This window comes from Papio anubis, chromosome 10, assembly GCF_008728515.1.
Source record: "Papio anubis isolate 15944 chromosome 10, Panubis1.0, whole genome shotgun sequence".
NCBI lineage: Eukaryota > Metazoa > Chordata > Mammalia > Primates > Cercopithecidae > Papio > Papio anubis.
The window spans coordinates 70925634-70997722 of NC_044985.1; positions in this window are offsets into that span (position 1 = coordinate 70925634).

Here is a 72089-nt window from a genome sequence, read left to right on the forward strand (position 1 = left end):
TAAAAAAAATTTGTCATTCATCTGAAGTTGAAATTTAACAAAGCATGCTATACCTTTATTTGCTAAATATGACAATCCTGTATATGTATCAAATATTTAAAATTTCAGAAGCAACAGAAAATAGCAAAAATTACACTAAATTTTCAGATGCGCAGTTTAAGAAATAAATTCTCTTGAGAATCAATATTATCTTATCAAAACATAAAAATAAATGCTTTCTATCTCTTCAACTGAATAACAGATTAATATACAGAATAAAAATGTCATTATAAAATTAAATTTTAAATAAAGGAATGTACCATTATCTTTGATTATCACATTTAATAGAGACTCTGTATCTTTTATATTATAAAAAAAGATGCCCTCTACAAATGAAATAGTTTCCAGGATTGGAGCAACTGTATCGAGAAATGTTTACAGTAGGCAGAATGTATAAAACAATGACTAAAGTGTTGGAGCACAAAAAGTTATTGATACAATTTGGTTCTGTGTTCCCACCCAAATCTCATGCTGAATTGTAATTCCCAATGTCGAAGGTGGAACCTGGTGGAAGGTTATAGGATCATGGGAGTGGTTTCTAATGGTTGAGCACCATCCCTCCAGTACTGTCTTGTGATAATAGAGTTCTCATGACATCTGGTTGTTTAAAAAGTATGTGGCACCTTCCCATTCACTTTCTCTCTCTCTTGCCAGCCATGTGAAGACCATGATTGCTTCCCCTTCACCCTTCCACCATATTGTAAGTTTCCTGAGGCCTCCCCAGAAGCAGAAGCCTGCATAGTCTGCAGAACTGTGAGCCAATTAAAACTCTTTTCTTTATAAATTACTCTGTTCCATGTATGTCTTTGTAGCAGTATGAGAATGGGCTAATACTTATTAGTTAGTTATTAAACATGAATTTACCATAAAACTATCCTGTAGTCATAGGAGAGTAGTCATAGAACTGTCCTGATGTATGTATGTAGAGAAAGAAGAGAATATACATTGGAGGAAGAAACATTGAAGGGCACTTGAAAATTGAAAAAGAGAGAAGGATAAAGGGTAAAAGAAAACCTTGGTAGTAAAAGGGCAAGATAAAATCAGAAGTAGACATGAATGGAAGCAAAGAGTTAAACTAGCAAGTTGGATTGAGACTGTTCTATTTGGAAAAAAAAAAAAATGTAATTTATAGAGTTTGTCCAACTTGAAGAGCCCATTGAGAAAGGCAGGCTAAAAGGTGAGTGAGGGGAGGAGGAAATACTCACGCAGATCCCAGATAGGTTGTATAAGTTAGCAACAAAATGTATAATTGCAAGTCATACAGTCAAAGATATAGTTGTTAGGAGGTAGATTCTGAGTGAGTGATGTGATGAGCTGAATGTATCATACACAGTATCAGTTGTTGGAAATAGTTTAGTATGTCTATGTGAATATAATGACTAATCAGTTCTTGCTATTTGTGTTTATCAAATAGTATTGTTTATTGGAAAATGTAATGATATGAGACTTGTCTAAATGGCATTTGCTTACTGTCTTGCACATTGTTTGGGTAAAAGAAGGAGTGAAGCAGTTTCACATCATTACATAGCATGTGGAATGGAAAAATGTTCAACATATATTAGTTGAATGAATAGATGAATGAGAGAAAACAAACTCGGAGATATTCACAAATATTGTACTGAAGCAACTTCTTTTCCCAAATAGTTAAAGAACTTGTTCTTTGGCTGGAAGGTAGGAGAAAGAGGAGGATAGAGAGAGATTTGTTAAAGGATATAAAATTAGAGCTAGATAAAAGAGATAAGTTCTAGTGTTCTATAGCACTGTAGGATGACTATACTTAACAATAATACATAGCTTCAAATAGGTAAAAGAAGGATGTGAAATGTTCTGAACACAAAGAAGAGGTAAAATATTTGAGATGATATGCATGGTAATGATACTGGTCTAATCACTATGCATTATGTTATCAAAACATCACTATGTGCCCCATAAATATGTAAAATTAGTATATGTCAATTAAAAATTAATCAGATGCCAAAAAAGAACTTGTTATATTTAATAATCTAAATTATTAAAAGATAATATTTAATAATCTATAGTATTAAAATTAATCTGCTTTAGTCAGTAAGAAAAATTAGTTGTTTTTAAAATGAAAAAGTCTCTGCTCCTTTATATCAATTTCAAGATTCAGTGCCAATATTCATGAACAGGAATACAGATGTATAAACTAAGTAGATCTTCAATATAGTTACAGCATTTCTGCAAATCATATTCAAATGGTAAAATATGGTAAACTCTTTTAAATTCTATGGGAAATAAAACTCTTTTTTTAAATAAAGAAGTTTGTTATAATTTTCCAAAGAAGGAAGAGGCATATAGAAACCCATACTGAGGTAATTATGAAGAAAATACAAATCATTTAGAATTAACAGGTTCTTGAAGAGCTCATAATATTTTGAAGACCAAGAATAAATGCCCTTCTATTTAGATTCCTAGAGCTTCCCAGCTGGTTGTAACACATATTCGTTTAAATTAGTTGTTTTTCAGATATTTTAATCTTTTTTTAAGAAGTTATTTCTATTGGGAGTGCTGTAATTCTAATTTAATTAATTTATACTAAAAACTGATTTATAAGAAAAAAATTAAGATACAAGGAGATATAACTTTATGCCCTCTAGACAGGGAAAAGTTTAAGAAATCTGACAATATCAAATGTTGGAGAGTGTGTGTGGATCAAATTTGCTGTTGAGAGTCAAAATTTGTCTAACTATTTTCAAAACAATTCAACACTTTGTTGTACAAATATCTTTTGGACCCATGATATCTAAGAAAATATTTGTTCAAGTGCACGTAAAGACAAAAATACAAGAATATGTCAGCAGTACAGTTTGCAAGTGGAAACCATTGGAAGCAAACCTAATACTTTAAGATTGTGAAATTAACTTAAATTAACTTAAAGATTGTGATGTTTTCGCAAAATGGAGCACTTCACAAGGTTAATGAACTATAGTGTCATGAATGTTGTGATGTGCCACCACAAGCCCAGTTTGTACCAAAATAGTCATTGTTTCAGCTTCCAGGAATATTTTCTGCTGATAGTTGATAGCTAATTGCTCTTGGGAATTACCTTTGGTCAAAAATAGCTGCTTCATATATGGGCAGTCCACATCGAAGAGGTTACAAAAGTCTGACCACCTTACTTCTATCTGGGATTTTTCTGAAGGGTGCCCCCGCTTCAGAGCCTCCCTTGGATTTAGCCAAGGTCTCTCTTGCAACTGCATTGTAGTTTATTGTCTCCTTTACCCAATCCTCCTTTCGTCACCCCTTACAGATGTGGTTCCTGAGAGCACTTGCCAATAAATCACCTTCACACAAATTTTGTCTCAGAGTCTGTTTTCCAGGAGTCTGAACTAAGGAAGATGATATGAACAGGAGTGTTAGAAACAGATTCTAAATGGAAATTTTGTAGCTGGGTCACCAGTTGGCTACTGGCAATAAAGACTTCATCAATGACAGAAACATTCTATGTGTATTCATCCAAGTCATACATTTTTTGGAGACATAATACTATGCAAACATCTATAGGAAACTTTTCCACGGGTGTTGCTACTTATTATCAAATATCCTAATAATCTCTTTCTTCTTTTTAACAATAATGTCTTTTTTACAATATAAGTGGGTATTGGCAAAATTTATAGAATTGGTATAATTGCCAGATTTATTGCTTATACTAGATAGAATGGAAAACTTCAGCTTTGACGGTGGCTATAACTTCACCTGGCCTGTATTTTAACCTCTAGGAGAAAAAATGATTGCTTTGTTTACAAGATTTACCTTTGTTATGTCTTTTCTAGAATAATTATTCCATCAACTATAATTCAAACAGTTATATAGAATAATTATTTTATCAACATATACAGTCAAATCCATTAAATGATGCTTCTTGGTTTAATTATATGGAAAGAAGTACTGCATCAATGACACTAGATGGAGTATTTATAGTACCAGGCATGATGTAGCGGAATAATTGCTAAATTTTGCTGGTTGTGAACGGAAAACAGTGTAAGTGATATACTACAAATGCATTATCTCAATATTGGAAAGGTTTAGGGAAAAGTAATTGTAAGGACTATGAAATCAGATGGCTATTGAGATGGGGAGGGCTTGGGGAAAATCAATGCATGGGAGAAAGCACATTTATGGCCTGGCCCTAGGGCCATTTTACCTTGCTTTCTTCTCTGTCAGATACAGTTTGGAGGAAACTGGACATTCTGCAGAATATCACATTGACCCACTGTGCCAATATAATGATGTTGATGATCATGTTAATCAATGCATCACAAATACTTTGGTAAGACACTTATAGTCAAGAGGATGGTAAGCCTTATGAAGATGTAGGGATCTACCACAATTGTAAAACTTAACAAGGTTGGGAGAAATCCAATAGTCTGAAGGATTCAAGGCCATCCTGGAAAATATACTTCTTTATTTAAGTTCTTTGAACCACTCCTCCAGAATACCAGTGGGCCTCTTTTTCTGGGGTACTTGTATAAGAGAACAGTTAGTACAACAAACCATAGTCCCTACCTCTGCAGCTATTTTGAAGCTAGAATTGCTACTCATTGTTTTCTCCTATTTTATACATTCTACATTTCCTTCACCATCAGCTACCAACTGATCAGCTGGCCTCAGTGTCTTAGCTAAGGGTGTCAAGTCCTCACCCCTGAGAAGTCTGAGCCCCTAGTTGCTATACAATTCCAGATACTAAATACAACTGTAATTTACGGTCAAACTTGGGCAGAGAAATAAGTGGCACCCAAGTAAGTCATCTAGCCAACAGTTTTTTGTTTTTGTTTTTGTTTTTTTTCCAACCCACATTTTGAAAAGGAGTCCTACTTCTTCCTGATGATCAGGGTAGCTAACTCTTCCAAGATGGTGATGTCAAAAGGACACATCAGGATGAAGGGGTGCCCCACTGGCCACATCTGGCACAATTTTAGTATCATAGGAAATAATGATACTAACAGATTTTAGTTGAATAAGATTTCATGAATCAATATAGAAATCAGACAGAGAGAAAAAATATTTTAAATGACTTAAAATGTTAATGATTGAGGAACTGTTGTGTGGTGGTATATGGGAATTCTTTGGACTAATCTTGCAATTTGTCTGTACATTCAAAATTATTTAAAAATAAGATATTAAAAGGCTAACCTTTTAAAAGTGAGGCATGGAAGTTTCAAAACTAAGATTCAAAATAACAAACTGAAATAAGTTAGATTTGAGTTGTCTAGACAAACACATGGGCCGGGTTCTTACTGACTTTTCAATGAACTTCAAAACAGGCACGGGCATTTTGGTTGCCTATTGATAAGTAGAATTATTATGATCTGTGATTTGAATTTACTTATAGTCTCATTTTGGGGTTCTGGTTTCTAACTTATTTAAAACTGTAAACTCACCATGATTCATGACTTCTGATTCATATTGGCTAATTCATGACACTGCATTGAATTCAGAATGCATGCTGTGATACCAAATTTATTTTACTAGTTTCTTATTGAGTATTTAGGACTATTGAATTACTTTAAGAAAAAAAATAAATATAAACAACTATCGGGGGATATAAATGTCTTAGATGAAAATTGTCTCAAGAATTTAGAATTTTCTAGAGAAATCTGTTTAAACAAAACTACCAGCTTCATGAAATAATACACTTTAAAATAACAAATATAGAGTATCAGGAGAGTTACCACTTTCAGACTCTGAAGTGATTTTGATTAAGTCAAATCAGCTATGTAGCAATTAAAGAAAAAACTTAAATACCATAAATTATATTACTACTATATTAGTAAGATACGCCTAACAAGTTCTTCAAATCGTATTGCAGTCTTCAAACACAGAAAGCATTCCATGTGTATTCATCCAAGTCATAAATTTGTTGGAGACATAATACTATGCGAATATCTATAGGAAACTTTTCCACAGATGTTGCTACATATTATAAAAGACCCCAATAATCTTCTCCTTCTCTTTCTTCTTTTTAACCATAATGTCTATTTTACAATATAAGTGGGCATTGACAAAATGTATAGAATGGATATAATTGCCAGATTTATTGCTTATACTAGATAGAATGGAAAACTTCAGCTATGTCAGTGGCTATAACTTAACCTGGCCTGTCTTTTAATCTCTAGGAGAAAGAGTGATTGCTTTGTTTACAAGATTTACCTTTTTTATGTCTTTTCTGAAACAGTGTGAATGCAAGATAGAATAATTATTCCATCAACTATAATTCAAACAGTTATATAGAATAATTATTTTATCAACATATGCAGTCAAATCGATTAAATGATGCTTCTTGGTTTAATTATATGGAAATTTATATCAGCTAACTCTGAATTTATCACTTTGTGGATATGAAGCCAAAAAAGGGTAGAAAATCTAACATGGAGTCTCAATGTATGGCTCTGGGGTGGGGTCCACAACATGTTTCAAAAGGTCCATGAATAAGGTCACCTGAAAAGCAATAAAAAGAATGTTTGGCAGGAAGCCAGATTTGTTTTTTTTTTAAGGTTTTCATAGCAAAGCTAAGAAAAAGTAGCAATAAATGCTCTTAGTTTTAGGAAAAATAGACTAAAGTTTTAAATTTATTTTTAGTAGTCAGTGTAATACATTAATGAGGATGAAAGTCAAACAAGAGAGGTCAAGGGAAGAGTTGGGGCAGAGAGGAAATAAAGACAATAGGAGTCAAAACCACTTTCCTCTAAGAATTGCTTACATACATTGACTAGTATCTTTCATAGGATTCTGTCAGCTAATTAGTACATATAATTCATCCATAAGTCTTAATTACTGAGTCATATTATTCTGAACTAACTTATTGTCCCTCCATGACCCAGTGCTATGAAAAACATAAATATATTGCTCACATCATCCTAATAAACATGAAAAGTAAGAAAACTGTTCACTAAAGGAAGTTTTTAAGAAAAAAAAAAAAACTTTTCAAGTAAGTTTCTATTAGGGAAATCAACCATTGAGAATTTAATCTGTATTAAAAATGTTCCTGAAAAGACAATTATACAGTAATTCAAAAAAATGTGTGTGTCTCATCATAGCATTTTGACCAGCTTTGATTTACAGAGGAGTTAACTAGTCAATCATGACAATAGTAGGAAGTGCCTCCTGAGGAGAGACTCCTCCAGTGTTATTGTAATTTCTACAAAATGTTTCCTCTTTGATACTTCTTGTTTATGATAGATAGATTAAGACCATTCTTTGCACCAGGCATAACAAATAGAATTCCCTTTTTTATTTTCTAGTTTCTTAGAAGAAAATGTTTTAATAATATGCTTTGATTAATATATGCCATTTCATGGGAGGCAGTCTAATTTACTCATAAAATACTTTAGATTCTGTTTATGTGTTAGTTTAACCTTTATTTCAGTTTCATGTTTTAATGATCTACTTATTTCTGTTTTTGCTCTTAACCAAAATCTAATTTTAGTTACACTTATTTATTCTTTTTAAAGATTCTACCACTGAATGGAAACATGGCATTGTTTAATTTTAAGTGGCAAACTTCAGTAGGGATTACACACTGGTAATAAACCCGTCTGGGAAATGAAATTGATTGTGAAAACATCTCACCAATTTCTTTAGGCCAGTATCATTTAAATTATTCAAAGTGAGAATTTTAAACTGAACCGTGTAGATCCATTTTGAACTTTGTTTATAAGAGGGTGAAATAATCTGCATCTGTGAGCCAGGGACTATGTATCCTTAGTCCCTTAGTCACTCTTGTCCTCACTTGTCTCCTTTACAGAGTGAGAAAATTGGAGTACATAATTTCCATGGTCCCTGAAACTCTGATACTATGATTTGCTTTCTTTCTACTTGATGAATATGACTCCAATATGTACAGGCAAAAATATGTCAAAAGATATAGCCCTAAGTCTAGGGCCTTGTGAACTCTCAGTAAATAAATAATTGAATCAGTAAATGAAGGATACTTTGAAAGGAAATCAACATAAATAAAGCGTCCTTGTCTAAACCTGCTCTTGCATTTGCTTGGAATTTTTTTCTCCCAGTTCTTCATATGGCAAGCTCCTCATCACTCTTACTGCAGATCCACTGTCACCTGACTCCTCTACATTCTCCTTTGTTGCCACCTGTCCCAGGGAAATAGTGAAAATGCTTTATAAAGTTTCAGTTCCCTGCATCCCCCAAGAAAAATTATGTTTAGAAACCTTCTCCAAGAGATTTATTTTACTTATTTAGTTGTCCTAGTAATCATAAACACATTAGTTTGACATAATGAGTTAAACAGTGTACCTGAAGAAACTGAACATTCAAATGTAATGAATTTAACTGATTAAAAGAGAGTGTTCTTTGGAGATGAAGCAATAATTGCAGATGTTTCATTTACTGCTTAAAATATTCTGATTCGAGAGACTTAAACGTTGAAAACATTTGAATGGATTGCTAAACATTGAGTTTAAAATATGCAAAAACAATGGATTCTATTTTTGGCCCGGAATGAAGCATGTATAATAAAAGCTGAATGTATCAGCTAAAGCCTTATTAAAGGAGTAAATTTACCCTTATAAAATTGGGACAATCACTGTGATAGAGTTAGGATCCTGTAGACTGTGAGTTTCCTTGTTTTTGATGATCTTGACAGTTTTGTGTAATCATGGCCAGAAATTTATACAATGTCCTCAATTGGTTTTGTCTGATGTTTTCCTTATAATTAGACTAGGATTCTGGGCCTTTTGGAGAATGACCACAGAGGTGAAATGCTATTTTCATGTGATAGAGTTTTGCATTCTGTTTACCATGATTAGATATCACTCCATCTAATGGTCTAAAATTATGTTATACAGATTGCATGTTACTCATAGAAAAGTTTTTATAAGTTGATTTACCTAATATCTGTCTCCCACAAAATAGAATTTAAGCTCCATGAAAGCAAGTATTTGCCTGTCTTGGCCATCACTCTATCCCTGGAATAATGAAGAGTGTCAGATACATAATAGGAATGTGATTAATATCTGTTGAGTGAGTGAATAAAAGAGCAGGATAATGTATCTTGGGTATAAGTAGCTGAATCCCATTTTAACTCCAGCAGAATGTTGTAGTCAATACACACTGTACTGTACCAAGGTACTATATGAAGTCAGAGTTCTCTAGAGTTATAGAGCTAATAGAATAGATGTATCTGTGCAGGGAAGTTTATTAGGAGAATTGATTCACACGATCACAAGGTAAGGTCCCATAATAGTTCATCTACAGTCTGGGGATCCAAGAAGCCAGTCTGAGTCCTAAAACTCAAAAGAAGGGAAGCTGATAGTGCAGCCTTCAGTCTGTGGCCAAAGGCCCGAGAGCCCCTGGCAAATCACTGGTTAAGTTTAAGAGTCCAAAAGTTGAAGAACTTGGAGTCTGATGTTCCAGGGCAAGAAAGCACACAGTATGGGAGAAAGATGGAGGCCAGAAGACTTAGCCAGTGTAGTCTTTCACATTCTTCTGTCTGCTTTTATTCTAGCCATGTTGGCAGCTGATTAGATTGTGTCCACCCAGATTGAGGGTGGGTCTGCAACTCCCAGTTCCCTGACTCAAATATTAATCTTCTTTGGCGACACTCCCACAGACCCATCCAGGAACAATACTTTGCATCCTTCAATTAAATCAAGTTGACACTAAATATGAACCATCACAAGTCCACCCCTTGTCAACTTGAATCCGTATACATCTCCTGAAATCATACATAATCTTCAAATAAAGATGATAGTAAGATCATAATTATACTTTATGTAATACAGCTATCTTTCCGACATCCAGGAACACACCAATAGCCAACCCAAATGCTATTTCATAAAGATAACAGCACTTAAATGCTGACAGGAAGTCAACAAATCTCATGCCCCATGATAAAGAAAAAAGAAAAACAATAAAATGAGGACATTTTCTTAATACAAGTGTATACATGCACAAACATGTTCTTTACAAAATAAGGAGGAAATACTCGTGAAGTTTATACTCCTTGTTTCTGCAAATAGTCATGTTGTCATAGCTGGTATTGATGACTACCTTCTTCTAGTACCCATTCTGTATTCCCATTGCCTTCAGCAAGCACCTCAGCCTCAGCAGGTCATGGTGTTTTACCTGGTGGAATGACCCAAACCTTCATTCCTGAAGAGTCTGGGCCATTTGTAGTCCTGTCTGGATTGGGCTGTTGTAGTTTCCCATTTACCTTAATCACAGGGCATGGTAATACTAAAAGATGCCTAATGGATCTCCTGTATTCCATGCATACTCTTCCTTATCCCCATTGTGGAGTAGTAGACTAATTCATCTTGATAGTCCTGGTCAGTCACCTCAGGCAACACTGTAACTCCCTTGTTAGCCTTTAGACTTAGAGATAGGAGGAGCCCAAAGTTTCCAGATGCCAATCTTTTTTTTTTTTTGAGATGGAGTCTGGCTCTGTCGCCCAGACTGGAGTGCAGTGGCCAGATCTCAGCTCACTGCAAGCTCCACCTCCCGGGTTTACGCCATTCTCCTGCCTCAGCCTCCCGAGTAGCTGGGACTACAGGCGCCCGCCACCTCGCCCGGCTAGTTTTTTTGTATTTTTTTTTAGTAGAGACGGGGTTTCACCGTGTTTGCCAGGATGGTCTCGATCTCCTGACCTCGTGATCCGCCCGTCTCGGCCTCCCAAAGTGCTGGGATTACAGGCTTGAGCCACCGCGCCCGGCCTCCAGATGCCAATCTTAACTTCTAGTTTAATGGAATCATTGTGTCTCCTGGTGGCAGAGATTTTCCCTCCAAAACTAAGACCCCTAGGCCAGCAGAAAGTAATGCTGTGGGAACAGGTAGCAAAAATTTTGGTAGTGGATCACTAGGGGCGATGGTGAGTGGTGCCACTTCCATTTCCACCCCTTGAGTCCTGGACCTGTGAATCCTGCCTATGGGAGAAACGGTACCATATATTGGATGCAGATTCAGAGCATACATATACAGCCTTCTGGAGAACTTTGCCTCAACCCTGCAAAGTATTGATAGCTAGTTGGCATTGTAATTATGACTTCAAAAGGCCATTCCACCCTTCATCAATCCAGCTGCTTCAGGATGATGGGGAACATGGTAAGACCAGGGAATTCCATGATCAGAAGCCCACTGCTACACTTCTTTAGCTATAAAATGAGTGACTTGATCAGAAGCAATGCTATGTGGAATGCCATGATGGAGGATAAGGCATTCCATGAAGCCTAGGATAGTAGTCTTGGCAGTAGCATTGCATGCAGGATAGGCAAACCCATATCCAGAGTAAGTGTCTATTCCAATGAGGACAAACCACTGCCCTTGCTATGATGAAAGAGGTCTAATATAATCAACCTGCCATCAAGGAGCTGGCTGATCACCCTGAGGAATGGTACCATATTGATGGCTCAGTGTTGGTCTCTGCTGCTGGCAAATTGGGCACTCAGCAGTGGCCATAGCCAGGTCAGCTTTGGGGAACAGAAGTCCATGTTGCTGAGCCCTTGCACAACCTCCATCTCTGCCATCATGGCCAATTTGTTTACGTGCCCATTGAGTAATGATAGGAGTGGCTGGGGACAGAGGCTGAGTGGTGTCCACAGAATGAGTCATCCTATCCACTTGATTATTAAAATCCTCTTCTGCTGAGGTAGAGTAACGCTTTGGTGAGCTCTCATATGACATACACATATCTTCAGTTTTTGACCACTGGGAGAGGTCCATCCATACACTTCTTTCCCAAATTTCTTTGTCACCAGTTTTTCAATCAAGGTTCTTCCAAATCCCTGACCATCCAGCCAAAGCACTGACTACAGCCCATGAATCAGTATATAATGGCACATCTGGCCACTTCCACTTCCAAGCAAAGTCTACAACCAGGTGCACTGCTCAAAGTTCTCACCACTAGGAAGATTTCCCTTCACTACTGTCCTTCAGGGACGTTTTAAAAAGGGGAAAAGGGGCTGTTGTGCTGTAGCTGTCCACTTTTGGGTGGTGCCCGCATATCTTGCAGAATCATCTGTAAACTAGGCTCTTGTATACTCTTGCTCTGTCAACTGATCATAGAGAACTCTGTATGAGGCCATTGATGCAGGCTGGGAGAAAGATGGCAAGGTGGCAGGAATGGAGACTGTGGGCACTTGAGCCACTTCCTCATGTAACTTACTTGTGCTCTCAGGACCTGCTCTAGCCCTATCACCTATATACCACTTCCATTTGATAATAGAATGCAACTGTGCATGCCCCATTTTAGGGCTAGATGGGTCAGAAAACACTCTTAAAAGGAGAGTAGTTATCTGCAGAAGTAGTTATCTGCAGAAGACCTTGCTCCAAAATCCTAAAAGTCTCTGCTCTGATTCACTGATAGCGGCCTGCCAAAGGCTCGAAATGACATCCCTGTCTGTCACTGAGACCTCAAACACCATTGGATCTGCTGGGTCATATGACCCGAGTGGCAGAGCAGCTTATACAGTAGCCTGGACCTGTTGCAGAGCCTTCTTCTGTTCTGGACCCCACTCAAAACTGGCAGGCTTTCAGGTCACTCAATAAATGGACCAGAGTAACACACCCAAATGAGGAATGTTTTGCCTCCAAAATTCACATAGGCCAACTAGGCATTGTGCCTCTTTCTTGGTTGTGGGAGGGGCCAAAAGCAGCACCTTACCCTTCATCTTAGAAGGAATATCTCAACAGGTCCCACAGCACTGGACGCCTAGAAATTTTACTGAGATAGAATTTCCCTGAAATTTAGTTGGATTTATTTCCCATCCTCCTGTACACAAATTTCTCACCAACAAGTCCAATGTGTTTGCTACTTCTTGCTCACTGGATCCAATCAGCATAATGTCATCAATGTAATGGACCAGTATGATGTCTTGTGGAAGGGAAGAGTCATCAGGATCTCTTCAAACAAGATTATGACACAGAACTGGACAGTTGATGTATCACTGATATAGGGCAGTAAAGGTTTATTGCTGGCCTTGCCAGCTGCAGGCAAATTGCTTCTGGTTGGCCTTAAGGACAGGAATGCAGAAAAAGGCATTTGCCAAATCAATGGCTGCATACCAGGGACCATGAGATGTATTTTGTTCAAGCAATGAAACCACATCTAGTACAGCAGCTGCAAATGGAGTTACTACTTGATTAAACTTACAATAATCCACGGTCATTCCCCAAGATGCATTCATCTTCTGCACAGGCCAAATAGGAGAGTTGAGCTGAGATTTGTTGGGAATCACCACCCTTGCATCTTTCAAGTCCTTGATGGTGGCATTAATCTCTGTAATCCCTTCAGGGATGCAATATTGTTTTTGATTTACTATTTTTCTAGGTAGAGGAAGGTCTAATGACTTCCATTTGTCCTTTCCCACCATAATAGCTTTCACTTTAACAGCAAACACCTGGCAAGGCCATGCATGTATCTTTTGTTGCAGGTCAGCCACTTGTATGATAAAAGCTTATGTCTGATTTTCCACAACTTTAGCTCTTTCTGAACAGGAGATAAGTTATTTCTCCCACTCAGAGAAATCTGAGAAGATTTGATGCCTCTGGATCCAGGAAAGAGAATCCCTGAGTTTATCATTTTCTTTCATCACTTTGTCTAGTTAACTTAGGAGCAACTAACCAACTTCATTATATTTGTTGGTTCTCCATATATGGTCAAATGTATTATGTATAGAGTTACTAAACTCCTTGCCTCTCATGAGGGTTGAATCAGGACCATCAAATGAACTTATGTTGCATAACTCTCTAAACAGTTCTTGCCAAGGACTATGAGTGTTCTCCATACTATTAGAAAGAGACTCCTTAGAATTTTGAGGTCTAATCACATTAAGCAGCAGTATTAGTCTGTTCTCAAACTGCTAATAAAGACATACCTGAGACTGAGTAATTTATAAAGTAAAGAGGTTTAATTGACTCACAGCTTCACATGGCTGTGGAGGTCTCACAATCATGGTGGAAGGAGAATGAGAAGCAAAGTCATGTCTTACATGTCAGCAGGCAACAGAGAATGAGAGCCAAGTGAAAGGGGAAACCCCTTATAAAATGATAGATCTCATGAGACTTATTTACTAGCAGGAGAACAATATGAGAAAAATTGCCCCCATGATTCAATTATCTACCACTGGGTTTCTCCCACAACATGTAGGAATAATGGGAGCTATAATTCAAGTTAAGATTTGGGTGGCTACCCAGCCAAACCATATCAGCAGCTAACTCCAGAAGCCCTGAAACTGGCTAAATAAATGCATCCTTAAGATTCTGTGGCTCTAGAACCACTCCTGGTACCAAAATCTGTATTAGTCAGAGTTCTCTAGCGGGACAGACCTAATAGGATAGATGTATGTATGAAGGGGAGTTTATTAGGAGTATTGACTCACATGATCACAAGGTGAAGTCTCACAATAGGCTGTCCACAAGCTGAGGGGCCAGGAAGCCAATCTGAGTCCCCAAATCTCCAAAGTAGGGAAGCCAATAGTGCAGCCTTCAGTCTGTGGCTAAAGGCCCGAGTGCCCCTGGCAAATCACTGGTGTAAGTTTAAGAGTCCAAAAGTTGAAGAACTTGGAGTTCATTGTTTCAGGGCAAGAAGCATCCAGCATGGGAGAAAGATGGAGGCCACAAGACTTAGCCAGTGTGAACTTTCCAGGTTCTTCTGCCTGCTTTTATTCTAGCCATTCTGGCAGCTGATTAGATTGTGCCCACCTTGAGGGTGGGTCTGCACCTCCCAGTTCACTGACTCAAATGTTAATCTCCTTTGGCGACACCCTCACAGACACACCTGGGAACAATACTTTGCGTCCTTGAATTCAGTCAAGTTGACACTTAATATTAACCATCAAATCAGGAAGATCAGGGTTTGCTCAAATTCATTTATGAAGATCTGGCATGTATCATTTGGGAGTTGTATCAAATCAGTATTCAATCAGAACATAGAAAACAGAGGCAATTTAATAGCAGGAATTAGCTACTAAGATGTTAGAAGGTTGAAAAAGCCAAATCAAGGAAGGAAAAATTAGGAACAGCAGGATGATGCTACTCCATTAAGCTGAAGAAGAATGAGGGACAAGTTAATAACCCATAGTGCGTGATTATTGTGCTTCTGGAGTTAAGCTGCCTGAGAGGAAATGGCACTTGCCTGTGTTGCTTTTTCTGCTTCTCTAGTAGCCACTGCTAGAAGCACTAACAGAGCTGAAAAAACAAAAAAAGACCTTGTCTTTCTTCCTACCTTTCAATCTCCTTTAGTGCTTCTCATTGACAACAGGTAACTAACAGGCAGCCCTCAGGCAAGGGAGTCCAGGGAATGTATTCACAGGCTTCTCATGCCAGGAAAAGAGAAGGGTTGGTTGAGAGACACCAGTCACATTGAGCAAAGGAGAAATGACTGTAATATAGTTGAGATTTTAACAGTCAATAAGGTAAGTAAACATTTACCAAAAAACTATTATGAACAACATTTAAAAGTTATAAACAAGGCATTGTGCTACATGTTTGGAAAACTCAAAATGTGTAAGAAATTAATACAAATACTGGCTATTATGGAGGCTACTATAGTGAGAACAGACACATACATAAGATATTCAAAGCAGGTGGTGATAAATATCCTAATAAGAATATAAACCAAGTAGTAACAAAGGACAAAAAAAAAAAGGACATTAACTTTATCCAGATGTTTCCCCAGTTAAAGTTAATGACTTTCTTCTTTGTCCTTAGTTACTGCTTTGTTTATATTCTTATTAGGATATTTTCAACCCCTTTGTGCTTCACTTTACTCCTTTGTAAAATAACAGTGAAAATAATAGCACCGACTTCAACAGATTATGAGAGTATGATGGAGCCATCCATCAAAAGCTGAAAGTAAAATATTACAACAATCCTCAGACAAAATAAGGGCTTGTAAATATTTATTAGTTCCTAATAAATGTCTTGATTGTTAATTAAAAAACAAAACAAAATGAAGAAAAGGAGTTGGGTACTTTCCAATGATCTGTGTCCTTTTAACATAACCTGTGGACACATGCTTTGATTATTAGACACAAATATTCTATGTCCTTGGCAAGTATATCTTACTAGTGAAAAATAAATTTTACAAATCACAAGTTGAAGCTTGACATCTAATAAATAATTTACAAAAATCTTAAGTATATTAAAAATTTAACTCTGATTGCTTTCAAGTGCATTTAATATTGCAGTTACCACATATTTGGTTAAAGATGGAATAAAATCACTAATCAGTTGTTCTTTTGTGTATTAAGAACTTATGGAATTTTAGATACAATGCAGTCTTTAAAGGATTTTTTTAAAGTTTATGAACCACTGGAGAATACTAGACAGGAAGTGGCATGTTCTGACTTAATTTTTAATATGGTTAATAATAAAGGGAAAGGAAATTTATGGAGATTATTGTAAAACTACTACAATTATTCATGTCAGAGAGGAAGTCAGGTGAAAAGTCATTGAGTTTTGTGTTTTAAAGGCAGAGCAGACAGAATTTGCTAATGGATGGGGTGTGAGTTTGAAGGAAAGTGGAATTCAAGGGTTAACCCCGAGGTTTTTGGCCTGAGCAATTAGAAGATGGAGGCACCAGATTTTAAAAGGAGAACATGGTTGAAAGAGAAATTTGGAAGGATAGCTTAGGATTTTAATTTTGAACTACTTGTGTTTGTTATACTATTTAATATCCAAGTGAAGATGTCAAGTAGGTATTTAAATATAGGGATCAAGTTGAGAGGCATGGTCTAGGTCAGATATATACATATGAGAATTGTCCAAGCATAGATGACATTTAAATCTATATGGTCAAAAAAGATCGCCTAGGAAGTGAGTGTAGATAGAAAAGGTTAGATGATAAAGACTCCCTATCCCTGAAGCCCTTCAGTACCTATAAGTGAAAGAGATGAGAAAAACTCAACTCAAAGGAATTGAAAAGGAGCAATTGGTAACTATAAGGAAAATCAGGGGAGTGTGGTGCCTCAGAATACAAGTAAAGAACATCGTACAGGGAGAAAGAAATGATTAGCTGTGCTAAATGCTACTAAGTCAGGTATAGGGTGGAGACAGAATTGATTATTAAATTGCAATGAGTTGATCACTGATGGTCTTGAGAAGAATTTATAAGTTTTAAACCACACATATTTGTGGGCAATTATTTTTCTATAGAGGGGGCTATGATCTCCACAAATTCTTTTGTTCTCTTCAAATATTCTGAGCAAAATAATCTCTTCAGGCATTGCTACAGTTAGTATGCAAACTGTGAAGACTTGAGCTGTTACATTTAAGATTCTAGTGTCAAAAAATAACCCTGTGTCTTAGACAAAGCTACATTAACATGGCTTGATTCTATCTGGCTATGTTATAGATTGCAGTAACATGAAGAAGAAATCTGTATCTCCCCTTTTACATAGAAGGGAAAAAACACATTTGTTTGAAGTCTGAAAACTGCCTTTTTTCAATTTGATATAAAAATTTTCTCCCTTTTAAGCTAATTTCCATATTAACTTTTAAGTGTTTATGATAGTTAATTCTATATGTCAACTTGACTGAGCTAAGGGATGCCTGGATAGCTGGTAAGACATTGTTTCTGAGTGTGTCTGAGAGAGTGAATCTAGAAGAAATTAACATTTGAATCTGTAAGCTGACTAAAGAAGATCACCCTGATCAATGTTAGTGGGCAGCATCCAATGCACTGAAGGCCTGAATAGAACAAAAAGGCAGGGGAAGGGTAAATTTTTCTCTCTGCTTGAGCTGGAACATCGTCTTCTCCTGTCCTTGGACTCAGACGGGGACTTACATCATTAACCCCCAGTTCTTGAACCTTTGGACTTGAAATGAATTACATCACAGCTTTCCTGTTTCTGCAGTTTGCAGACAGCAGATCATGTGACCTCTCGGCTTCCAAATAGCATGAGTCAAATCCTATAAAAGAGAGAGAGAACTATACATATATATTTTTTTGTTTCTCTGAAAAACTCTGATACAGTTTCTGATACTTCAAATTTATATTCAATATTCCCTTGGCAACTATCATAAATAGAATTAGATATATACTTCTTTTCTAACAAGTGATTCAGACTTATACAAGTCTCACTTACGAATGTATGTTTAGAACAATTCTTAAGTACAACTTAAATAGTACACTTAAAAATAGAAGCAATATGTATATAGTATATTCACCACCATTAAACAGTTGAAATATTGTGTAAAGCGGGTAGTTATATAATATAAAACAAAAAAAAACATTATTTTACATTTAATTTTAAATTGCTATTTTATGTCAGGTTTCTAGTTGTCAAGAACTGTATTTATTTATTCAGAATATTGGTTCAAGATGGGCAACTAGATGCAGCCAGGTGAAACAACTACTACCAAAGGATTGAGATGACTGGTGCACTTCTTACAGATCTTCAGAGGGAAGGCACCAAGAGTGATTGGAGAAAAGACACAGAGGCTGGGCTGAAACAGCCTCAGGAGGAGGCTAAGAACCATACATGGGGCTACCATGCACCAGGACTTGTTCTGGGCCCCAGTGACTCCAGGGGAACGAGTAAGTTGAACTGGTAAGGAGCAACCTGCTCTCACCATGAGCCTCTGGAATCCTGGCAGGAGGAGACACTTCAACCACCATGGACACTCAAGTTGGCAGTGAGAGGTGCTTAGAGGCATGGTAAGGGCAGCAAGGTAGCTAAAGTAGAGCCCAGGGGGGTTGGTGCAGGAATGTCTGTAGTGGAGCACCAGGGAAGCCCATCTCCCTAGGCTCGACTTGGTCCCACAAGAGACTTTAGCCCTGGGGAAACTGTCAGACTTGAACTCTGCAGGCCACTCTTGCCCATTAGATGGGGTCAGTTTGTCCTGAGCACCCCTAGTCTGCTGACTTCTCTTGGGGCTCCAGCCTTACTCTGCCTGCAGCCTTGGGTGCCCTGGGCCCCCCCAACATAACTTCTTCAGGGGAAGACCATGGCTGAGTAGCAGAGAGCTCTGGCAGGGTGACCCCTATGGCCATACATCAGCCTGCTCCCTCTCCACACTGCAGCTTCCCTGAGCCCTACAACAAAACCCCACATCGTTTTGCCTGCACATTTGTGTACTGGTGGATTTTGCCTTCCTTGTCCTGCCAGTGCACATGTGTGCCTCCACCCTGCCCTGCCACAACTGCAATGGGAGTGTACTCTGCCCCCCTCCCCCTGCCAGACTACCACTGCAGTGGGATCCTTGGCAGACACAGAACCTGCCAGCCCCACCCCTACCAGTGTCCCACCCTTATACCAACACTGCTGTGTGAGTGAAACTAGGCACAGAGAACAGCAGAACCTCCCCCTCCCTGAGCAATTATCCCTGCCTACAGCCACAGAGAATGCACACAGACCTGTGCCTGACAGCACTCTCTCCTGTGCTACCACCATCACCTGCACAATCACATCCAAAGTCAGCAGCAGGGCTACCCCCTCCCCTCAAAGCCATGCTGTCTCTGCCATTGTGGTGAATGGCCACATGGAGGCAGGCACCCTGGCACCTACTAGCAACCTGTTGCAGTTGACAAGCATGTACTTTGACACACTGCTGCTGCCACTGCTGGTGACATGTGTGAATAAGGACAGATCCCACTGCCACCACATTACAAAATGCTTTGGCCAACACCACCCATGGAAGTGTAGGGACCTGTGGTTTAAGAGCACCCCAGCCCCTGAGCACAACAGAGTCCTAACCTCCAAGAGCCAGAGAACAAAACTGGGGCCCAATACAAGTCCCCTAGAGTTAGAGCACACAGTCCAGGAATTGAGACCTGAGCATTGCCCCCTTAAAATCTTTCAGAAACAAACTCAGTAGGCTGAATCCACCTTATGTCACAATCAAGCCCTCAAGGTCATCAAACAGGATAAAAAAAATCATCCAAAGGTCAGCAACTTTAAAGATTAAAGAAACATCAGCCCACAAAATGAGGGAAAAAAAACAATGCAAGAACTCTCACAAGTCAAAAACCCAGAGTGCCTTCTTTCCTCCAAATAACTGTACTGCCTCTCCAGCAAGTGTTCTCAGCCAGAGTGAGATGCCTGCAATGGCAGAAATAGAATTCAGAATACAGATAGGCGTGAAGATCATTGAGATGCAGGAGTCCATTGAAACCCAATCTAAGGAGGCTAAGAATCACCATAAGAAGATACAGAAGCTGACAGACAAAATAGCCAGTATAGAAAAGAACATGACTGACCTGATAGAGCTGAAAAATATACTACAATAATTTAATAATGCAATCACAAGTATTAATAGCAGAATAGACCAAGCTGAGGAAAGAATCTCAGAGCCTGATATGGTTTGGCTGTGTCCCCACCAAAATCTCATCTTGAATTCCCACATGTTGTGGGAGGGACCCAGTGAGAGATAATTGAATTATGGGGGCAAGTATGTCCCATTCTGTTCTCGTGATAGTGAATACGTCTCATAAGATCTGATGGCTTTTTAAAAAGGAGTTCCCTTGCACAAATTCTCTCTCTTTCCCTGCTTCCATCCATATAAGATGTGACTTGCTCCTCCTTGCCTTCCACCATGATTGTGAGGCCTCCCCAGCTATATGGAACTTTAAGTCCATTAAACCTCTTTCTTTTGTAAATTGCTCAGTCCCGAATATGTCTTTATCAGTAGTGTGAAAACAGAGTAATACAGTAAATTGGTACCAATAGAATGGGGTGCTGCTGAAAACATAGCTGAAAATGTAGAAGTAACTTTGAAAGTGGGTAACAGGCAGAGGTTGGAACAGTTTGGAGGGCTCAGAAGAAGACAGGAAAATGTGGGAAAGTTTGGAACTCCTTAGAGACTTCTTGAGTGGTTTTGACCAAAATGCTGATAATGATATGGACAATAAAATCCAGGCTGAGGTAGCCTCAAATGGAATTGAGGAAATTGTTGGGAACTAGAGCAAAGGTGACTCTTTTTATATTTTAGCAAAGAGACTGGTGGCACTTTGCCCTTGCCCTAGAAATTTGTGAAACTTTGTACTTGGGAAGGATGATTTGGGGTATCTGGCAGAAGAAATTACTAAGCAGCAAAGCACTCAAGAGGTGACCTGGGTGCTGTGAAAGGCATTCAGTTTTATGAGGGAAGCAGAGCATAAAAGTTCAGACAATTTGCAGCCTGACAATGCAACAGAAAAGAAAATACCATTTTCTGAGGAGAAATTCAAGCCAGCTGCAGAAATTTGCATAAGTAATGAGGAGCTGAATGTTAATCCTGAAGACAATGTGGAAAATGTCTCCAGGGCATGTCAGAGGGCTTCATGGCAGCCCCTCTCATCACAGGCCTGGAGGTCTAGGAGAAAAAAATGGTTTCATGGGTAGGCCTGCGGTCTGCATGTTATGTGCCACCAAGGGACTTGGCACCCTGCATCTCAGCCACTCCAGCTGTAGCTGAAAGGGACCAATGTAGAGCTCAGGCCATGGTTTCAGAGGGTGCAAGCCCCAAGCCTTGGCAGCTTCCATATGGTATTGAGCCTGCAAGTGCACAGAAGTCAGGAATTGGGGTTTGGGAACCTCTACATAGATTTCAGAAGATGTAGGAAAATGCCTGGATGCCCAGGCATAAGTTTTCTGCAGGGGCAGGGTCCTCATGGAGAACCTTTGCTAGGGCAGTGCAAAAGGGAAATGTAGGGTCAGAGCCCCAACGCAGAGTCCCTACTGGGGCACCACCTAGTGGAGCTGTGAGAAGAAGGCCACCATCCTCCAGACCCCAGAATGGTAGATCCACTGAAAGCTTGCATCATACACCTGGAAAAGCTGCAGCCACTCAATACCAGTTGGTGAAAGGAGCTGAGAGGGAGACTGTACCCTACAAAGCCACAGGGGTAGAGCTGCCTCTTGCATCAGCCTATCTTTTGCATCAGCATAACCTGGATAAGAGACATGGAGCTTTAAGATTTGACTGCCCACTGGATATCAAACTTGCATGGGGCCTTTAGCCCCTTTGTTTTGGCCAATTTCTCCCATTTGGAATGGCTGTATTCTCCCATTGCCTGTACCCCCATTGTATCTAGGAAGTAACTAACTTCCTTTTAATTTTACAGGCTCATAGGTGGAAGTGACTTACCTTGTCTCAGATGCAACTTTGGACTATGGACTTTTGAGTTAGTGCTGAAATGAGTTAAGACTTTAGGGGACTGTTGGGAAGGCATGATTTGTTTTTGAAATCATGAACATGTTTAAATGTGAGAACATGAGATTTGGGAGAGGCCAGGAGTGGAATGATATTATTTGATTGTGTTCTCACCCAAATATCATCTTGAATTCCCACACATTGTGTGAAGGACACAGTGGGAGGTAATTGAATTGTGGGAGCAAGTCTTTCCCATGCTGTTCTCATGATAGGGAATGTCTCATGTGATCTGATGGTTTCATAAAGAGGAGTTCCCCTTCACAAATTATCTCTCTTTGCCTAATGCCATCTACGTAAGATGTGATTTGCTCCTCCTTGCCTTCTGCCATAATTTTGAGGTCTCTCCATCCATATGAAGCTGTAAGTCCCTTAAAGCTCTTTCTTTTGCAAATTCCCAAGTCTCTGGTATGTCTTTATCACCAGCATGAAAATGGACTAATACAGAGCCTGAAGAAAGGCTTTCTGAAATAAGAAAGTCAGACAAGAATAGAGAAAAAAGAATGGAAAAAAGTGAACAAAAGCTCCAGAAATAGGAGATTATGTAAAAAGACCAAATCTTTGACTCATTGGTGTCCCTGAAAGAGATGAGGAGAGTATAGCAACTTGGAAAACATATTTCAGAATATTATCTATGAGATAATATCCTGAAACCTAGCAGAGAGACCAACATTCAAATTCAGGAAACGTAGATAACCCCATGAAGATACTCCACAAGAAGATCATCCGCAAGACACATAATCATAAGATTCTCCAAGTTCAAAATGAAATAATGTTAAAGGCAGCTAGCTAGAAAGGTCAAGTCACTTACAAAGAAAGAGTCATCAGACTAACAGCAGAAACCTTACAAGACAGAAGAGATTAGGAGTCAACATTCAACATTTTCTTTTCTTTTTTTTTTTTTTTTAAGACAGAGTCTCGCTCTGTTGCCAAGGCTGGAGTACAGTGGTGTGATCTCGGCTCACTGCAAGCTCCGCCTCCCAGGTTCACGCCATTCTCCTGCCTTAGCCTCCCGAGTAGCTGGGACTATAGGCGCCCGCCACCATGCCCAGCTAATTTTTTGTATTTTTAGTAGCAATGGGGTTTCACCGTGTTAGCCAGGATGGTCTCGATCTCTTGACCTCATGATCCACCTGCCTCTACCTCCCAAAATGCTGGGATTACAGGCATGAGTCACCGTGCCCGGCCTCAACATTCTTAAATAAAAGAAATTCCAACCAAGAGTTTCACATCCAGACAAACCAAGCTTCATAAGCAAAGCAGAAATAAGAATCTTTTCAGACAAGCAAATGCTGAGTGAATTCATTACCACCAGACCCACCTTACAAGAGTTTCTGAAGGAAGCTCTAAATATGGAAAGGAAAAACCATTACCAGCCACTACATAAACACACTTAAGTACCCAAAGCAGTGATGCTATAAAGCAACCACACAAACAAGTCTGCATAACAACCAGCTAACATTATGATGACAGGATCAAATTCACAAATATCAATACTAACTGTGAATGTAAATGGGCTAAATGCCTCAATTAAAAGGCATACTGTGGAAAGCTGGATAAAGAACCAAGACATACTAGCATGCTGTCTTCAAGAGACCCATCTCACATGCAATGACACCCATAGGCTCAAAATAAAGGGATGGAGAAAAATCTTAACAATCAAATGGAAAATAGGAAAACAGAGGTTGTATTCCTAATTTCAGACAAAACAGACTTTAAACCAACAATGATCAAAAAAGATAAAGGCATTACATCATAGTGAAGAAGCATTCAATTCAACAAAAATACTTAACTATCCTAAATATATACTATACACCCAACACAGCATATGAAAAAGAGCTAAACAGCACTGATCATTAGAGAAATGTAAATCAAAACCATAATAAGACACCATCTCACAACAGTCAGAATGACTATTACTAAAAAGTCAAAAAATAATAGGTGCTAGCAAGGTTGCAGAGAAAAAGTAATGCTTACACATTGTTGGTAGAAGTGTAAATTATTTCTACCATTGTGGAAAACAATGTGGTGATTCCTCACAGATCAAAAAACAGAGCTCCCTTTTGCCCCAGCTGTCCCATTTCTGATTATGTACCCAGAGGAATATAAATTATTCTATCATAAAGACACATGCATGCAGATGCTCATTGTAGGACTATTCACAATGGCAAAGACATGGAATCAACATAAATGCCCATAAGTAGTAAACTGGATAGAGAATACATATATACCACAGAATCCTATGCAGCCATAAAAAAGAATGAGACCATGTCCTTTTCAGGGACATGGATGCAGCTGGATAACATTAGTCTTAGCAAACTAAGGCAGGAACAGAAAACCCAATACCACATGTTCTCACTTATAAGTGGGAACTAATTGATGAGAATATATGGACACTTACAGGAGGACAACAGACACTGGGGGCTACTGGAAAGTGAAGAGTGAGAGGAGGGAGAGGAGCAGGAAAAATAACTAATGGGTACTAGGTTTAATACTTGGGTGATGAAATAATCTGTAAAATAAACCCCCATGACATGAGTTTTCCTATATAACAAACCTGTACATTTACCCCTGAACTTAAATGTTAAAAAAACTATATTTATTTGTTCAATCATATTATTAATGAAATTAAATATGTGTTTTTAAAATCTTCTTCTTTGGAAGACTTGGCCATAGGTGGGAAAAGAGTCACTTAAATTACGCAAGAATAATGCCAAAACATAATTTACTTTTAATGTAAATATTATTTATTATTACAATGCCAAAACATAATTTACTTTTAATGTAAATATTATTTATTATTGCCATTCAATGTAATTAGTGCATGAAAACATGAGGCATGTCCAAATATATATATATATATATTTCATATATAATTAATTATAACATGTAAGACCTAAGTATATTTGTTTGTACGACATTTTATAATATTCCAGTTGGCACTGGCGTTAAGTTTCTTAACTGAGAAACCAATACAGAAAGGTAAGGATGTTTTATAGAGTTCCACCCAAAGCTACTACTGATTAATTTCAAAAGATTTCCTTTGCAGATTTTCCACTACCTTAACAGTAGCTCTGAAGCACTTGGGACGAGACACCATTTCCTTTATTTACAGGAAGTGTTACTAAGTTGGGGCTTCTATACTTACCATGACATTTTATTTCAGAAAGATAGAGAAAGAAAAGTAAGCAAGGATTTTGGCAGATGATTTCTCTGTGATTATAAAACAGGGTTACCTGAAAAGTAGTGTCCTAAGGAAACAGCATTAGTGGAAACATAGTACTTACAAGGTAATCATTGTTTCTAGACATTCTGGGCAATTTTTTAAACATAGAAATATCTTATTTTATTTCAAATGCTAGTATTTTAATAAATTGTAACCTAAAATATATTAAAATATTAAATTATGGCTTTTTATAAGTAAGACACTGGCTCATTCAGCCAACTGACCACTTTTGATTTCAGATACCTCTGAAAAAGGCCAGGAGAGGTCACTGAGTGAGCAGCATTGACATAGCAACAAAGTTAAATTTCTTCCAGTTGGAATTCTTCTCTACTTGTAGTAAAAACACATCGAAAGATTTCATTGCTTAAGGAAGAAATTCTGTATAGAATTAGTAACCCCCAAGGCTAATTCTCTCTCTCTTTTTTTTTTTTTTTTTGTCTTGCATGTGTTTAGCCACCACATGCCAATACTACTTAGCTCATATTTTGCTGCCCAAGAAGCCACTTGGGTTTAATTTTGGGCTTTCCAGAGAATCATTAGCAATAAAAAATAAATTGAAAAAATGACAGACTTTTTTTCATGAAGCATTAATGAAATTGGAGATTATGTTTTCAATAAACATTTAACTCATATATTTTATTTTTATTGTAACATGAAATAACAGTTCATATTCACCATAATTATTAATATACATACACAAATGCTAAAAGGAGATTGCTATGTTACTTAGGTAGACACTTCAATGCATTTATAATTTAAACTCTAGATTAAAAGTTTATCCTACATAGTGGAAAACTTAAATTAGATCTGCAAAAAGATTATACTAGATTTTCTTGGACACAACTGAGTTATTATAGTAAGTACTTTAAAAATGGATATAAAATGTATGAAGGCAAAATAAATTACTTATTGGAGAGATCATCAAATATGTTCAAGAACAGATTTTTAACCTCCCTTACAATATGTCATCACACAGAGAGGGCAAAATAATTTAAATCACAAAAGCATTAAGATTGATGAATGTTGAAGGATCAGTAAACTATCAAAATTGCCAGTTTGCAGAGATATCACATACAACTCACATCACATGAGTTCGACTTGACTTGTGTATTTGGGCTTTGCCCTTCTGAGAGCAATTTGTCTCTTGTTGTTTCATTGATTCATACGGTTTACAATAATAAAAATTGTGTTGAGAGCTAACATATACAAGAATTTACTAAGTTTCAGGAATTGTGCTAAGCACTTTACATGCATTGTCTCCATTGGAGTAACTCTGTAAGAGTTTACAGATGAGTACTTCAATGTTCAGTGCAATTAGGAAACTTGTTCTTGGCCACATGGCTAGTAAGAGTTTGTAAAGACAGAAGTTGCATGCCTAATTTCCAGTTCCAAATCCTGAGCCATTGACTTTGCTCTGCTGTCTCCCCAAGGCTCTTTCACAGAGAGGGTCAATTCTAAAAGGAATAATAAATTTAACCCACTAGGCACTTTTTTTTCTTTTTTTCTTTTGGGATGCTGCAGCACTCACGCTGCTAGCTTTGGTTTACAACAGAATTACAATTTGGAGCCAAACATTTCCATACCTCTTTGAAAGTATCCCTGAGGTTTACAACACAAAGAATGTTTGTGGGCAGAGTGGAAGGGGGACAAAGAGGCTTTGCAAAATGAATGAAGGATTAAAAAAAAAGAAAGAGGGAAAGAAAAGAAGGAGAAAAGGACAAAAAGAGAAAGAAGAAAACAAGGCAGAGAAGCAAAAGTCAAAAAATTAGAGACGGTAGACATTATTAGAGTATTAATTAGACACATTCTCTTACAAGAAGAAGGGGTTTGCATAACTGAAGTTTGAAACCAGAGTGCGTGGTGACGGGATATCAAGAATGTTTGTGAAATAAAGCTAATATGTAACACATATATGAAATAGACGCTCTTCTAACCTTTACAACTATTACTCAGTTTAAAGCAAACCAACTCATATTCTCAGTCCCATTTTTGTTCCACAGCTAAAAGTGGTAATGTGAAATGAGTGGGTTGTCTGCAGAGTCCATGGTCTAAAAGAGCTCCATAAAATGTAAAAATACAATATTAGTTAATGCAATTAAATCTCTTTACTTTTCTCACTGAACCATAGTAGCTTTGGGCTAGAACAATTCTTAAATATTAATGTCTAGACAAATCACTCACAGGCCTTGTTATAACCCAGATTCTAATTGGCAGGTTTGGGTTGGGATATGAGACTCTGGATGTCTGATAACTTCCTAGGTGATATTGATGCTGTTGATCTACAGAACAACACTGTAAACAGCAAAGGTTTAATTTCCAGAAGGGAATGGGGTTGGGGACATTGTGAAATGCCAAGGAGAATAGTAAAGAACCTGGGACATTCTGATTATGTATATGTGTTTGTTTTTGTCCACGATTCTTGCTTATAACTCTCATGGCCCTTGTTACAGTCTTTTGTTATAATGTTGAGTATATTACATCTTGGGAGTAAGCCTCAGGAAAGAGACTCAATCTCTCTCGCGCACGCTCTCTCTCTCTCTGTCTCCTCTTTCCTATCCTCCTTTCATTTGTCCATGACAAGACTCTAATCTGATTGTAGGTCAAAAGACCCTCTAGAAAGGGTCCTGCTCCTTACCTTAGAGGAAGAAATGCTACATAGAGGCCAAGAAAAATCTGAATACACAGGCCTTGCTAGGCTTAGATCATGTGCTTTTTGTCCAATTATATTTCCACACAGATATCAATCATGCCTAGGTAATGAAGCCTCCATAAGAAACAACAACAAAACAGGTTTGAGAGAGATTCTGGATAGCTGACCATGTTGAGGTTCCTGAACCTTCCTGGGTGGTGCACCCAGGAAGGGCAGGGAAGCTACGTGCCTCTTCTCCCATACTTTGCCCCATATCTCTTCATCTTTATCCTGTGTAATATCCTTTATAATAAACCCATAAATATTAGTGACTGTTTCCCTGAGTTCTCTGAGCTTCCCCAGCCAGTTAAGCCTAAAGTAGGGATCAATGGGACCCCAATTTGAAGAGTCCATCAGAAGTTCCAGAAGCCCAGACTTGTGAATGGTATCTGGGTGGAGGCAGTCTTGGGGACTGAGCCCCCAACCTTTGAGATCTCCAAATAGATAGTGTCAGAATTGAACAGAAGGACACCCAGAGGGTGTCTGTTTCTTGGTTTGTGGAGAAAGACCCCCACACCTTTTGTCACAAATGTCTTCTTCTGTGTTGACTGCTATTTTGGTGGTAGTGTGAGAGCAGTGGAAACACATGATTTTAGAGAATTTTCCTCAAACAGAATGGTTCAAGCACCAAAGTGGAGTTTAAACACATGATTGATAATGAATAGGCCTTTAGAAATGAAGTAGTCTTAGGGGTCATCACACTGAATAAATTTACTTCAAAAGACAGCATCCTTGAAGAGCTCGTGGCTTGGTTCCACAGCAAGTCAAGGATGAAAACTTGTGGCTCCTTTTCCTGTACTTTTACTGTGTTCATGCTGCCACAGCAATTCTGAAGATGATATCTGCTTTCATGGTCTAACTCAATCATGAAGGAGGATTAATCATGCCTATTTTTCAAAAGGAATTTGAGAACATTGTCTTCTAATCTTAATTAAAACATACTCCTGGCTTGAAGCAATGTGCATGTTACAAATTAAAGGAAAAGGCTTTGTATTAGCCAATGTTTTCCAAGAAACAAAACTGATAGAATGTGTATATGTTCACACACACGCACACACACAGACACACATACATACACAGAGAGAGAAAGAGAGAGAGAGTGATTATGAGGAACTGGTTCATGAAATTATGTAAGCTAAATCTCAAGATCTGAAGTTGGCAAACTAGATACCCAGGAGAGCTGATGGGTACTTTCAATCTGAGTCCAAAGACCTGAGTACCAGGAGAACCAATGGTGTAGGTTCCAGTCCAAAAGCCAACAGGCTCCACACTGAAGAAAAGCTGATGTTCTATCATAGAGTCTGAAGGACAGAAACAAGCAAACAAACAAAATGTCCCAGCTCCAGTCTAGCAGGAGGAGTTCTCTCTTACTTGCAGGAGAGTCAGTATTTTTGTTCTATGCCAGACTTCAATTGATTAAATGAGGCTCGCCCACATTAGTAAAGGCAATCTGCTTTATTCAGTCCACATATTCAAAGGTTAATCTCATTCAAAAACACCCTCACAGACACACTGAAAATAATATTTGACCAAGTTTCTGGGCACACATGGTCAAGTTGCCACATGAAATTATCCATCACAGGCCTTGAAAACATGGCTTAATTTATGAAAAACAGTTTATAAGTAACTATATTCGTTTTGAAGGCACACTTAGGTTTTCAATGAATCAAGGTTGCAGATGTCCTGACACATTATACCTGGTCTAATTTCAAAACTTTGATCAGCAGTGGGAACACTATTATTCTTCACATGCCCAAGAGATGGTTCTGTGCATTAATTTACTACATGAGTACTAGGCTTCTTATTATTATTGTTTAGTTGCCTCCTTTTGTAGTGAAAAATTAATATAGCAGTCTTACCTTGGCAATTCAAAAGAAGTTGATAAACTGAAAACTATTATTCATAAGCCAGTAGCTATATAGCATAGTAATAACAACAGAAACACTGAGACAGAAGATGTTAGTTCAAATATTGGTTCTCCTACCTCTAAACTTGTTCACTCTGATAAAGTTACTTAACTTCCAAAAATTGCAGTTTTTGCCTCTAAAAGTATGAAAAGAAATAGGACCTTCCCATTGTTGTGATGAGTAAATAAAATAATACATAAGAAGGTCCCCAACCTAATACATAGTCACATAGGAATATATAGATACAGGCTAACTAATATTGCCACCATTAATTCTAATTATTTTTTCTAAAATAAATTGCGATTTTCATTATATTTAACATGTATGGAATATGCTGCTTTTAATACATATCCCACATTAGGACAAAATCCATGTCCTAAGTCCTCAAAGAATGTGGACCAGAAGAAAACACACTTTGTGTTGTTTTGGTTGTAAAATATTTTTGAATATATTTCTATTTTATAAGATATAAAAGATATTTCAGATTTTAATTAAAATGTTCAACTAATAACATAATAAGTTTCTATTATTCTGTTACACTTAGCAGTTAAATAAAAAACATTTCTGAATATATTTACCAGCAAGAACGATTCACTCTGTCATCCTAATGATTTTCTAATGAAGTGTTCAGGTTTTGTTAAAATGCCCTTTGGCTCTAGGAACATGTGACAGTTACTATTTTCTATCAATTACTTACTAGTATAAAGGAAGTTCTTGTAATGCACAAAATTGCGTTATTTCTTTAACTACTCACTTGGCATTTAATAAAAAATCTGCTACTAATTCTTCAGATAGAGAGTTGAGTAAAATATACATCCAAAAGCAGTTATATAGTATTAACTGAAAAATGGACTTTGAACTAGGGGTTTCATATTTCAGTCCTCTTATGCAAATCACTTACTATTTTATCTTTATAAAAACTTTATTGCATGCCTAAGGTTCCCCAGTTTTATAGAGATAAGATAATTATTAGCAGCATAAAACTGATTCAGAATGTAGATCTACCCTTCCTACCTACACCAAATCCTTGGTTTAAAAAGAACAAATATATGAAGAATAAATCTATAATGACGTTGGAAAAAATTCTCCTGGCCACAAATGTTGAAAAGAATTGAAGATAGTTCTGGTGGTGACAAAATCTCTCAGCATTTGCTTGTCTGTAAAGGATTTTATTTCTCCTTCACTTATGAAGCTTAGTTTGGCTGGATATGAAATTCTGGGTTGAAAATTGTTTTCTTTAAGAATGTTGAATATTGGCCCCCACTCTTCTGGCTTCTAGAGTTTCTGCCGAGAGATCTGCTGTTAGTCTGATGGGCTTACCTTTGTGGGTAGCCCAACCTTTCTCTCTGGCTGCCCTGAACATTTTTTCCTTCATTTAAACCTTGGCAAATCTGACAATTATGTGTCTTGGAGTTGTTCTTCTTGAGGAGTATCTTTGTCATGTTCTCTGTATTTCCTAAATTTGAATGTTGGCCTGCCTTGCTAGGTTGGGGAAGTTCTCCTGGATAATATCCTGAAGAGTGTTTTCCAACTTGGTTCCATTCTCCCTGTCACTTTCAGGTACACCAACCAAACGTAGATTTGGTCTTTTCATATAGTCCCATATTTCTTGGAGGCTTTGTTTGTTTCCTTTTACTCTTTTTTCTCTAAACTTCTCTTCTTGCTTCATTTCATTCATTTGATCTTCAATCACTGATACCCTTTCTTCCACTTGATCAAATCAGCTACTGAAGCTTGTGCATTCATCACATAGTTCTTGGTTTTCAGCTTGTAGCCATGGTTTTCAGCTCCATCAGGTCATTTAAGGCCTTCTCTATGCTGTTTATTCTAGTTAGCCATTCATCTAATCTTTTTTAAAGATTTTTAGCTTCTTTGTGATGGGTTTGAACATCCTTCTTTAGCTCGAAGAAGTTTGTTATTACCGATCTTCTGAAGCCTACTTCTGTCAACTTGTCAAAGTCATTCTCAATCCAGCATTGTTCCGTTGCTTGCGAGGAGCTGTGATCCTTTGGAGGAGAAGAGGCGCTCTGATTTTTAGAATTTGCAACTTTTCTGCTCTGATTTCTCCCCATCTTTGTGATTTTATCTACCTTTGGTCTTTGATGATGGTGACCTACAGATGGGGTTTTGGTGTGGATATCCTTTTTGTTGCTGCTGATGCCATTCCTTTCTGTTTGTTAGTTTTCCTTCTAACAGTCAGGACCCTCAGCTGCAGGTCTGTTGGAGTGTGCTGGAGGTCTACTCCAGACCCTGTTTGCCTGGGTATCCCCAGTGGAGGCTGCAGCACAGCAAATATTGCAGAACAGCAAATATTGCTGTCTGATGCTTCCTCTTGAAGCTTCTCTGATAAAACAGACTTTATATCAACAAAGATCAAAAGAGGCAAAGAAGGCCACTACATAATGGTAAAGGGATCATTTCAACAAAAAGAGCTAACTATCCTAAATATATATGCACCCAATACAGGAACACCCAGATTCATAAAGCAAGTCCTTAGAGACCTACAAAGAGACTTAGACTACCATACAATAATAATGGGAGACTTTAACACCACACTGTCAACATTAAACAGATCAATGAGACAGAAAGTTAACAAGGGTATCCAGGACTTGGACTCAGCTCTGCACCAAGTGGACCTAATAGACATCTACAGAACTCTCCACCCAACAGAATATACATTCTTCTCAGCACCACATCACACTTATTCCAAAACTGACCACATAGTTGGAAGTAAAGCACTCCTCAGCAAATGTAAAAGAACAGAACTTATAGGAAACTGTCTCTCAGACCATAGTGCAATCAAATTAGAACTCAAGATTAAGAAACTCACTCAAAACCGCTCAACTACATGGAAACGGAACAACCTGCTCCTGAATGACTACTGGGTACATAACGAAATGAAGGCAGAAATAAAGATGTTCTTTGAGACCAATGAGAAAAAAGACACAACATACCAGAATATCTGGGACATATTTAAAGCAGTGTGTAGAGGGAAATTTATAACACTAAATGCCCACAAGGAAAGCAGGGAAGATCTAAAATTGACACCCTAACATCACAATTAAAAGAACTAGAGAAGCAAGAGCAAACACATTCAAAAGTTAGCAGAAGGCAAGAAATAACTGAGATCAGAGAATAACTGAAGGAGATAGAGACACAAAAACCCCTTCAAAAAATAGTGAATCCAGGAGCTGGTTTTTTGAAAAGATCAACAAAATTGATAGACTGCTAGCAAGACTAATAAAGAAGAAAAGATAGGAGAATCAAATAGATGCAATAAAAATGATAAAGAAGATATCACCACTGATCCCATGGAAATACAAACTACCATCAGAGAATACTTTAAACACCTCTATTCAAATAAAGTAGAAAATCTAGAAGAAATGGATAAATTCCTGGACACATACACCCTTCCAAGACTAAACCAGGAAGAAGTTGAATCCCTGAATAGACCAATAAAAGGCTCTGAAAGTGAGGTAATAATTAATAGCCTACCAACCAAAAAAAGTCCAGGACCAGACGGATTCACAGCCGAATTCTACCCGAGGTATAAAGAGAGCAGCTACTATTCCTTCTGAAACTATTCCAATCAATAGAAAAAGAGGGAATCCCCCCTAACTCATTTTATGAGGCCAGCATCATCCTGATACCAAAGCCTGGCAGAGACACAACAAAAAAAGAGAATTTTAGACCAATATCCCTGATGAGCATCGATGCAAAAATCCTCAATGAAATACTGGCAAACTGAATCCAGCAGCACATCAAAAAGCTTATCCACCACGATCAAGTTGGCTTCATCCCTGGGATGCAAGGTTGGTTCAACATACACAAATCAATAAACGTAATCCATCATATAAACAGAACCAAAGGGTAAAACCACATGATTATCTCAATAGATGCAGAAAAGGCCTTTGACAAAATTCAACAGCCCTTCATGCTAAAAACTCTCAATAAACTAGGTGTTGTGGGACGTATCTCAAAATAAGAGGTATTTATGACAAACCTACAGCCAATATCATACTGAATGGGCAAAAACTGGAAGCATTCCCTTTGAAAACTGGCACAAGACAGGGATGCCCTGTCTTACCACTCCTGTTCAACATAGTGTTGGAAGTTCTGGCCAGGGCAATCAGTCAGGAGAAAGAAATAAAGGGTATTCAATTAGGAAAAGAGGAAGTCAAATTGTACCTGTTTGCAGATGACATGATTATACATTTAGAAAACCCCATCATCTCAGCCCAAAATATCCTTAAGCTGATAAGCAACTTCAGTAAAGTCTCAGGATACAAAATCAATGTGCAGAAATCACAAGTATTCCTAAACACCAATAACAGACAAACAGAGAGCCAAATCATGAATGAACTCAATTCACAATTGCTTCAAAGAGAATAAAATACCTAGGAATACAACTCACAAGGAATGTGAAGGACCTCTTCAAGGAGAACTACAAACCACTGCTCAATGAAATAAAAGAGGAAACAAACAAATGGAAGAACATTCCATGCTCATGGATAGGAAGAATCAATATCATGAAAATGACCACACTGCCCAAGGTAATTTATAGGTTTAATACCATCCCCATCAAGCTATCAATGACTTTCTTCACAGAATTGGAAAAAGCTACTTTAAAGTTCATATGGAACCAAAAAAGAGCCCGCATTGCCAAGACAATCCTAAGCCAAGAGAACAAAGCTGGAGGCATCATGCTACCTGACTTCAAATTATACTACAAGGCTACAGTAACCAAAACAGCATGGTACTGGTACCAAAACAGAGATATAGACCAATGGAACAGAACAGAGCCCTCAGAAATAATACCATACATATACAACCGTCTGATCTTTGACAAACCTGACAAAAACCAGCAATGGAGAAAGGATTCCCTATTTAATAAATGGTGCTGGGAAAACTGGCTAGCCATATGTAGAAAGCTGAAACTGGATCCCTTCTTTATACCTTATAAAAAAATTAATTCAAGATGGATTAAAGACTTAAATGTTAGACTAAACCCATAAAAACCCTAGAAGAACACCTAGGCAATACCATTCAGGACATAGGCATGGGCAAGGACTTCATGACTAAAACACCAAAAGCAATTGCAACAAAAGCCAAAATAGACAAATGGGATCTGATTAAGCCAAAGAGCTTCTGCACAGCAAACAAAACTACCATGAAACTACCATCAGAGTGAACAGGCAACCTACAGAATGGGAGAAAATTTTTGCAATCTACCCATCTGACAAAGGGCTAATATCCAGAATCTACAAAGAACTTAAACAGATTTACAAGGAAAAATCAAACAATCCCATCAAAAAGTGGGTGACGTATATGAACACACACTCCTCAAAGAAGACATTTATGCAGCCAACAGACACGTGAAAAAATGCTCATCATCACTGACCATCAGAGAAATGCAAATCTAAACCACAATGAGATACCATCTCATGCCAGTTAGAATGATGATCATTAAAAAGTCAGGAAACAACAGGTGCTGGAGAGGATGTGGAGAAATAGGAACAATTTTACACTGTTGATGGGAGTGTAAATTAGTTCAACCATTGTGGAAGACAGTGTGGCGATTCCTTAAGGATCTAGAACTAGAAATACCATTTGACCCAGCCATCCCATTACTGGGTATATACCCAAAGGATTATAAATCATGCTACTATAAAGACACATGAACATGTATGTTTATTGTGACACTATTGACAATAGCAAAGATTTGGAACCAACCCAAATGTCCATCAGTGATAGACTGGATTAAGAAAATGTGGCACATATACACCATGGAGTACTATGCAGCCATAAAAAAGGATGAGTTCGTGTCCTTTTTTAGGGACATGGATGAAGCTGAAAACCATTGTTCTGAGCAAACTATCACAAGGACAGAAAACCAAACACCGCATGTTCTCACTCATAGGTGGGAATTGAACAATGTGTACACTTGGACACAGGATGGGGAACATCACACACCGGGGCCTGTCATGGAGTTGGGGGAGAGGGGAGGGATAGCATTAGGAGGAATACCTAATGTAAATGACGAGTTAATGGATGTAGCACACCAACATGGCACATGTACACATATGTAACAAACCTGCATGTTGTGCACATGTACCCTGGAACTTAAAGTATAATAAAATAAATAAATAAATAAATAAATAAAATTGAAGATAGATATGGATTGATGGAAGAAACCATAGCCCTAATTTCATAAATTGATGCCCATGTGGGAGGATTTATACAGCTTTAGGAACAGTTCAGGCATGTCTCAAGTACAGCAATATTTGGTAAAAGAAGATGTTTCCCAAACAAGAATATTGAACTGCATCTATGTATTTGGAGAACACAAGTTAATTACATCCGTTCTTTTTACTAAGTTCCCAACACTTATGTAGAAGTGTTTACTCACAGGCTGAAGCAGAGTTTTAGGATTCAGGTTGGTGTGGCCAGACAATTAGTGTTTCAGAAGGAAGAGAAATCCTCAAACCAGAAAATAAGAAATTGTGTCAATTTTCTGATAGAATAGTCAACTTGTTATCCACATCATCGCTAGGGCCGTTTTTTCTGTAAATAATATTAATACCCACAAAGACGGGAATATGCATTCCCAAAATGATATTGAACAAATCAGAATCATCAAATATTTGAAGGAAATAGTAAAGAAGAGACATATAAGGCTAATTTCCAAGACAATTCGTTTAACAGCATGAACAAAAGAAGATATTAAACTATCACATCTATAAAATAAGAATCATTGGAGAGAGATGAGTCTTACATTTTAAAAATAAAAAAATCCCAGTTGGGCGCAGTAGTTCACACCTGTAATCCCGGCACTTTGGGAGGCCGAGGCAGGGGTATCAGTTGAGGTCAGGAGTTCAAGACCAGCCTTGCCAACATGGTGAAACCCCATCTCTGCTAAAACTACAAAAATTAGCCCAGCGTGGTGGTGGGCACCTGTAATCCCAGCTACTTGGGAGGCTGAGGGAGGAGAATCACTTGAACCTGGGAGGTGGAGGTTGCAGTGATCCAGGATCATGCCACTGCACTCCAAAGCAAGACTACGTTTCTATATATATATATATATATTTAATGATATATATATTTATATATATCATTAAAATTAAGGTTTGAAAGAGGGGCTAAAATTAGTACAGTTAAATAAATACAGTTAGTAAGTAAATATTAATTGAAAAACTAAACTGTATTCATCTGTCAGAATAAATTAAAAAGAGGGGAAAAATGAAGTTGAAAAAGTGATGTAAAAGTTCAGAGACATAGAGGACACTTCAAAAAGTTTCAGTGTATACCTCGGAGGAATTTCTGAAGTATGAAACTGAAAAATGGTAGAGAGGAATAAATTAAACGAATAATACAGTTTTCCAGAATTGAGAAGAAAATGAAAAGAAATTAGCTAGGAGTGGGAAGTATGGTGTGGAATGAGGGTGGAGGGAGGAAACAGTATCCTGAGTCGAGTGAGTAAACCAAAGGGCCACACCTAACAAAGCTAAGCATTACTAATGGTTTTCAAAAAACTGAAACAGGTTTCCTGCAAAAAATGAAAAACCAAGCTGACATCAGATGTCTCATAAGTCAGACTAATTGTTAGAAGACAATGAAGCAGTATCAACAGAGTACTAAGGCAGAAACGATGTTGTATCTAGTTTCCTACACTCAGGAAAACATTGGCATTTAGGTGAAATGAATAAAATAGAGATACTTTCAGCATTCACCACCCTCTGGCCTTACTTGAGATAATTAGATAAAAATGCACACCAGTAAAATAAAAAAAATAAAGACTAAGGATGAAGTAGCATTCACGGAATAATGGTGAACAACAGAGGCAGTAACATTTAAATAGCTGTAAAATCTATAGTTTTATGTAAGTTACTATTGATGCATGACATTAAAGAAAAATGGTAATAATTATTAACTAAAATTCTGGGTTTCAGCATTTGAGTTTTGTGTACAAGTGAATGTGCATAAGTGTTTTGGAGTATTGGGTTTAAAGGCTCACAAAGACTTTTGCTTTATTTAATAGGAAGTCAAAGACTAATTAATGCTAGATTTTTAATAGAAAATACAAGATTAAGCGGGCATAAAAATTTTTGCTTAGCTACCATTAAGAAAAGAAATCAAATATTTCTAGATAGGTAAGTGAAAAAATGAAATACTTTCAACCCACTAGAGGAAAATAAACCACACAAAATATATGTTATAGAATACACAAAATAGGATGGTTAAAATTAATGCAAATACACTGGTTATTGTATTAGTCCATTTTAACACTGATATAAAGATAGTGCCTGAGACTGGATAATTTATAAACAAAAAAGGTTTAATTGACTCACAGTTCCACATGGCCAGGGAGGCCTAAGGAAACTTACAATCATTTCAAAAGAGAAAGATAGAAGCAAAGCACGTCTTACATAGCAGCAGCAGGAGAAAGAGAGAGAGCACAGGGGTAACCGAGACTTTTAAAACCATTAGATCTCATGAGAACTCTCTCACTATCATGAGAACAGCATGGGGGAAACTGACCCCATGATCCAATCACTCCCATCAGGTCCCTCTCTCAACACGTGGGGATTACAATTCAAGATGAGATTTGGGTGGGGACACAGAGCCAAGTCATATATTATGCATCAGAAATGTGGATGTGTTTAATTTCCACAAAATACAATACTCTGAAATGAGATCAAAATACAAACTTGGCTGTACTTTCTTTCTTTTTGACTATACAGACTGATAATAGGGTCTGGCTTTGTGTCCCCACCCATATCTCATCTTGAATTATAATTCAAATTGTAATCCCCATGTGTTGAGGAAGGGATTTCATGAGAGGTGATTACATCTTGGAGGTGGTTCCCCATTGCTGTTCTCATGATAGTGAATTTTCACGTGATCTGACGGTTTTATAAGGGGCTTTCCTCCATTTCACTCTGTACTTCTCCTTCCTGCCACCATGTGAAGAAGGATGTGTTTGCTTCCCCTTCCACTATGATTGTAAGTTTCCTGAGGCCTTCCCAGCCATGCTGAACTGTGAGTCAATTAGCCTTTTTCCTTTATAAATTACCCAGTCTCAGGCATGTCTCTAGTAGCAGCATGAGAACAGACTAATACAGTTGGATTAGCCTAGAAAACTATATTTTAATACCTATCACCCTACCCTATTTCCTTCATAAAAGTTCTGGGCCTCTGGGAAACATTAAACAGCTTATAGAATGAGAGACGTCTTGCTCTGTTTTGTGTTTCTGTAACAGAATATCAGAGACTGAGTAGTTTATAAAGAAAGGAGGTTTATTTGGCTCATAATTCTGGTGGCTGGAAAGTTCAATATGGGGCATCTGCATCTGGTGAAGGGCCTCTTACAGCTTCAACTCATGGTGGACAATGGAAAGGGAGCTGATATATGCAAAGAAATCACATGGTGAGAGAAAGCAAGAGAGAAAAACCAAGGAGTCAGACTCTTTTTCACAACCTACTCTCTTGGGAACTAATCTATTCCTGAGAGACTGAGAACTCACTTACCCTCTTAGGAGGGCATGAATCTATTCATGAGGAATCCACCCCTGTGACACAAACACTTCTCAACAGCTACTCCTCAGTGCTGCCCCATTGGAGATCAAATTTCAACATGGGTTTTGACTTTTGACAGGGGCAAACCAAACCATAACAAGTGACAAGCTTTGAGTTTTGCATATTAACAAGGTCATTTGGGCAATATGTGATGGGGAGGGTTAAAGAAAAGGGGCAGTTGAAATGCTCTGGAGATTCTACCTTTGATGCATTTAAATATGTCATAAGTTACTGCTTCACACATAGTCCAGCTGACACAGTATTTGATGCATAATGGCAATACTGAAGAATGTATACAAATCTTACTTTAAAAAATTGCATGTAAACAATTCTAAATGCTATGGGGGAAGAGTAAGCTATGTATGCTACAATATCATATAAAAAGAGGACTAGAATAACCTGTGTGGTAAGGAAATTTCCCTAGAGGAACTAATTTTAAATAGTGTCTCCATGATTAACAAGCATTGACTCAGGGAACGGTAGTTGAAGAAGAGGGGAGAGTGTTCCATGAAAAGGAACAGGAGGTAGAAGAAACATCATTCTGGGACTGAAACATTACCAATATGACTGTCATATGAAAAAAAGGGAAGGGGCATGAGATCAGAGTACATATTAATCTGGTGCAAAAGTCATTATTGTTTTTGCTGTTACTTCTATTGTAAAAGCAAATGCAAATTACTTGGTTGGTGCAAAATAATGACTTTTGCACCAGCCTAACAGATGTGCAGAGTTTGGGTTAAGGATTTTTTAAAAACCTCTATTCTTAGAGAAATAATAAGTCATTGTCAGTTTTAAAGCAGGAGAGAGGTAACAGTAATAGAATTTGTCTGTAAAAGAATACTCTAATATCTATGAAGAGAATGGATAGTTCAGATGATATGTCTGTGGGGTGACTAGTAGTCTAGGTAAGAGTTAATGGTGATGTGGACTAGGATGCTGGTTAATGAGATGGAAAGTGGGCAAATTAGAAAATTGAATCAATATGAATTAGTCATGTGGAATGTAAGTATGCTAGTTTTCTTTTGCTGTACAACAAATTACCATAAATTTAACAACTTAAAACAACACCCATTTATTTCCTCACAGTTCTTTATGTGGAAGTCCAGAACAATGTGGCTGGAATCTCTAGGTATCATTAGGCTGAAAGCAGAAATTTGTCATGTGTCTTCATCTATAAATTCTGCAGAAAAACCCATTTCCAAACTCATTAACATTGTTGGTGGAACAACTTTTGAATTGTAAACTTGAGGTCTCTATTGTCTTGCTAGCTATCAGCAGGAGGCTGCTCTCAATAACTAGAAAGTATGTGCATTACTTGCCACATTACTTCCTTTTTCTTCAAAGACAGCATCACAGAATCTTCCTCCTATAGAATCTGTATTAGTTAGTTTTCATGCTACTGAAAAAGACATACCGGAGACTGGGCAATTTACAAAAGAGGTTTGCTTTTTAAAACTGTCAAATCTCATGACACTTATTCACTATCATGAGAACAGCAGGGGAAAGACCTGCCCCCATGATTCAATTACCTCCCACCAAGTCCCTCCCACAACATGTAGGAATTTAAGATGAGATTTGGTTGGGGACACAGCCAAACCATATCATTCCACTCCTGGCCCCTCCCAAATCTCATGTCCTCACATTTCAAAAGCAATCATGCCTTTTCAACAGTCCCCCAAAGTCTTAACTCATTTCAGTATTAACGAAAGTCCACAGTCCAAAGTCTCATCTGATACAGGGCAAGTCCTTTCCATCTATGAGCCTGTAAAATCAAAAGCAATTAGTTACTTTCTAGATACACTTCTGACAATATATCATGTTAATCTTTCCCCCATTCTTTCTAAAGGGGATCTACAGCCTTTGACAAGGGTAACTGTGCACTGGGGAAAGGGTAACTGTGCACCAGACATTTTGGGGACTACTGGACACTGGCTCTGAGCTGACGTTGATTCCAGGAGACCCAAGATATCATAGTGGTCCTCCAGTTAAAGTAGGGGCTTATGGAGGTCACGTAATTAATGGAGTTTTAGCTCAGATCTGACTTACAGTGGATCCAGTGGGTTCGTGGACTCATCCTGTGGTAATTTCCCCAGTGCCAGAATGCCTAATTGGCATAGACATTGACTTAGCAGATGGCAGAACCCCTACATTGGCTCCTGACTGGTAGGGTGAGGGCTATTATGTTGGAAAATACCAAATGGAAGCCATTAGAGCTGCCTCTACCTAGAAAACTAGTAAATCAAAAACAATATTGCATCCCTGGAGGGACTGCAGAGATTAGTGCCACCATTAAGAACTTGAAAGATGCAGGGGTGGTGATTCCCACCACATCCCCGTTCAACTTTCCCATTTTGCTGGTGCAGAAGACAGATGAATCTTGGAGAATGACAGTGCATTACTGTAAGTTTAACCAAATGATGACTCCAATTACAGCTACTGTACCAAACTTGCTTTCATTGCTTGAGCAAATTAACACATCTCTTGATACCAGGTATGCAGCCACTGCCTTGGCAAACGCTTTTTTTCCTATTTCTGTCCATAAGGCTCAACAGAAGCAATTTGCCACAGCTGGCAAGGCCAGCAATATATGTTTACTCTTCTACCTCTGGGGTATATCGACTCTCTGGCTTTGAGTTATAATCTTATTCGGAGAGATCTTGATGACTTTTTGCTTCTACAAGATATCGCACTGGTCTGTTACATTGATGACATTATGCTAATTGGATCCTGTGAGCAAGAAGTAGCAAACACACTGAACTTACTGGTGAGACATTTGTGCATCAGAGAATAGAAAATAAATTGAATTAAAATTCAGGGACCTTCTACCTCAGTAAAATTTCTATGGGTCCAGTGGTATGGAGCTGTTGAGATAGTCCTTTTAAGGTGAAGGATAAGTTGCTGCATTTGGCCTCTCCTACAACCAAGAAAAAAACACAATGCCTAGTGGGCCTGTTTGCATCCTGGAGGCAATACATTCCTCATTTGGGTGTCTTACTCCAGCCCATTTATCAAGAGACCCAAAAGACTGCCAGTTTTGAGTGGGGTCAAAACAGGAGAAAGCTCTGCAGCAGGTCCAGGCTGCTGTGCAAGCTGCTCTGCCACTTGGGCCATATGACCCAGAAGATCCAATGGTGGTTGAGATGTCAGTGGCAGATAGGGGTGCTGTTTGGAGCCTTTGGCAGGTCTCCATAGGTGAATCACAATAGATGCCTCTAGGATTTTGGAGCAAGGCCCTACTACTCTCTTTTTGAAAGACAGCTCTTGGCCTGTTACTGGGCTTTAGTGGAAACCGAACGTTTGACTATGTGTCATCAAGTCTCCGTGTGACCTGAACTCCCAATCATGAACTGGGTGTTTTCTGACCCATCGAGCCCTAAAGTGGGGCATGCACAGGAGCAGTCTATCATCAAATGGAAGTGGTATATATGTGACTGGGCTCAAGCAGGTCCTGAGGGGATCTATTATTTTCGTCCCTCTATTATTTCTGTCCCTCTCGAGAACCCTGATTAATTTGATAACCTAATTTGGAACTAATCTCCCATCACATTCAAAGGTCTCTCCTAATCAGGAAGAGAAGATTATAAAGGGTCTAGATCATTGGGGCCTTTTAGAATTATTGCTACCATAAGGATAGCTTGGTAGATGATGGTGCCATTTCCTGAGATTTAGTTTGATAGCATGAGGTAGTTTTGGAAATTACTGATTTTGAGAATTCTTATAAAAGAAGCATCCAAGTGGGGATACTGATCTAAATATGTGAGTCAAGTGTTCCGAATTCTAAGAATGCCAATATGCATTATGAATTTTCAGATGTGTACCACATTTTTCAAACACATTTCAAAAAGAAACTTGATTGCACAAAGCATTAAAGGAGTAGTGCTATATGTGAAAAATTACCTTAGAGTATAATTCATAAGAAAGAAGATAAAGTAATCAACTAGGGGCATCTGAAGATTATTTTCTCATCTGTGAAGAAAATGAAGCAGAGATGTTACAGAGTTACAAGAAGTTTGCAAGAATATTGTACTATTCAGTATATTCAGTTAAAAAAAAAACTTAGAAAGTGATAATGTTCTCAAGGAGCTGTCTTTTGCACTATCTTGGCACATTAAAGTGATCATATTTTCAAAATTTATTTCTCTAAACCAGTTTAAATACAGTGAATGTTTTATGAGACTATAGAGTGAAAAATATTTGTTTTTTCAATGAAGCTAATATTTTGTTATTTGCTTATGATTTATGAAATCATAAGTATAATTGTTTATGATTTATGAAAATATGCTGAAGTGACAACAGAAGAAAAATCCTAATGAATAAGTTCTATTAATTTATAAGAAATGTGTGAGGTGTTATATGGAACAAAATAAACCAAGCAAGAAGAAATGAGACCCCCGGGATCTATTTTATTCTCTTCAAATATGTAAATTTCCTACAGGGAAGAAAAAGAGAATATACAGAGAAGGAGAGAATGGTCCAGCAGCATTGAAGCAACACCAGCTTTGTGAGCTTAAGCCTTGGTGGTTCATGGGGAGGTACATTGCATGATTTTGCCTCTTTAACATAACTGCATATAAATAATAGGACCTCATAGTGAAAGCGCACCCCCGATGAGAATGCATACAGGCAAGGAAAAAAAGAACAAGTTCTCAATCCCCAAAACAAATAAAATAATTGCTTGAGTTAAAATTAGCTGAAGTCAGTTCACATTCAGTAATGGCAAGTCCAACAAATATTTCTTGTATAATTTTTCTACTCTTTTTTATGAAAAAATAAGCCCCTATGTTTGTCTAAGCATACTTTATTTTCTCTGTTATGTCATAAACTCTAAACAAGCAAGTACAGAAAAAAATACATCTTTTGTAACTCTACTTTTTTTAAAATGCTTAAGCATGAGAAATGGTAACATTTTCAAAACATTATGTTAGGTAACAGCACTTTCATAACAAAATTATAAAAAGGTAAATAAGTTTACAAAGTTATTTTTCAAAATTTTGTGATTCTGGGCCCATAGATGACTATTCTCATATTTCATTAATGTATTATGTATAAATAGAATTGACAATGACTCTTTTGAATGAAGTATTCTATATCTGCCTAAGTACCCCTGGCAGCTTCTACCAATGTTAAGGGAGGTGATGACATTGATTAATTTTCATTTTATGGAACAAAATGTTGAATCAAGCAATAAAAAAATCCTGAAAACAGTTTTGATTGTTGTTTTAATAAGTGCCTTAACAGTTGAATTGGTGATTCTATATCTTGATAAGTTGTGACAAGTAACGTGGGCTGAGACTCTTCCCCAATAATTTAATAATTTAAGCTGTATTATTCCTGTTAATATTGACTTGGGCAAGAAAAAAGTTACAAAATGAAAAAAATCTCTTGGGCCTAGGTTTGTTCATACTTCAAATTGAGTTCACAGAACTATTGTAAGAAGTAAATGAAATAGTGCATGAGGATAATCAGGAATATAGTGATGTACAATAATAATTATCATTATAAACCAATATTTTCAATATGCTATGCTTTTTATCCTACACACTTCCTAGTGATCACATACATACAAGTTTAATTGTCATACATATTTTGATAATACTCAAACCAAACTATCTGCAATCTAGATCTCTTCTAAGATTTAGACTCATTTCTCATTTCTTTAGGAATACATATTTTTTTTGGCTAGGAAATAAAATGAATCGTAGCAATAAGGTTGGGTTTTTTGGTGGTGGTGGTGGTTAGAAAAAGAGCCTCAACTCATCTTATTTACTGGATCCAAGGTTTCATAGAATGTTCGTGTATCTTACTCAAGGACAACAGAACCTAACTCTTCATTACTCCATGCCATATTGTTTGGCATTCACTATAGACCTTTTTTTTTTTTTTTTTTTTTTTTTTTAATGCTAGAAAACTCGAGTCCTCTGACTCTATTTTCTTCATCTGTTATATACAGTCTGTCACTGTGAATTGTTCATGGTTCTGCATGTGGTTTTTGCTGGTATAACCAAGAAAATCTCAATATTTTTATACAATGTGTTACAAAACAAGCTATTTTATTGGGCTTGGAATTACTGAGCTATGAGACTGGAGCTCTTATTTCCACTTTGTCACCACAGGAGATGAAAATGCCTAAAAATAGAGTTCAACTGGGAGAAGAACAGCTGGCACACAGAAGCTGGGGATAGTATAATGGCATCATTTGTGCCTCTTATCAATTTGTGCTTATATCTGGACTTTTGATTTCTTCTCTTTGTGGCATTCTGGGTTGAAATCCCTGTCATTTGAAACTGAGGGATTCCTTACTCAATCACATGATTTTCTATCTCTAACATTTCCACCTTAGTTCAGATTTCCATTTCTCTCTTGGATTGCTCTAAAGCCCTGCAACTGATTTCTCCTGCTGTAAGTTATTAGTATTTTCTGTCAGCTCTCAACTCCACAGAGCTCTCAGAATGACCTACCTAATATACAGATCTGACTATGCCATGTCCCTGCTAAAAATATATTTTCTGACCACAGTATAAAGAATAGTATCTTTAACATTGGGTGTAAAGCCCTTTGAGATGAAGCCCCCTACCTAACTCTATAACCTAACTTATCATTTTTCCCTCTCAATATTTGCATATCAGCAGCACTGAACAGCTAGTGTATTTCTCTTATAAACACATTGCAGTGTTTTTCAATACCTCCACTTTACTCAAGTTCTTTTGCCTAGAATACACTTTCATTTTTTGTGTTGTGGAGTCTAACTACTACTATTCATTCCCCTATGCGCCAAACCTAGGTAAGGTGTCCTGAACCTGTGCTTTTAGAGTCCGATAGTCATTTTTATCATTGTATTTACCATATTTTATTGAATGGATTTGCTCATCTCTAATCAATGCCCCACCTTCCTGTTATCCAACCCACACATATGACCATGTCTTTAAAAAAATTTTTTTGAATCTCTAGCACCTTAAGAAGTTCCTGGAAAATAATGTCCAATAAATGTTTATTGAACAAATAAATGTACAGAAAAACACTACCTTGCTACTTGGCTGTTTGTTTAATTCTGCAGAAGAGGATTAAGTATGCTGCCCCAGTTTGACAGAAGTTGAATTTGTATTTCAACTTCAAAACCAAGTTTACATTAATCTTCCATTTCAGAAGAATATCTCGTTGCTATTCATCAATTAAAGTCAAATTGACACTTCTGTTTTCAATTGAGCTAATGTATTGCATTAAAATTTCCTAACTTCATTACAGCTTACTGACAGCCTAATGACTGCAGTATATTTCAATTTTGCAAGAACAGAGAGTACAGGAACCCATTCTAAATTTTTATTTGATAATCTTTACCTCTTTCCACATGGTCACAAGAGCTTCTTTTTTTCCCCTGTTGCTTCAGTTGGGATTTTCAACCCCCCTCTCTCTCCATGTCCACCTTTTGTACATAGCAAAAGCCAATGATGCCCTACTTCCCCAATTCTTCCAAACCCTATCCATAAGACAGCCAGTCCTTATTCTTTATCTCAGCATTATTTCAGCACATTCTAGATTAGGGAATGATAACGAAGGACTAGCTAGACTTCTAGATAAGAAGAAAGAGGAAGAAACCCCACGTGGAGGTGTCTCCCTGGTACCAGCCTTTTGTCCAGTGCTACAGCAACCCTACTCTAGTGCCAGAGCCACAGACAGCATCTTCGGCTCCACTCTGTTTCTTTACATTCTGATTCTTAGAGGATTACAGATGAATAGGACTCTTAAACTGAAATCAAAACATTACTCTTTTCTCTTCCCTTTCTTATTGACATGCTAGAAACTTAGTCCAGATTATCTAAATGTAAGAAAAATAAAACTTCTCTTCTCTGACTTTCTGTAGTTGTTGCCCTCTTCTCTCCTTTCCATCAAATTCAAAATCTGTCAAAGCATAGACTACTATCTCCTCTTCTATTTCTTTCATTCTTTCTTTTACTGTTTTTATTATGAGATACAGCCTACATAAAAAAGAGCATAGAAAATATATATGTTTATTTGGAAGAATAACGATAAAGAAAACACCCCTGTTATCACCACCAAAGTCAACAATAAGACATTACCAGCATCTTGGAAGTTCCCCAGATGCCTCTGTACAATCCCAAAGCCCATTCTCCCTCTCAAAGAAATTATCCAGAAGTATGATTTTTAAAATAATAATTCTGTTACTTTTCTTTACAGTTTTATCACCTTATTCAGTGCTCTAAAAGATATGATTTAATTTTGCATATTTTGCAACTTTATACATATGCTTCATGGACTACATATGTTTCTTTCACTCCACATAATGTTCATAATATTCGATTTGCCCTATATAGCTCTATTTATTTATTTTTATTGCTATCTATATTGCTGCTGATAGACAAGATGAATGGTCTTGTGTATGTTTCCTGCTTCATGTACAAGAGTTTCCCTTGATTATATACCTAGGATGGAATTACTGGTATGCATCTGCAACTTTAGTAGATGCAGCCAAACTGTTTTCCGAATTCATTGTGTAAATTTACAGTCCCTCCCTTAGTTTATAAGAGCTACTACTGCTTCAAATCTTTACCAATATTACTTATTGTCAGATTTTATAAGTTTTGTAAATCAGGGGGTCTACAAAACTTGAAAACAATCTTAATGGTTATCTAAATGTATTATTCTTACTTCTCAACCCTCCCCCATCTCTTTTGATGTTAAAGCAAAATACAAAGAGAATAAAGAACAGAAAGCTGGTGTAGTGGATTGAATGGTAACCCCCTAAATGATATGTCCACCAGAACCTGTGAATGTGATCTTGTTTGGAAGAAGAGCCTTTGCAGATGCAATTAAGATAATGATGCCATGATAAGATTACCCTGGATTATCATGGGTCATAAATCTAATGTCAAACGATTTTATAAGAGAAGAGCAGGGAAAAGGATACACAGGAGAAAGGCCATGTGAAAACAGAGGCAAAGACCTGCGTTATGCATCCCCAAGCCAAGGAAAATCTGGAGTCACCGGATGAGGAAAGATTCTCTTCTAGAGACTTCAGAAGGAGTGCAACCCTCCCAACACTTTGATTTTGGACTTCTGACCTCCACAACTATGACAGGAAAAATTTCTGCTATTTTAGGTCACCAAGTAGTAATTTTTATGATAACCCTGAGAAACTAATACAACTGCTTAGTGTCTGAGAACTAGAACATCCTTCTAAAATATCTAGTTGATGACTTTACTCATTACAAGACAACATGCCCCTTTTTCTCACTCCGTGTTCTTTAGTCTAGCAGTTGTAACAAAACAAGGACAGGTAATAAGCAATGTTAATTCCATCTGCAACCTTAATTCCCCTTTGCCATGTAGCCTATGGCAGGTGAGCAAGCATTACTGCCGGAGCTCCACCACCTGTCAGATTAGCAGTGACAACAGATTCTCATAGGAGTGTGAACCATATTGTAAACTGCACATGCAAAGGATCTAGGTTGTGTACTCTTTATCAGAATCTAATTAATGTCTGATGATCTGAGATGGAACATTTTCATCCTGAAACCATTCACCCCCACCCCCAACCCTCATCCATGGAAAACATTGTCTTCCACTAAACTGGTTCCTGGTGCCAAAAGGGTGGAGGACAGCTGGCCTAACATAGTCACAGGTTTTGGAGATTAGAATGTGGACACCTTCAGGAGATCATTATTCTATTTACTACACTGTGAATCTCTTTTATATTTCAACAAGGTAAGGAAGGAGATGCAGGTCATACCTAGAAGAGGTAATGATAATGGAAACAGACAAAGTTTGATAAATCACAAAGTTAGACAAATCACAAAGTTAGATGAACAATTAAGCTTGGGACTGTGGACTCTGACAAGAAGCCTCACTCACCCCCCCAACTCCCAATTCTGCTCTCTCTGTGACCTCACTCCTTCCTGATTCATATTCCAGGCTGCTGGACTTCCTGTCCTGCTACATAATATCTGCCACTTAAGTTTAAAATAGTCTTTGATCTCACTAGTTAATTCCATGAAAATTGACCTGAAAAAAAATCTTTTCTATAAATTCATTAATCAAAAATAAATAAAACAAAATTACTTGTGTACATTTTATATTACTTCTCTAAATATGTATCTTGTACATTCCTGTTTCAAGTAATTATTTCAAAGTATTTTATTCAATATGGGTACGTAGGGTGCTTTTGTAATTGCACTTAATTTGTTTCTTGATAAATTTCTCCTCATCAAATAAATAGAAAATGAACATATTCTGAATTTGATCATTATAGGTTCTACTGTTACCATCTCTGAGAGTAGGAATAATTAGAGAACATTTTACCTACATTTTTTTTGCTTTTTGAGACATGAAGAATTAAATTATGTTACTATATACTGAATTCATAGGTCTGAGATCTGAAAATGTCTGAGAATGTGTTCAAATTAATGCAGGAAAAATGCCTCCTGAAAATGTACTTAGACATTATGGATTTTTCCATTTATTGCAATTATATACAAGTTGGCTGGGCGTGGTGGCTCACGCCTGTATACCCAACATTTTGCAAGGCTGAGGTGGATGGATCACCTGAGGTCAGGAGCTCAAGACCAGCCTGACTAATATGGTGAAACTCCATCTCTACTAAAAATACAAAAATTAGTCAGGTGTAATGGTGGGAGCCTATAGTCCCAGCTACTTGGGGGGCTGAGACAGGAGAACCGATTGAACCCAGGAGGCAGAGGTTGTAGTGAGCTGAGATGGCACCACTGCACTCCAGCCTGGGTGACAGAGTGAGACTCTGTAAAAAAAAAAAAAATATATATATATATATATATAAAATATATATGTTGAGAGTAGAAGGTGCATTGACTAATGGACATTTACATGTGAGAAGAAATTAAGTTTCAGTAGGTGATAGGAAGCAGTATTGGTTGACTAATCTCCCATCATTACCATCATTCTTTTTTGCAGAAATGATAACTATACTTTAAGAAATGATGACATGTAAATGAATCATCCCTCCTCCCTTCTCATGAATTAGTGAGAAGTTACACAATGAACCTATTTTCCCTGCTGCACTAGAAGCAAACTTTAGGTACCCTGGCCTCTATGGAACTGGGAGGCTTATACACCGATATTAGAGAGATGAAGGACTTGTGATTGCCAGGAAACCACTATTTTCTCCCACCTGCTCATATCCTTGCCCCAACGCTCCCCCAAAACTGTGAGGAGACAAGTCTGAATATCCCTCAGATGACTGAAGATGCTCAACTTGGCTTAAGAGACCTAAGATCTTAAGCCGTCCCTTAGTGCTATCAGACTGAAGACAAGCAATAAAGAACATGTTGATAACTGATATTTGAATGGCTCTAATGTTACATGCATTTCATTATCTATTCATTTTTGCTTTAAGATGCATAATAAACTGTTTTCTTTTAATATATGGAACTGTTTGAATGAGAAAGGCATTCGTAAACAAACACTGAGAATATGTTATTGGAACATGTTTCTTTCTCCATTAGTTCATATTACATGGGTTTACATTATATGCATTTTAAACAAAATATGTTAAGATAAATGAAAATAGTTATATTTAGACTTTTAGTATATTATACATATAAAATATTTTGTAATAAAACTTATTTTGACATTATATAGATTTAATTTTGTTTGATCACAAATTACTATTTGTTACATTATTTACAAAGAAAACAGTATGCAAAGTTTTATATAAATTTTAGTTAAGTTCATTTAACTTAATTTTAGTTAAGCGCATTTTTTAATATGACCTGTTTTCAAATTGGGAACTATATCCTAGTTAATAAATTAACTTTTCAGTGGAGCTGATTATTTATGTTGTTTACTGATTAATGTTTTTAATTAGTAGAGCTTTTTTTTTTTTTTTTTTTTTTTTTTTTGAGACGGAGTCTGGCTCTGTCACCCAGGCTGGAGTGCAGTGGCGCGATCTTGGCTCACTGCAAGCTCCGCCTCCCGGGCTTACGCCATTCTCCTGCCTCAGCCTCCCGAGTAGCTGGGACCACAGGCGCCCGCCACCTCGCCCGGCTAGTTTTTTTTGTATTTTTTAGTAGAGACGGGGTTTCACCGTGTTCGCCAGGATGGTCTCGATCTCCTGACCTCGTGATCCGCCCGTCTCGGCCTCCCAAAGTGCTGGGATTACAGGCTTGAGCCACCGCGCCCGGCCAGTAGAGCTTGTTTTTTAGAGCAATTTTAGGTTTACAGAAAATGTAGCAGATCATAAAGTGTTCCCATATACTCATTCTCCGTTGCTCACAGTTTCTTCTGTTATTAATGTCTTGTATTCTGTGGTACATTTCTTGCAGTTAATGAGCCAATACTGAAATACTCTATTAACTAAAATCTATAGTTTATATTAAGGTTCACTCTTTGTGTTATGCAGTTCTGTGGATTTTGACAAGTGTATAATATCACATAACCACCTTTACGGTATCTTGTAGACTAGTTTCACTGCCCTAGAAATCAATCTCCTGGGTTTTACCTACTTATGCCTACTAATGTCTCTTCTCCCACCTTGACCCACTAGCAACCAATGATCTTTTTTACTGTCTCTGTAGTTTTGCTTTTCCTGCAGGTCACATAGTTGGAATCGAACAGGATATGACTTTCTCAGACTGGTTTCTTTTATTTAGCAATGGACACTTAAAAGTTCCTCCATATTTTTGAGACTTGATAGGTCATTGCTTTATACTGCTGAATAATATTCCATTGTCTGAATGTACCACAATTTTTTTTATCAATTTGCCCTTTTGAGGGACATCTTTGTTGCTTCCAGTTTTTGGCAATAGAGCCTCTATAAAAATTCATGTGCAGGTTTTTCTGTGGATATGGCTTTTAACTCATTTGGGTAGATATCTAGGAAAGCAATTGCTGGGTTCTGTGGTAAGACTATGTTTAGCTTTTTAAGCAACTAGTTTTCTACAAAGAAAGCTAGTTTTCATAGAAAAGCAGCAAATATACCTCTTGTTTTTAAATATGTTAAACTTGAGGGGAGTGGCTTTAAAACTCTAAGTATTTTACATAATCTTTTTTCATTATTTCAGTTTTTATTAAATTTCTTTTTCCCTATCCTGGTGTACTATGCACCAGGCTGACCTAAAGGAGAGGCCTTCCTTGCTTTCTATCTATAAATTTAAATTTTTTTGTTTGACAAATTGATATACACTTGAGTTTTGACAGAAATAGAATTGCCTTGATAACTCTTCAAATGTAAGTTTAATGAGGTAATAAATAAATAAATAAATAAAGGTTATTTGGAATCTCAATAGAAATTCAACTATAAGAGACAAAATAGTTTAGATAAATATATAAAGGGGAAAAGTTGAAAATGTTAAGAATACCACATATTCAACATGCAGAAAAAATCTGTCATTGAACAATGCCTCTTGGAGAGATCAACAGTTTTTTAAAAAACAATGAATGGCATATTATTGCAAACTTTGTTTCCCACAATTTATGTTCTTTTCCTAAACTGATAAAATATAATACAGTGCCTCAAATAATATTCATTTATCAAAACCACTTGATAAATATCTCCATTGTTTCTTGCAAAACTATATAGGAAAACACCCTACATTCTGCTTAATAATTTCCTTAGTAAAACAACATATTCCACTCAATATTTCTAAAATTAATTTCTAAACAAGGTGTTATATCTCTAATATCCCTAAACATGATTTCATTAGCTAGCCAAGGTAACAGTTTGAAACCTTACTAATGTGTCCCAGAAGATCTTGTTGTTTTGTATCCAGTGAAAGGGAGTCATGGCAATATTGTGTTCTGTAACATAATTAGTGAGTTTCTATATTAAAAATAACCAAATCTCAAATAAATGATTTAGTCCTTGAGATATATGAAAAAAATGTAAAACTGTTTCTTAAACTCATGCTTTCTGAAATCACTCCAATCTCATTTTTCTCTCAAACTCCTAAGTCATGTTCTACCAATAGAATTATTAATCTTTCTGATGTTTCTACCAGACAATCCTCTTTGATGAAACATTTTTTAAATAATCATATGAAGATGTTAAAAAATTTGTTACAGAGAAACAAAACGATTGTTTTATTTTTTCTAATAAATGTGTAATATATTATTAAAATGCAGTACTATATATTTTTAGATACGAATAGCTATAAATTATCCATATTTCCCAGAAAGCAAATGATGACTGTTCCTACATAAATTATTTTATTCACTGTTTAATCCATCATTAGGTTTGCTAACACTTTGAAATAAAGTTTGTAAATAATATGGGAGATAAAAAGATTCTCTAAAGACTGTTTTCAAGTGCCCCCTTTTAATACAATGTTCTTCAATATACATATTTATTATGAGTTAAGAGAAGAAATCATTTTAAATATAATTTTAAAAGAATGACAAAAGTCTTAACATTATTCTTTTAGCAATTATCCATTTAGTAGCAAATAAACTATAACCCTTCAAATTTAGCTGCAGAAAAAAATCCACACATTCTGTTCCACATTTATCTAATTTTATTCAAAGATGACTGGATACCTGGGTTATAAGTGGTGAAGATATGAGGAATAAGGAATAGATTAGAAAGAAATAAACAAAAACATTTAATTTCTCCATTCTCCTCTTAGTAATAGCCAGTAAATATCGGAGAGAATTACAAAAAATATAAACTCAATTTTCATTGAAACTAGTGATTACAACAACAGTTGTCCATATTTAAGCATTCCACCAGACCATGACATATCAAGCATTGAAAAATGTATTTTTGTTGGTGTAGTAACATTATTTTGTCAATTTAAAATTTAGTTTCTAAATCATTTACATCTGTAGCTCAAGACCAATTATTTTGTTATTTGTAAAATAATGGGCAGTTTCAACCCAGACAGGTGTGTGCTTTGTACAATTGCTATGTTATGTTATAGTAAGTTTAAGTTGCAATATAATTAGTATTCTCATTCAAATATTTTCTAAACATATGGAATATGATAATATAGTACTACAAGTTACACATTTAACATTATATCAGAACTTTTACCTGTATATGAAGAACTTAAGATGAACAAAAATAAATGCTTTTGTTGAAACAAAGTTTAGAGGTTCTGTCAATAAATATATTGTAGTCTGTATCTACTATGATTTGGTCAGGAAAATGGAAACCTCCAAATATTTCAAACAATAAGTGATTTAAAATAGAAAATTAGAAATGAATAAAAGCACTGGAAGACTATTGGTACAAAGCTCAGGAAAGCCAGAATGGGTCCAGAAAATACAGGAATAGCAGGAAAAAACCTAAATGGTTTATATCAACTGTTCATACTATTGAATTGAGTTTTGTAGAATTAGATGATATTTTGTGAAAGGATTCTCAGATATCAGTGGCAATGTCTCATATTTGCATCTTCATATATCAGCCCACACTTGTTCAAATGCAAAAATGGCTTCTGCCTTGCTTTTCTTTCCACATTTTGCATAATTGCTACTCATTGGAATAATCTATTCTGGAACCATGCTGCTAACCATTATGAGAAATATGATTTCAAGGTTTCTGGCTCTTATAATAGAAGAGAGGGTATAAATGGTGAAACTGTTACTGACTACTGGCACACAGTTCATCTTTCCTTAAAATGTTCATAAAGATGTCTCCCAAATTGTCAAATATAAGAAAGAATTATTTGAAAATGAAAATTACTTGTAAATAACCTTAAACCATCTCATTTTCCCTCCCCCTTTATTTTCTTTAATCTTCATACTACCTTCGTTCTTAACTCTCCCATACTTTGCTTATTCTCATCCAACTTCCACAGTTTTAGCAAAGGTTTTCAGGAAAATGGTGTTGGAGAATACTGAGCAAGTTAGATGAAAATTCCTAAACCAAGTTTGGAGTGTGGCTTTATGGAGAGTAGGGAGTCAAGGTGATGACAGCCAAGGATGGGTGGCCAGTTCTTAAATCTAACAAGCTGAAATATTTTTCCACAAATGAATCCTGGACAGGTTGCAGGGAAATCCATTTCATTGTCACTGGCTACTTGAGTGGAGTTAGAGCAAGAGTGCTGGTCAGAGAGTGGCGCTCAGGGCATCCTGGTCAAGCAGGAGGCACAGGCCTATTAGGAACAGAGTACACCAGACACCACCAGATCACCAGGGCCACTGCACATAGTCTAGAGCTTCATGATCTGCATGCTCAAGACCCAAGAGACCTTTCTTTCCTGCTCCTTAGGCCAATGCTTTTTTTTTTTAAACCCATTTAGTTTACCAATATATTTTTACCTATTTAGTTTTATTTGGTGATTTAGAATATATTTATACATTTATTTGTTAGAAATATGTTGCCTATTTAGTTTTATTTATTTCTTGACAAATTCTGAACAGATTTTTAAATAAAATATGCCAATATTAACACTGATATTTTGGTCTAACCTGAAATAAAGTCTGACATTCATATGATATTGCCACTTGACTCACATTGCAATTACTAGACAAAACCAAGGCCTGTCTGTAACCCTAAATTGCAAAGGCAATACAGTCAAAACACGTTAGAAAATATGGCTGAATATGATGCCCCAACTGAAGGTTTAAAATAAATTCTGCAAAACAAATTTCTCCCTAGTATGAGGCTTATATTCTGGAACAAAGCTGACAATATCACGTTTTGGATAATGGGAATAGAAAAGTGAGAACAGATGTAGTTAGGAGCTTCTCAACTCTACTTTGGCCCAAAGGAAGCAGGATATAATAAAATAAATGAGGATTCACACAGATTAGATATGTTTGCAATCTGGGGAAGAGAAACGGGCTCTGCTCTATAAACTGCTGTCTAGAAGTCAACCTCTGCTGGCTGGGAAAAATAAATGCAAAATATTTTGCTCTCATACACAACTGTTCAGAGAACAGTCTGCATTTAAATAAAACAAATGAAATGAAAAAAACCTAAGTGAATTAAGGTTTCTAACCTGGGAGACAGAAAAAGAACTACAATATAAATTTGAAGAAAGTAGAAATAATTATCAATTATAAAATATTAGCATAATGAAACAATGAAAATATGTCCAAAATAATAAATACATTCAAGAAGAAATTTTTGGCAAAAGAGATAAAAAAGTAGATGAACATTTAACTAATTTAATTCAAAAATGTTTGGAAAGCTGTTGAGGGTAAAGCACAAATTACCAAAATAAGAAATGAAAATGAATAGCAATATTAGTTGGCTCAACCCTATGCAAACAGAATTGAGATTATGATTTGTATTTACCATCTTTATTTTGTTCATCATCTAATAAAGAAACAGTATTTCATCATTATTATGATGCTCTCTGTAGATTTTTAGTAGCTATACTCTATCAAATTAAGGAAGGTCCATTATATTCTAGTGTATTTGTTTCTTTTCTCATGAATGAGTGTTGAATTTTATCAGAAGTTCTCTTTTTTAAAAAGATATTTATTTTTACTTTTTGTGGGCACATAGTAGTATATATTTATGGAGTACATGGGATATTTTGATACAGATATGCAATGTGTAACAATCACATCACGGAAATTGGGGTATCTATCCCCTCAAGCATTTATCCTTTGTGTTACAAACCATCCAGCAGATATTCTCTTCTTATTAATTGAGATGACCATATGGTTTTCATTTTTTCTCTGTTAATGAATCACATTATTTTCAAATGTTAAACAAACTTTGCATTTATGGGCAAATTCCCACTTGTTAACAGCCTCTTACTGGCTTTACAATTTCTGTAGGAGTTGTAGTGGTAGACACTTTCCTTCCTGTACTTCCTTCCTTCTTTCCTCTCCTTCACTTCCTTCCTTCTTTCCCATCCTTCCTTCCTCCATTCAAAATTTCCATTCCTTCACTTCCTTCTTTCCTTCCTTCCTTCCTTCCTCTCTTCCTCTCTCTCTCTCTCTTTTTCTCTTTCTTTCTGCTTTTTTTTTTTATTTTTTTGTGGAGTCTCGCTCTGTCACCCAGGCTAGAATGCAGTGGTATTATCCCGGTTCACTGCAAGTATGGTTTTATTTCTATGAAAATAATTAAATAACTGAAGCTTCATTTATGGGCCAACATATGGTTCATTTTGGCAAATGTTTGAAATGTACTCAAAAAATACATTGCTGTTGTAAGTAGAGTGTTCTACATATGTTGACTAGGTAAAGTTGATTAACCAATAAGTAAATCTCTAAAATTAATAAGATTTGCTCTGCTTGTTCCAATAATTACTGAGAGACATTTGTTATCTTTTGAAGCTGTGTTATGAAATTTCCTTTTGTTTCTAATAATGTATGTTGCTTTAAAGAGCAACACAATGCAATAACCAACAAAACTTATCAAGCCTTTACTTTGTTCCACTCATCCTGAGTTTTCTGCATATACTAGCACAAAGCTAATCATCATAATTCTGTAACTATTGTAATATTTCAATTTTATAGGTAAGTTAACTGAGTTTTAGAGAAATTTGCAAATGCACATATATGGTAGATGGCAGAGATGGCATCTGAACCCAGCCAATGTAGACCTAAATGTTCCTAATATCTTTGGAGCACTGACTTAAGCAAATGAAAATTTATGCTACATTATTTGATAGAAAGGCTCTAAAATCAGTTTGGTAATTTTTCATTGTTGTAAAGCAGAAAGTAAATGTTTTATGCTTTCGCCACATATGATTTTTTTAAACAATCCTTTTAAATATTTTAAAAAATTCCTATCTCACTGGTCATATAGGAATAGACCATTTGCCAGGTAAGTTCCATGGGCCATAGTTTGCAAACCCTTGCTCTACATCATGAAAATGTGAATTCTCTCTGCCTCTTATACACAAATTAAATATCATTTCAATAATGATGCAATTATTTGAGTAGGGAAGAACCATGGAAACCAAAAATGTATTTCATATGTGAAAAATATTTTAGCATATAAATAATATTAAAGCAGAAAAGTCCCTCTTAGATGGCATGCAAGAAATACAAGCTGCTTAAAAGCTTACACAAATAATTTTGAACACTTATTAGATAACACATACTGATCTAAGAACTTTTAAATCTATTGTCTCATTTTATCTTTATCTTTTTATCATAACTTGGTTAATGTCTATAGCTAGTAGATAATATAATACGGGTTTAACACTAGGAAAACTAATGTTAAGAGTCAGAATTATAGCTTTTAATTAATATGATTGAAAGTGCATGCCACTATATACAAGAAGCACAACTACACCTTAGTAACTGAGGCACATTGCAAGAAAAACGATAATGAAGACCTAAAAGAAACATGCAAATCTAAATTCATTAGTGGTGCCTGGATGTGTTGCCTCATACCTGTAGTCCTAGCACTTTGGCAGGCCCAAGTGGGTGCATAGCTTGGGCTTAGGAGTTTGAGAGCAGCATGGGAAGCATAGTGAGACCTCATCTCTACTAAAAATTTAAAAAATTAGCTGGATGTAGTGGCACACACCTGAAGTCCTAACTACTCAGCAGGTTGAGGCAGGAGGATCACTTGAGCCTGAGAAATAGAGGTAGCAGTGAGCTATGATTTTATCATTGCCTCAGGTAGACAATAGCTATTATTGTTACTATGATACTGATTATCACTAAGATATATAATGAACACTAAGAAAACAGAGTATTATCTTTTCAAGGGTTTATGCATCCGTTTATGTTATATCTACCAAATACAAATTATGCAAATCAAATTATTTTATCAACTTAGCAAAACAAATGAACCCCAACAAACATTCAAAAAGTAAGACCCAGATTAAAAACAACAACAAAAACAAAAACCCCAACTTTCTTCCAAATATTGGCTAATTTAATTAAGGGTAAAACATAATACAAAACGGTAGAAAATCTAGGAGATACACACACACACACACACACACCATATATATACACGAAAGTACTTATTATCTCAGTCTGTTCAGACTGCTATAACAAACATATCATAAACTAGGTGGTTTAAACAACAAATGTTGTTTTCTCACAGTTCTGGAGACTTAGAAGTCCAGGATCAAGGTACTGGCAGATCTGGTGTCTGGTGAAGGCACAGTTCTTTTTTCATAAATAGTCATCTTCTTGCTGCATCCTCACATGGTTAAAGGAGAGACAGAGAGCTCCTGAAATCTCTTTTATGAGGCCACTAACTTCATTTACGAGGACTTTAGCCTCATGACTTAATTACCTTCTGAAATCCCCACCTCCTAACACCATCACATTGGGGTTAAATTTTCAGCATACTAATTTTGGAGTCACACAAACATTCAGTCCATAGTATATACATATTTCCTAGGATATATTCTACATTATATTATGTATTACATGTAAATATATGTTCTAGGATATATTTTTTTAAATTACATTCTACACTTTGTAAAATATGGTTTAAGTAGAAATGTTCAGAGGAAAACTCATAGTGTTAATCTATAAAATTTAGAATTAAAAATAAGGTTGGCCGGGTGTTGTGGCTCACGCCTGTAATCCCAGCACTTTGGGAGGCTGAGGCGGGTGGATCACGAGGTCAGGAGATTGAGACCATCCTGGCTAACACGGTGAAACCCCGTCTCTACTAAAAATACAAAAAATTAGCCGGGCGTGGTGGCAGGCGCCTGTAGTCTCAGCTACTTGGGAGGCTGAGGCAGGAGAATGACGTGAACCCGAAGACAGAGCTTGCGGTGAGCCGAGATGGTGCCACTGCACTCCAGCCTGGGTGACAGAGGGAGACTTCGTCTCAAAAAAAATGAATAAACAAAAATAAAAAAAAAGGCTGGGTGCTGTGGCTCACGCCTGTAATCCCAGCACTTTGGGAGGCTGAGGTGGGCAGATCACCTGAGGTCAGGAGCTCAAGACCAGTTTGTCCAGCATAGCAAAACCGCGTCTCTTCTAAAAATACAAAAATTAGCCAGGCAAGGTGGTGCACAACTCTGGTCCTGGCTACTAGGGAGGCTAGGTAGGAGAACCGTTTGAATCTGGCCGTGGAGAGTGCAGTGAACCGAGATTGTGCCACTGCACTCCAGCCTGGGTGACAGAGTGAGACTCCGTCTCAAAAAAAAGAAATAAAAAAAAATTAAAAATATAGCAAGGATTCTATTCAAACCATTAGAAAAAATAAGAAAACCATGAAATATAAGATAAAAGCAGACATTTTATATTTATATTCTTATGCTGATACATTTATCATGAATGGCTTTTTGACGGAGTGAACAGGCATACTACCACCTATCACGATTAGGAAAAAGGAGAGAAAGCCCACATAGAAATTAATAATAGCAATTAGAAAATTACCCAAAAGAGAAAATTGATGGAAATTTTAGTAAATATGTTTGAAATTTTAGAAGAATTAACTCATTAGAGGAAAACATACGGTAAACAAATTTGATCCTAGAGAGAAATTCTAAATAGAACAGTTGTTATGGAAGAAAAATACATTAAAGTCCTACATCCCTTAAGAGACACCCGGCTCAAATATTTTATAGGTTAGCCCTGTCAAAACTTCAAAAACAAACAATCTTGTGAGATTTTAACTGATCATGAATAAGCAAAATAGATATGTTTGTTTATTAAGGATCATAAAGATAAGTAAATAAATAAAAATGTATGACAGTATTTATAGGATGCTCCTACTTGGGTTTATAAAAAGACATTCATATCTACTCATAAGCACAAAAAAATTCTGGAATTTTATAAAAAAGTCATCTGTTGCCAGTGGCTGCCTTTAAGGCATGAGATTCAGAAGATTTGCTTTTTTATTTTATACTGTTTTATTTTCATGAAGTGTGCATTTTTAAAGATGATTTTTTTCAATAAGCACAATATTTTTAAATAAACAATCCTAAGAGTACAATGACAAGAAGACAGCAAGAAGATAGATGTCTTGGCAATGTGATTTGGAGTAGAAGAGCTATACTGATAAATCCTAAGACCCAAAAAGTATAAAACGTAAAATTTTTCAAGTAGACATCATTCAGATGTTTTCCCTTCATAATGCTACAATAAGAACATTTTAAAACCCTTGACATCTGCATATTTTGGCATCATGCAGTCTTAAGCCACAATCAATAACTTTTTTAAACATTAAAAATGTATCATTAAATATTTAATACCATCAAAATGATGTAAAGAATAATATAACAAATACAAACTTTTAAAAACCCATCAGAGTTTAAGTAGAAATTATCAACATAACTAAAGTCTACTCAAACATACCCTATCTTTCTACTCATTAGATGTAGCCTTCTTCCTGATTTTTTTCTTTTTTTTGTATTTGTATATATATTTGTTTCTATATATATACTTCTAATATTTTTTACTTTTGTGACTTTTAAAAAGTACCAAAAAGTATTTATTTCGTATTACTTCAGTATTATTAATGTTCAGTATTATTGTGCTTGTGAAAGTTATTCATGAAATACAAGTGCCACTAATTTCTTTTCACTACCCTGTATTTTCTATTGTACTCTTTTGCAAAATTGAATTATCTTTCCTTTGTAAAGAAACATTTGTATTGTTTGAATAATTGTTTAATTATTTTGAGAGGAAGTATCACTGTGTCACCTAGGCTAGAGTACAGTGATGTGGTCTCTGCTCACTGCAACCTCTGCCTCACAGGTTCAAGAGATTCTCCTGCCTCAGTCTCCCAAGTAGTGGGGCTACAAGTATCTGCCACCATGACTGGCTGATTTTTGTGTTTTCAGTAGAGACAGGGTTTCACCATGTTGGCCAGACTGGTCTCAAACTCCTGACCTCTTGATCTGCCCGCCTCAGCCTCCAAAAGTGTTGGGATTACAGGCGTGAGCCACTGTGCCCAGCTGAATTATTTTTATTAAAAACAGTTATTTTGTGACTATTGTTATAAATGTCTCATTAGATGTGCAAGCATTTCTCTAGCCAAAGTAAGTTATAGTTGGATTGCTGGGACATTTTATCTTTACAGAGATGCAAAAAAAGAAAAAAGAAAAAAAGAAAAAAGAAAATGCATCTTAAAATCAATAAAATGTAATAGATAATGTCAGAGCATGATACTAAGCAGTAATGTACATATACAAAATACATTTATCAGAGTGTTGCTCTATAGCTGATACCAATATTTGGTATTATCAGACTTTCTAATTTTGGCTTGTCTTATGAGCATAAAATGGTGTTCTGATTGTAACCTTTATTTCTTAATTAATAAATTAATATTTATATTTGACAACTTATATAAATTGTACATAAATTTCTGATTTCTTTTATTTTTTATTATTAATCCTGACAGTCTATTATTCTTTTCAAAACAAAATTAAGTTAGGAGTGTTTTAAATGTTTTATTTTATGCATTTTAAAACTACATACTAGTACCATGTTTTTGAGTTCTAACCATTGCATATGGACAAAGAATAAATTCTTTGTAAAACCAATTCTCTGAATTTTGTTAAATCTTGTTTTATAGCTTATTCATGATCAACTTTATATTTCAAGTTTGTTTGAGTCAAATGAATATTCTCAAGATATTGGGTAGACTATTCTATATATGTCTATTAGATCAAGCATGTGAATTGCATTATTTAAATATTCTATAGATTATGAACTGTGAAAACAGCACTTTTTTTAAATACAATAACTGAAGTTCATCCTTCAAGGTTAATTTGCTCCAAGTACAAAGTATTTTTGTAAACTGTAAGATTGAGTTTTAATACATTTTTTATTAAATAAGGAATAGCTGTTTATCCTTTCAAAATTTTATTGTTGCTGCTATTTCTTTTAGAATAAGTCAATATTGCATTAGAATTTCAGAATTTGTAAAATAAGCAAATTTATTTTTTGTGTGAAAAATATAGTTCATAGTTGTTTAGGTGTTTATAGTTCTCATTTTATGCATTACCAGTTTTATGTAACATCTATATTGACTTTTTAATATTAGAGGAAATTTCTTGTGGTTTTGAATTGCATTGTACTACCAGGTTTCTTTCATGAACTATTTTAGTCATATATCAAATGGCTTCTCACAAGAATTAGCCGCTCAATATCTTAATAAGGTGGGCATTCATGCAAGGCTTGAGAGGAATCAAATTTCTTTTGCTTTCAGATATCTACAATTTTATGCATCTTTTCTGTACAAAGCCCCAAAACATTTTACAAAAAGCAAATATAGATGAATAGAAAATTCAATGTAAAATTCAATAGCTAAACTGCTTTAGAATTTTGAAGGACATATGTATATCAGTGAAATACAATACAAGTAGTTATAGAAACAAGAACGCAGGCTGGGGCATTGGTGCTAGTTATATCTTTTGTAACTAGCCTTCAAATAAATGGGTTAAACAGTGATACATTTTTACACCACTTTGATACGTTTTAAATTTTGAGAAATTATATTGGGCAAGAAAGAATTGTAAAACCAAGGTTTTAGGAAATTACCTCATCTGAAAACATTTGAAAGCAAAAATGAGGTACTTTCCTGTATATCCTATATAGTGGTTTAAATGTGTGGTCAGATAGAAATGATTTCAGTCAATTAATTCTACTTTCTTGAACTCTTGGTCAATCTGTTTTAATTACTACCTATTACTGCTAAACATTCTATGGAATCAATGTTATATAATAGATTATGAATATGCTATATTCAGAAAGAGTGGTGATTACCTTCCATAGACTCCTAACTATTCTTCATGCTTATTTGATTTTCCCATTAGATACAATATTCATTTTAAAGCAACTTGTATATATATCAGTACTTCTTTAGTCCTCATTGCCTACAAAACTAAGTCTAAACACACCAGTCTGGGATTGAAGACCTCCTATAAATAGCATATCCATACACCCTGGTATGCTTGAGATAGTCTATTTCAGTCTGTCTGTTGCCCTGGTATAATTATCAACAGTGCCCCTTTTACTCTCAAAGGTGTCCTATTTTAGATTATATAGTTATCCCATCCAAAATCAAATTCCAACCAATTTTTCCAATTTCATCTTACATGGGAATGCATTTTATGAATTCAGTTCTCAAACCCAAATAAATGACTTCATGTTCCCTGTATGTTTTTCCATCTTTCCATGTTTTCTTTTTTGCCTCTGTTCTCCTGTCCTCTATGAAATGACCTTCATCCCCAATTGTTTTGGTTTCACCTTCAGTAGTCATCTCAGATATCAACTCTTTCACAAAAATTGTCCTGATTCCCAGTTGAAGATAATTTCGTTCTCTAATCTTTGTGTCATTTACCTACATTCATTTAATGGTATAATTATCTGACTTGACTTGTGGTTATTAGTAAAATTCTAATCTCCACTGCTTGATTTGTTGTTTCTTGAAGGCTAAATCAATGTCTTATTATTTTATCATTCATAGTGTCCAATATCTAGGACATGCTCACAAAAGTTGGTTGATTAAAGAAATGAAAAATTTAAAGTCATGCATTATGTTATATTAAAAAGATTCCATATCTAAAATAATCACATTTATCAGTGTAAAGGAATTGTGAAAATGACAAAATAAACTTTGTGTTATTAAACGTTGTATTAGATTTCTGTCTCTTAAGTTAATGAGGATTTGACTTTATAGTCTACATGGTATATTTCAAAATTTGAGAATTTCAAAACTGTTATCTTCAAAATGTTGAAGTCTTATAAAAATACCTCAATACAATTATTTTGTGATAGTTTAAACTTTCTCTGGCTACTGATCTTCACAAAAATACATGTTGGGGAACAACCACTGAATTCCTCCCCGGAGGGATTACTTTAATTTAATCATATGCTAGAAGTGATTTACAACAAAATTTGAAGTTCTGCATCGGTCTGAGCAATAGTTGGAAGTTCTTTCAGTTCATTTATACATATTTACAAAGTTTCTTTACAAAGAAAATACTGTAGTAGTATTTATGAATAGAACGAAAATAAACCAAAAAAAGACAAAGCTCCTTCTCTAGGAAAAGGATAGAAAATATGCATTTGAGAAAAATTCCTTTTTTCCCCCTTCATTCTAATATTGACTTATCATCAGAGGATTAATATCCCTGTGGGTAATGTATTTGGAAATAAAGAGAATACACTGGCAAAAATATGTTTTGAAAGTGAATGATAATTTTAGAAAGTAGGGAATTATATTCTAGCACAAAGAGAATTGTAGTAGGTTACTTTAAAAATATTTTTAAATTTTATATGTAAGTATATATATGTATATATACACATACTTACAGGTTAAAGCAAAAGTTACTGTTCTTTAAGTAAATGGAGAAACATTGTAATGAATTATGCTATTTTTAAATACCATATAAAAGATACAAGACAATAATTTTATTAACAATACTTTGTGATCTCATTTTCCTATTTACCCCTTATATGATGTTTGTTAACAATGTGCCATCTCAGCAAATCAGTTTATCTAGAGATAAGATATGTCTCTACAGATGCAAATTTTGGTTGCTAAGATTACTGTCAACTCCATCATAGCTGAAAGAGAAACAGGCTATTCTCATTTAATTTAGGTTTCTATTTTGGCCAAAATTTTAATATTTTATTGAAATCTAAAATTACTGAAATGGGAAACAGTTTTTGTCAATGCAGAATGATAAATATTCGCCTGAGTGTTTTAAACATATTGGGCTAGAAATAATGACAACATGTTTGGAAACATGTTCTGAAACATTGGACTTCATCCATTCCGAGGATTCATTTTTGCCGCCACTATAAAAGCACTAACTTTAACAAATCCATTGGCATGGAATAATCTTATCAACAAGATTCCCCTCAAATGGTTCCCTATTGTGTAAGGATCTTATCATATTCCTGGATTTGTTATTCAAAACCCTCTGCAGTCCAACTTCCATCTAGCTGTATAACTCAGTACTTCAAGCATACTTAGGAAAAGAAACATAACTAAGCAAAATAAAACAAATACATGCTCAGTGTCCCTTTGAGAAAAACAAAGTACATTATATGATTTAAAACAATGATAAATACTATAGTTAAAAAAACCTTTCAGATAAATATACAGATGCTCATGGACTTGCAATGAACTGATATCCCAATAAACCTGTCATAAGCTGAAAATACTGTGTTGAAAATGCATTTGTTACACTCAGCCTAGAAAACATCATAGCTTAGCTTAGCTTACCTTAAACGTGTTCAGAACACTTACATTAGCCTAAAGTTAGGCAAAATCATCTAACACAAAGCCTATTTTATAATAAAGTGCTGAATACCTCATGTAATCTATTGACTATTGTACTGAAAATGAAATTCAGAGTGGTTGTATGGGTACTGGAAGTATGGTCCCTACTGAATGCATATAGCCGTTGCACCATCATAAAGTCAAAAAATTGTAAGGTGAACTCATAAATTGGGGACTGTCTGTAACTGCTTTTTGGTAACATATTTAGTTAGTTTTAGGGAACACACTGAATTTATTTTCCACCTTTTTCGTTAGTACACTCTTTGCTCCAGCCAAATTGGCTGGCTGTTTGAACTCTCTTGCCTGTAGAGGTTCTTATGCCACAATTTTTATGATATCTTTTATGCCACTATTTTTACGATATCTTTTCTAGATGTAAGTATGTTTAAATACACAAATACTTACCGCTGTATTATAGTTGTCTACAGTATTCAGTACAGTAACATGATCGACAGGATAGTAGTCAGGGAGCGATAGGTTCTACCGAATAGCCTGGGTATATAGTAGGCTAAACTATCTAAGTTTTGTAAGTACACTGTATGATATTTGCACGATTACAGAATTGCTTAATGATACATTTCTCAGAATATATCCCGATAGTTAAGCAATATGACTGTATTTTCAAGTACTGTGCCTTATCTAAATAAGTGTTTTAGTTCACTCTTGCTCACTCTGTCTCTCTCTCTCTCTCTCTCTCTCTCGTTACACATGGCTATCAGAGGGCATTTTTTTTTTTTCGTGTAGTTCCTTGGGAGAAACAAATGTTGCTTTCATATTTAAAAATGTTATTTTCCTCTTTGACTAACAAATATGGATGGCAAATAAAAAGACCTGTGACCTCAAAAAGCTCTGAGTTATAGTAGCTTAATTGTTTCTTTTCATTTAATATATGGATTACCATTTATGCCAATATTATAACCAGATTACTCAATCAACAATAAGGATTTCTATTTATTGTGAGAAAAGCATGATTGATCAAATGTATGAATAACTATCCAATCATTACATGAACTTGCCTTATACACAGTGACTATCAAGCTCTTATGCATGTTAATTAGAGTTGTTTTGTATTCTTCCTTATGTTTCATAAAACATTTACTTTGCACAATTTCTTCTGAATACCTTCTTCTGGGTTGACAGTTGAAATCATTAAAGCATTTCATGGGACATATTTTGAGATTTTTATCTGTTCTTTGGTGGAAATAAGAATTTTCTTTCTCACAGACTGGTGCACAAAGACTCCATCTAAAAGCTACCCGTATTTCCTGACAGTGACTCCGAAAGGTTAGTTTCTAAAAGTTTAAAAGTCATTTCATTATATTAGAGCTTTTATCCAAAATTCATGCTGACTATAAAAACATATATGGGTAAGGATGATTTACTTTGAAATCATCACAAGCAAATAACATCCGGAAACATGTACCTTTAACTTTCTGGTCGTTTTTTCTAAATACACCTTAAATAAACATAAAATTAGTATACTAGTGTTCACTCTTTCTGAACCTATAATTATTTCACTCTCATTTGTGTTATGACAGCCATGCATGTTTGGTAATTTTATTTCTCTGATAGTTGGAAAAATATAATTTGTTCTATTATATATTTATTTATTATTTTCCAGTGAGATGTTCATTGTCCCAGAAATACATAGGTTGAAAAGTTAAATAAAATAGAAAATTAACCATAACATGCAGTTACTTTATCTGAAGCAGAAAAAGATTCATTTCCTTAAAACAAAACAAAACAAAAATAATTTTTCATTCTTTAACATCTATTTCTTTAATATTTGAGTTAGCTAAGCTTGGTAAAAAGGATTACTGTGTGCTGTAATTTGAGGGTTTTCAGGACCTATTTATTTTTAAAAAGTCCTCCTAATATATAAAAAGCAGCTGCTCCAACCCATATGGCCTGATAATTTCACCCTTAGGACAAGCGGATAATGAAATAGAAGAAAGTACTTTGTATTTTAGGGGCTGAGTATGAAGAGAGAGGAGCTTGGAAGTGGAGAAAAATTTTAAAGCACATAAAAGCTTGGAGAAGAATTTTCCTTGAGATATAGGATAGCTTGTAATCACAAAATAAGTATACCATTTGCCCAGGGGTGGTGTGAAGAGACTAGAAGGGATAGAGTAGCTCAAATAAACTGTTTCTAGGGCTAAAGTTTTGTTTTTTTTTCCCCCAGACCTCTTGGATACTTATTACAGTATCCGGCGCAGTAACTTCCGTCATAATGCTAGCTTCATTCAGAAGAAGTTAGCAAACTATCAGTGATTGGATGAGGGCAAGACCTCCTAGGCTCCAAAGATACAGTAGCTAGGACATGGAATTGTACCATTTATTTCTGAAAGATCTAAACTTTGTATGTTTTTCTTTCTGTGAAAAGGATAACATACAGCCTACAGTGTAAATACCTTGTATTTTAGTCAGGAGAGAGGAGGGCATTTGGTGCTTTACTGCTGTAAAGAGTTCTCATGTGAAAAAAAATAACATTGACCCAGTGAATCAGAGCACCCAGATAAAATGATTACAACCTATTGTATAATTCCCTGAGCCCACCCAGTTGTGTCATGGAACAGGATATCACATATGTATACAATGGAATTTGTATCCAACATAAGAAGCATTTGTTCCTTGATTTTTTGAAGTGTATAAACAGTAGATATTCATTTGTGTTTGTTTTATTTTAGGTATCCCAATACCTAAATGCACAGACATTACTGGAAGAAATATTCAGTCTGGTGTGATATACTAGGTGAATAGATCATAAGAATTTCTGTTCCTTACAAAATTGTGAATGCAAAGTTTTAGGAATTATATTGGCTACATGATACTGATCTTTGATATCTTTGTACCTTAAAGCAAGATTTTCATAGTGAACACTGGCATTCACAGTATTTTTTTTTCCTCTGGCTATATCAAGAGCTTTAGTTGTTTTCTGTTAAATGAAAAGAATGAAGAGACTATCTTTCAGGTTAAAAAGTTAAAATTCTGTGTGCGGACTTTCATGTCACTTAGAAAAAGGAAGTAATGGGAGTTAATTGATTTCGCTGTAATTTTTCTTCAGTTAATGAAAAAAAATCTATGCTTAAAATACTGTTTAATGATAATGGTTGACAATTTTTATAAAAATACAATTTTTGATTTTTAGAAAGTTAACTTTTTTCTATATTTTATATAAATAAAGCATTAGTCAGCAACTGTGTGTTCAGATGCCTAAAATGTATAGCTTTTTTGTTTGTTTGTTTGTTTCAAGAAGCTATGTCTTAATTAATTTCGGAGACTATAGGGTTGTTGGGAACACATATAAATGGAGAAGCCAGAAAAAGCTGGACACAAAAACAGATTATTAGAATGGAGCTGTACATAGATATTATAATTGGTAGCTTTTTTAAATAACTGAGACATAGTTGGACATTTCCATACTCCTGTGTTTACCATTGAGCATTTTTACCCTCTTTGTATTTTTCTCTATCTCATTACTTTTCTTACTTATAATTTTGATACTCTTATAGCTTCAGTTTATCAAGCCCTTTACAACCATCCCCTCACTCTGTATTCTCTTTCCAATTACTGTTCGGTTTCAGCATCTATTAAATACCTGATGCCTTCATTTGACAAGTCAGGTTCAAACCTGATAATCATATTGGCTAATCTCACTTCCATGCTAGACATCATAGATGACTGTTACATCTGAAGATTAGCTGCCTTTGGATGATTTATCCATTTTTATTTAGTTCAATCTGTGGCACAGGCTGGATCATGTGGGTCTAAATATGATTTAAAATTACATCAATTAGAGATGTAAAGGTTTTCCTTTAGGATAAACTATAGGCTTGGAATAAACAATAATTGGTACATTTGAGATTTTGAAATTCTCTTTTCTATACATGTGGCCAAGAAACATATGAAAGAAAGCTCAGCATTACTGATCATTAGAGAAATGCAAATCAAAACCACAATGAGATAGCATCTCACACAAATCAGAATGGCTATTATTAAAAAGTCAAAACACAACCGATGTTTTTGAGGTTGTTGAGAAAAAAGGAATGCTTTTACACTGTTGATGAGTGTGTAAATTAGTTCAACCATTGTGGAAAACAGTGTGGTTATTCCCCAAAGACCTAGAGGCAGAAATACCATTTGATCCAGCAATCCCATTACTGGGTCTATACCCAAAGGAATATAAATCATTCTATCATAAACATACATGCACTTGTATGTTCATACAGCACTATTCACAATAGCAAAGATACGGAATGTCCATCAGTGATAGATTGAATAAAGAAAATATGGTACATATACAACATGGAGCCATAAAAGGAACAAGATCATGTCCTTTGCAGGGACATGGATAAAGCTGGAAACCATTATCCTCAGCAAACTAACACAGGAACAGAAAACCAAATACCATATGTTGTCACTTATAAGTGGGAGCTGAATGATGACAACACATGGACGCATAGTGGGGAGCAACACTCACTGGGGCTTGTTGGAGGGTGGGGAGGTGAGAGGAGGGGTAAATCAGGAAGAATAGCTAATACTGGGCTTAATAGCTAGGTGATAGGATGATCTGTGCAGCAAACCACCATAGTACATGTTCACCTATATACTGTTCACATAGTACATGTTCACCTAAAATAAAAGTTGGAAAATAAAAAAATAACTGTCTTCTCTAACACAAGGAGCTATTCTCCAATATTATGCATCATTTATTCATTTACAACTTATTTGGCCACTCAATTCATTATATATATATATATGTGTGTGTGTGTGTGTATATATATATATGGGAGGATATATTGGACTTTGTGTCTCTTCCTAGTTCAAGAATAAAGATACTTTATGTGATTGGGTGATTGGGATATTAAAGCAAACTGTCTATCACATGACTGCTTATATGTTCCCTTGAGGCCAGGTCATTTGACTTTATATTCTTCATGTTATAAAATGGTCCCCCTAGCCCATCTATAACCCCAGGAGCCTTGCCTGCTGGTAGGGATGTATTATTTACAGGATCACACTCCTTGGTACTTTGTAGGTTGGTATTTATTAGTAATATGCCCTATAAGTGCCTCTGTCCAGTGGGCATTATGGTTCTTTCTGGTCAAGGTTCTTGGTATATTTGGAAGTGAACATGCAGTTGACATTTGCAGTCCCATATTCTCATCACAGTTTTCCCAGTTCAAGATGTCCTTGGTATTCAGTGCTACACAGATATTCTTTGTAATGAATGGATGACAGTCCTTAATTGATCCTTACTTGTTTGTTTCCCACAAAGTGAGAATAAGTCCTGTATGCAATATGCAATATTTTAAAATTGTAATTTCAAAACATTAATGATTATTAATCTTATGATCAAATAAAGTGGTTATTAACTAGCAATTGTGTGCAACATTCTAATAGTTGATTGTATGAATTAGATATGTCACACAA